This window comes from Scatophagus argus, chromosome 14 (genome assembly GCF_020382885.2).
Source record: "Scatophagus argus isolate fScaArg1 chromosome 14, fScaArg1.pri, whole genome shotgun sequence".
In the NCBI taxonomy this organism is placed as follows: Eukaryota; Metazoa; Chordata; class Actinopteri; family Scatophagidae; genus Scatophagus; species Scatophagus argus.
Genome location: NC_058506.1, coordinates 10,352,044 through 10,408,483, shown reverse-complemented (window position 1 = coordinate 10,408,483; position 56,440 = coordinate 10,352,044). Strand labels below are relative to the sequence as shown.

At 39.4% G+C, this 56,440-nt stretch overlaps 5 protein-coding genes across 8 annotated transcripts; 2 read left to right on the top strand and 3 right to left on the bottom strand.

Moving 5' to 3' along the window:
• Positions 1-3,706: 3,706 nt before the first annotated feature.
• On the bottom strand, positions 3,707-9,461 carry b4galt4 (UDP-Gal:betaGlcNAc beta 1,4- galactosyltransferase, polypeptide 4). Its single transcript, XM_046411238.1, has 7 exons — positions 9,345-9,461; positions 7,579-8,115; positions 6,686-6,918; positions 5,288-5,475; positions 4,993-5,115; positions 4,781-4,885; positions 3,707-4,677 (listed from the first exon to the last, which is right to left on the bottom strand). The coding sequence occupies exons 2-7, from the start codon at positions 7,838-7,840 to the stop codon at positions 4,542-4,544; spliced, it is 1,047 nt and encodes a 348-aa protein (XP_046267194.1). The 5' UTR covers positions 7,841-8,115; positions 9,345-9,461; the 3' UTR covers positions 3,707-4,541.
• A 3,538-nt stretch (positions 9,462-12,999) lies between these two features.
• casr (calcium-sensing receptor) lies at positions 13,000-18,371 on the bottom strand. The gene is made up of 6 exons (XM_046411239.1): positions 17,886-18,371; positions 17,470-17,776; positions 16,395-17,234; positions 16,061-16,291; positions 14,942-15,065; positions 13,000-14,863 (listed from the first exon to the last, which is right to left on the bottom strand). Exons 1-6 carry the CDS (start codon positions 18,068-18,070, stop codon positions 13,728-13,730), a joined length of 2,823 nt encoding a protein of 940 aa, XP_046267195.1. The 5' UTR covers positions 18,071-18,371; the 3' UTR covers positions 13,000-13,727.
• A 3,154-nt stretch (positions 18,372-21,525) lies between these two features.
• zgc:175280 (cationic amino acid transporter 2 family protein) lies at positions 21,526-26,543 on the top strand. Its single transcript, XM_046410752.1, has 11 exons — positions 21,526-21,920; positions 22,141-22,296; positions 22,467-22,623; positions 22,803-22,960; positions 23,505-23,727; positions 23,961-24,097; positions 24,363-24,465; positions 25,488-25,621; positions 25,709-25,875; positions 26,096-26,204; positions 26,313-26,543. The coding sequence occupies exons 1-11, from the start codon at positions 21,539-21,541 to the stop codon at positions 26,453-26,455; spliced, it is 1,869 nt and encodes a 622-aa protein (XP_046266708.1). The 5' UTR covers positions 21,526-21,538; the 3' UTR covers positions 26,456-26,543.
• A 355-nt stretch (positions 26,544-26,898) lies between these two features.
• kif20a (kinesin family member 20A) lies at positions 26,899-35,200 on the top strand. 4 transcript variants are annotated; one of them, XM_046411079.1, is made up of 19 exons: positions 26,899-27,048; positions 28,260-28,433; positions 28,591-28,716; positions 28,839-28,958; positions 29,261-29,399; positions 29,498-29,673; positions 30,313-30,412; positions 30,664-30,876; positions 31,267-31,378; positions 31,489-31,563; positions 31,674-31,817; positions 32,047-32,215; positions 32,323-32,475; positions 32,787-32,926; positions 33,045-33,147; positions 33,375-33,558; positions 33,643-33,734; positions 33,835-33,972; positions 34,490-35,200. In XM_046411079.1, exons 2-19 carry the CDS (start codon positions 28,266-28,268, stop codon positions 34,850-34,852), a joined length of 2,715 nt encoding a protein of 904 aa, XP_046267035.1. In that variant the 5' UTR covers positions 26,899-27,048; positions 28,260-28,265; the 3' UTR covers positions 34,853-35,200. The 4 variants fall into 4 exon arrangements, with proteins under 4 accessions (XP_046267035.1, XP_046267034.1, XP_046267037.1 ...); XM_046411078.1 differs by lacking the exon at positions 26,899-27,048 and adding an exon at positions 27,055-27,187; XM_046411081.1 differs by lacking the exon at positions 26,899-27,048 and adding an exon at positions 28,012-28,033.
• Positions 35,201-35,251: 51 nt separating this feature from the next.
• Positions 35,252-40,487, bottom strand: cdc23 (CDC23 (cell division cycle 23, yeast, homolog)). The gene is made up of 16 exons (XM_046411082.1): positions 40,331-40,487; positions 39,783-39,855; positions 39,004-39,141; positions 38,857-38,899; positions 38,664-38,769; positions 38,434-38,566; positions 37,997-38,174; positions 37,809-37,906; positions 37,554-37,635; positions 37,140-37,293; positions 36,871-36,990; positions 36,653-36,728; positions 36,496-36,557; positions 36,263-36,341; positions 35,975-36,094; positions 35,252-35,890 (listed from the first exon to the last, which is right to left on the bottom strand). Exons 1-16 carry the CDS (start codon positions 40,441-40,443, stop codon positions 35,738-35,740), a joined length of 1,728 nt encoding a protein of 575 aa, XP_046267038.1. The 5' UTR covers positions 40,444-40,487; the 3' UTR covers positions 35,252-35,737.
• Between the last annotated feature and the right edge of the window lie 15,953 nt (positions 40,488-56,440).

Sequence of the window (56,440 nt, the reverse complement as noted above, 5' to 3'; positions counted from 1 at the left end):
GGGAGGTGACTGAAGTGAGGGCCTGAAGGGCACAGATGGGAAATGGGGGAGATTCAGGGGGGTTGTGGTGAGGAGATGGACGACACACATGGTTCGCGTTACTAACTGCTATTCATTTCACGTTCTATTTTTATAAGCTAGACTGCGACTTTATCTCAAAGACGTTATCAGTGAATGCATTAAATGCATAGTATCGATGTTAATCTTGTTCAGCAGATTATGTTTTCATTCAGTTTCTTCTCTACTTCCTGTCTTGAGTAAATGCAATCCAGTTACATCCACACATTCCTGTAAGATGGAGCATGAAAACTCCCTGTGTACTGATGATATATTCCTCATATTTATTTATTTATTTATTTTTACAGTTTCACATGGAAAATTACAGATCCAAAAACCCAAGTTCCATATTTGAGGCTTGGAATTTTATAGCTGTAAAAACTTTCTCTGAGGAGATATTTTAACACCCAGTCACTACTTACAGTATATAAACTAATGTTGGACTGTCAGTATCAAATCACCACTGACCACACTGATTTACTGCACTGGAAACATTTTTCAAATTAAATTTTGACACAAGAACTGAAACAAACAGAATGTCCAAGTGGCTTTATGTGTCTGCTGGGACAACTTTTGATATTAAGACTGAAGCCACAGAAACCACTTGGTCCAATCCAGTCTATAGTCCTATAACCTCAGGACTTTTTCCACAGGCAAAAGTATTTCACCACCACGGAAGACATGAAAAGCAGGTGCCAGTGGTTTTGATGCTCGTGATCTCAGAGCTCCAGTACATCATGAAAAATGTCATGACATTGAATGATGCACATTTATAGTTTCCGAGTCACATTTCGGCCTTAAGAGAACTCAGCAAACCTGCTGTTGCTGTTTTTTTTGGCTACTTGGGAAAAGTGGGTAAAAAAAAGCTATGAAACATTGACAAACCTTTTAATGTGATCTTAGTGTACAGTGTGTTTTTTTATTGCAAAATACAGCTGCCTGCTGCGGTCAAAAACAACACTAATAAGAGGTGTGTAGTGAGAGTACCAGAACCAGAACGACAAAGTTGGATCCCGGCAAACCAAAACAATCAGTTAACAGACTAAAAACTCTCAGTGAAGATGAGAAAAACTGCAGTGATAAACAAATGTATTTGGATTCCTCACTGCGAGCATCACCTCTCATATACATACTGTATGTTCACATGAAAATATTCATTATAGGAGCTGCTTGTTAAGTATTTTTTAATTTTTTCCCCATGTTCTAAGAAAAATGTTTTCTGTGTGTAGATGAAGCACTGAATTTTTCCATATTCTCAAACTTATTATTCTTATTCAAGATAATGAGGGAGCCTATCCCAGCATGCAGGAACTGCAACCGATAAAACACACAAACACACACAGAAATATTCATCTGCAGGCTCTGTAGAGTTTTAAGTTGATCTAACGTGCATGACTCCACACAGAAAAGGGCTGTGGATCTTCTTGCTGTACAGAACTATAACTGAGCTCCTGGGCTGCTCTGATACACTGCAATGAAATTTCACAGTGCCAGGTTTAAATTTTAGCACTTTGTTTTTAAATAGCTTGCTTTCCATCCAAAAGTTAAACCTTTTAAGAAGCTCAACCAAGAAAGTTTAGACACATAGATGAGGTCTGGGTTTTAGATTTGATTTGAAACAGTCTTTTCTTTTAGAGAAGTTATTGTTCTCATTGTTGAGGTAAATAAAGATGTGAATTTGCTGGTGAATTCTTAGCCTCTACACTTGAACAAGTGTTACTATATTTACAAGCAGGAACACCACAATTCCCATCTTAGGCACTGCTTGCATTCTTTTAACAGATCTGAATGGACTAGTTTGTGAAGTAGATCATTATGTTCTCACTTGCAGAGTTGATATTTTTTGTGCTAAAACTGTTTTGTGACTGTCACATGTGAGCTACATGACTAGGCCTGACCTCGACAAGACAAAGCTTTCTTTCTGCACCATAGGAAGAGGAGATGACATCATATTGTCCATACAAAGCCTCAGACATCCCGCTCTTTCTTTGCACCAATAGGAGAAAAAAAAATAGGTCTGTGCTCAGAAGATGTTTGTATCTGAATAAGGGGTTATTATTGTTCTTACTTTTAGTACGTCCTCACAGTGATGCAGGGTCTTGTTAGACCTACAGCATAATTTAGCAGCAGCTAAATGCCACAGTGTGGAAATTATGCAATGATATATATATATATATATGTCCCAATTATATGTACATCCAAGCCTCAAACAACCAGTGTGTATCTTGAAAGTTGTGCTCCAAACTCCAAATAAAATAAAGCTGGACCTTTATACATGGAAATGGTGAGAAGTTCATGGTGCAATGAATCATGGAGGGACTAAACTGCATTTTAAACTAGTGAGGAGCTGATTTGACTAACCAACGTACAGTGTTTAACCAAATCCAAGCCATCTTACAACTGCACTACCTCTGAAAGTGAAACATAATGTACATACAAGTGCATTCACATTCATGTCCTGTTGACTAAAACATCATAGTAGCATATCATGTATTCAAATTCCAGGTTTCTGCTCTTGTTTTCCTGAGGTCAAAAGAGTACATTGGGAAAAAGACAAAACAAGATGTACTGAGGTTGTTTGGCAATAAAATGAATTGTCCAGTACTTAACAAGAACAAAACACATTCAACCCACCAGTAGTTGATCTTGTGCTCTATACGACCCCCTGTGGTCAGATCCATGCATTGCAGTCCAGCTTTGTGGTAATGTGCATGTTACATAAATTCCATAAAACATTAGAAATACGGGTAGTTATTTATGGCATTCTAAATACACCAGAAGAAGGTATTTAGGTGGATCTCATTTTATCCTGAAGCTTAAAAGTTATTATGCAAGTAGGCCTGGGAGGGGTAGTCAGGATCTGATCCAGATCAGGAGATGGCAGGAGAGTAAACCCAAGCCTGTGCAGCTGGCACCTGACGGGGTGAATCTGTATTGTCAAACATGAGGCTGTGAATTACAAAAATAAACAAAAAGCACATGGGGATATCACAGAAAAAAAAGCAAATATTTTATTGTACTTATTAGTAACACCAGTAAATCCCAAACATCATAGATTCATTTCTAAGCAGCATGCAAGGATCAGAGTACGAACATTTTTCTACACTGAAGTTACCTCACATACATGAAAGAAAGTTCAACTGATCTGGTTGGTCCCCAAGGACTACAATTATAATTTTACAATGTTAAAGCAATAAATAAAAATCCACCACCCATCAATTCCTGTTCAAGGCCTCATAAAGAGAAACATCCCATATATATAAAAAAAAAAAAATCACATCATTATGGCTCCCAAAACTACTTTTCAAAGCAAAAACATCATTCATCTCAAATTGCTCAAGGTTATTAAGTTCTGGAAATAAAGTCAATTGGCCCAAGACAGTGTGCAACACTATAAAAACGTAAAAAATAATTTAGGCTGATTCTAGAGCAGCCAGAGGTTTACAGTGCCTACTAAATCCTAAAAACATAGATAGGAACTAAATGCAACCTTCTAACAGGCCTTTTTCACAGAAGACAGACATACATATATATTATCACCATCCTCAGAATAACATATTTCAATTGATTATCAGCTGATATGACCAGCCCTCCATATACTATTACTGCTTGTCAGTTGTCTTTGTTTTTCATCTTCTCGACACAAGGCTCATCTGTTGTCTGCTCTAAAACTGATGCAGAGCCACCCTATACCCTCAGCTGAGGAAGTCCTCAAATAGCTGGTATTATTAAGATTACTAAGATTTCATGAATATGTTCATATTGATTACTTTATATTGGTAATGTCACAGGCTACTGTATGGATTAGTTTGGTAAGAAACCGATAAGCTAATACCTTAACGCTCTGTTGCTGTTTGTTTGTCTTTCTACCATCTAGCGATCAAAAATCAGTCATTGCAGCTTTAGTGTACATCACTAATATAAACTGATCCAATGTTGACTTAACATGAGAATTTGCATTGTCTACAGTTTGTAATTAACATGTCAGTGTCAACAAAGCAAGGCTATTGAGTTACCCGTCAGTCATTTCACTGCCTTGATGAGACCAAGCAGTAACCAACTTAACCCAAACAGGCTCTGCACACACATGAAGGTGTACTCGGGTATCTGGCTGATTTGAATTCTCAAAGGTGCAAAATGTCCTGCAATGCAAGTCTGACAGCTGATTGTTTCGGCACTACAATGTAAATACAGAAATATTTGTAGGTCTCCTTCTTTATTTGATCAAAGCCAATTATTACTTGAAGAAAAAAAATGTTTCCTGTTTTTTGCAGGCTGGTAATAATATTAAGAAATTAAGGCCACATGATATGCAAAAATGTGCAAAGATGTAGTAGTCAGGTAAACTGTTTCTGAATATGTAAAACTAAGTTAAACGATGTGCTTCATGTTGTCTTGTATACATCCTTTTCTGGCCTAAAGGTTCTGTATAAAATAGATCCAAAAATATTTTTTGGTCACAGCAGGGCTTCCTGTTTGAAATCTCAACTCTGTGGCTTACCAATGTCCACAGTAACATTCACATAAAGGGGCAGCCTCTCTACAGACAAAGTCTTATATGAGCAGCTGTTGAGTCCATCCTTTCTCCAGACCTGCGGCGTTCGTACTAATAAATTCATCCTGTGATGCAAGGAAAAAAAAAGTTAATTAAAGAGCTTAAATTTGCAGCACAAATCAAGATACCAACACATGATAAGTTTAACACACTTTGCCCATTACCGACCTGTCCTTGTTTATTTCATTGCCAGCGTCCCGTTTGTGAAACACCATGGTATAGCGAGCTACGTCAGCAGGCGGCCGCACGATCTTCATTTTCTGCAGCTCAACTCTGCGCAAGACAGCAAACTCAGGTGTCAATGAGTGAACATCCACTCCAGACGTGACAAAAAGCTATACAAAAACAAATAAAATACAGGTGTCCCTTGTCCGTCTCACCTGATGCGAAGGTCGTCATCTTCTCCACCCCAACCCCAGTAAGTGTTTGAGAATCCATTCACTTGATGAAACTGGTCTTTGGTCATAGCTGTGACTCCTCCAAAGTAGCCTTTGTAACGCAACCTGAGAGTGGCAGAATATGAACAGAAAGTTCTTTGTTTAAAGATTATATCAGGGCTTCAGGGTTTATATCAGGCCAGAGGAGAGTGCCATCCCTTAATACTGCACGGTAACATAAACTTTTAGCTATTGACTCTTCGAATTGGGGGATTTTACTCTTTAGTCATACACTTACTTGTATCCTGTGGCATTCCGGCCAACCACTAAGTGTTTGGGCTGGTTGTCACACACATATAAATTATGATCATTTTCAGGAACCAGATCCACATCATGGAAGATGAAACACTCCCAACTGTAGTCCTTCAGTGCCTCCAAATATCCGATATTCAGTAATTTGGCACGGTTAAACGTTGCATCACCAGCCTGCAAAGGAAAAAAAGAAAATACAATAAAAATTGAAAATACAGGCCATTTATAGAGTAGCTTTCACATAGCTTTCACAGCTTTCACATGTCATCATATTCAGGTTATTTTCTAACTGTCTGGAATCTCTGTATGTTGTCCATCTCAAAACACATTCTCCCAATTTACTGCACACTTGGCAGGTGTGTTGTTGGAAACCAAAGGACGTGCAGTATCATATTTGGTGCAATTTGGAGATCTCTAATATTAATAAACTTTGAATAAAACAAACAGTGCTCAGTACAGCAGCGGGGGTGGGGCTTCAGGCCTCGATACACACAGGTACACAAACAGACAAGACAAGAAAAGAGACAAACGGTCAGAGAAACAAGTGGGTCAGAGAAAAGTAATTTCACAAGGATTCCTCTGAAAAGAGAAAACTTGGCTTGCAGAAGATGACGGTGACCATGACTCTAGTTTACTTTGAAGAAGTAGCAGAAGTATCAGTGTAGGAAACTAAGCAATGAAAGTACTGCTGTGGACCAGATTTATCTCAGATCACAGCACTCTGGACAAAATGTCTCAGATTTTACTCAGAATGTAACAAATAAAACATGCAGCATTATTACCTCACAGAGCAGATACGTGAACCAGCACCAGTACTAATTACTAATTACATTATTTGGTGGCAGATGATTTGCCTTTGGCATGTGAATGTTGAGACGTAATAGTTTCTTTGTCTCCAGGTGCAATTTGAATGTTTTTTATTTGTCACAGAATATGAATTGTTGTGTTACAGGTTTCATGTCACCAGTAAGTATGCACTGATATGAAAACCGCTGGCTGAAAAAGAAGAACACTGAGCAACACACCAGTCGTTTGTTTTTTCTTAATATCTCTATTCATTTCTTCCCTTTGCTGCAGGAGGGGCAGCTGCATCACATTTGGTCATGCATGGTTATTTTTAATCAAGAAACTGGTTCAGTTCAGACTTTTAGCACGAGGAAAATAAAAGCGAGATGTTTACAGATGTGAGCTTGAATTGCAGCTAGTAAACATTTACTAATACTAATAAACTTCAGTGCAATTTCTTGATATGATAAACCAACACTCTCAGTTCCACAAGCATGAGCTCTAAACATCATGGCTCGTTTCAGTGCACACAACACACTTAAGTCGCATGATATTATATGAAAACTGTCACTTAACCGTGCATGATATGAAACAATACCTGCTGGATGACATAAATGGCATAGTGTATCTGCTGTCTCTGCAGAAAGGGGTGCAGGTGGTGCAAGAGGTAGAGGAGGTGTCTCTCTCGGCTGCGGTGGGGGATGAGGATCGCTACGCTCTGCCTCGCTGTGCAGTCTGCAGGCTCATACTCGCCTCTCGTCACTCCTTTGTTTTCACTCTCCACATCCTTCATTTTCAGGGAGGACTCAAAGGACAGCTTCACAGCTCCCTCTATACAAGGTGACAAATTCAAAAAGCAATCTCAGTCTTAAGCGCTACTGATCAATCTGTTAGTTTCATAAGCATACACAATAAGCATATTCAGTCAGGAGCAAAATCTCACATTTAAAGGTGCATTCCTCAATAAAAAATGTAGAAATTGTGTCATCTTAAACTATTTCTTTTCCTCCATTTCCAACAAATGCATTTCTCGACAGTTTTGAGGTTATAATGCTGATGCACACTTGAGGACATAATCCCTTGATTGTAGGATCATATCAAACAAATACAAAAAACATGTACTTAAAAAGCAAAATCCTTGCACAGAAAACAACAGCCAATATTTAACATATTAAACAATAGCTTATTTGTCTTTTGAGAGTTGTTGGCACTGTTTCTGATTTTTCATAAATCACGCAGCATGATCTGCCACTCTGCTGTAGACACCAGGTTCCAGGTGATTTCACAGATCAAATATTGGTACAAACTCCTGTCTGGTTTACATAAAAGTAAAAACAAATCATTCTTACTTAACAAGCAGGCACCATAAGCAAATAGATTTAATTTACTTCAGAGAAGATTCATTTTTCAATAAGGCAAAACACCACTTAAATAAATAACATATACACAGAAGGTTTGGCACCTCTGCAGTCTGTACTAGTGTATACTTACTGAGCAGAGGTGACTCCTCGGGGCATTTGCCTTTTGGTGGTAGAGTATTTACCCGATCAGGTACCACAGTCCAAGAGTTGACTTTATCCCTCAGGTCGTCTCCTTTGACAAGAGTCTGTGTTGTGGCGGAAGAAACCTGAACAGACTTCATAGTTTCTCCTGAAAAGGTTGCGATCCATACCAGCACCGAGACCGAGACGAGGAGCAGTAGGAAATACTTCCCCCTTCGCAAAAACTTGCACACAGGCAAATGGAAGCCCATGGCTGTGTGATTGTGCTGATGTGATACACTAAAAGTAGCAACTGTAGAAGCTTTATAGATTAAGATATTTTTTCTGTACAGGACATTTCAGCAAAACTTATGAGAGTCAGTTTCACTAACAAGTCATCCCATGGCAACAAAACATCCTGCTGAACAATCCAGTGAACCAATTACATGATCACTATGAAGTAAGGAAAACTTATTGGTGAAAATCCATCGCTGAACTTTCAAATTCCAGTTTCAGGGGGTGAGGTAAAAAACGTCTTCTCCGACAACTGTAAATTGATCAAGAGAGAAAACATGTTAGTGCTAACAATTTGCATCATAATCAAGCCAATACCACCGTGTCTGCTCCTGTAAAACTACACCATGACAGGGCAGGCTCTAGTTTTAAAGAGATATCTCTATCACTCTTATAGAAGACACCTGATGAGATGTTATCTTAGAAAACAAACCAAGGTACCAGCTGAGTGTGTTTAGTGCAATAACCTGTCTTTTCTTTTTTCCTTTTCAGAGACATTTATTCTGTTACACACTGCTGAAAGAGCTTCCTGAAAGGTAATTTTACACCCCGTAACAATACACCTGCTTTTTGCTGTGCACCTTTACAAAATTTTGTGTCACTTAACACAGCTGTTTCCGCCCACCTTTCTCCTGGCTTGCACTCTTTATTCATGAAATGTTCAGTAATTTCATTATCAATTAATCTGAATAGGCCAATAAATGTTCAGTTACAAATAACTACAACCTTACAAATTACTCCATTTGTCTGACCAGTGGTTTCAAATCCATATCACTGGATGAAATGTCAATTAATTTAATATAAACCGATTAATTAGTAAATCGTTTCAACACTAACAATTAAAATAACTACACTACATTGATAAATAACACATAAACTTAAGCTTGAGGTTACTATTATTTAGGGTTTATCAACGAAACACATCGATGGCAGACTGTAAGGATAGCTAAAATTTACAAACAGCCACCAATCAAACACATAAACTAGAATACCCGTTTAACATTAGTGTTTATTGTCTTTGCTGTTGTCTCTGGAAGGAAACACTGCTATAAGTAAAGATTTGACATTTTTTCGCCATTTGTTACCATATGTGTTGACTTTTTTTAGGGGCTGACAGGGAACAGCTAACATGGCTAACTCGAAACAACACTATAACTAACCACCGTTATTCATGTTAAGACTCTCGGTATGACATGACATTTTACATCGCTGACAGCTACTTCTTCGCACGAATATCGTTTATGTTTTGTACGACTAAAGGCTAAAGTTTGTTTCACGAGCTGGCTGTTTTTTAGTTGTATGCACATTCCTCTTGCAGACTTAACATAGCTGTTAGCAAGCTAGCTGACGATGGCGGATGCAACGCTACAGAGTTAAGCTGCTATTAAAATTAAGGTTGCGCGCTGTGGAACTGAAACATACAAAGTTACAAAGTTACGGCCTTATTTCAATAAAATCACTGCTTTGGTTGGCACACCTTACCGTTCACACCGCTACATCAGGTCATCGTCCAAGGAGGAAACGACAACAGTATGTCAAGTCAGCATAATAACACATGCTGGATGTATTTCAGACTAAAAGCTGCCGCAATGCTGCGGGATTTGGGAAACGCGTACATATACATACATAGACAATATACAGAGAAAACAGATTTCAGTAAAAGTTATTCGCAGTTCGCATGTGTTTGTTAATTATATATCTGTTGATACAGAGAGAGATACATATTTAGCATTTTGCCAAAAGGTTCATTTGAGATGATAGCGTATGATGGTTAGTATATTGTTACTCCTGCAAACGCTCCTCAAAAATGTCCTCTGTATTCAGCATATAATTTACAGTGTGTGAGTACCTATTATGTTCTTTTACTGAAACCATGAGATTCATACGTATGACCCGTTTTGATTTTGAAGGCAGCAACAACAAACAGGAAGTCCTTGTTTTTTAGGGTTGACTTGATGAAGTTCAAAGCGTGGCGCATGTTTTGTTTAGATGCTTCCGGGAAGTGGTTTTCAAAATAAAATCAAAATATTTGTGTTATGATGTTATCTATTTTCATTTCTGTGACAAGTGTTCCCATGGTATTCCATGGCCATTTTGCTCCATATCTGTCTCATCCCATCCCCTGCAGGTCAGAAATACACAGCATGCTGATCTTTCTCTGCTGGGCAACACTGGCTCTGAGGATAAGTGACTTTTCCCTCTGCAAACAGAGGATGTGGTTGTCCAGCTGCACCTCAGCCTCCCTCAGGTCTCAGCATGTTATCCTCCTTTTCACCAACGTGGGAGGTCCTGCACTGCTCAAAAGACCTTTTACCCATTTTTTTTTAAAAACAGTTTTCTACAATTACTGAGATCTTCTCTTTAGCGTCTTTGTATTTTGTTCTTTTATTGCCTCATAGGTCAGGAGTCTCTCCTACTCGGGAAATAGTTACAGCTTAGGCTCTTCACAGTTGAGAATCAGACATTGTGGATTAGAATAAACAGTGCTTTCACCAAACTGCTCTTCCCTCCTCTCTCCTTGTCTCTATACTTCCTCTATACTGTGAGACTGTGTATTGTAGTCCTATTGCGAGAATGACATTAACCTGTGAGACAGGCCTGTCTATTTGCAGATGTCACAGACTTGCAATAAGCAAGCTGCTGAAATTTCTCTGAAAGATATACGCCAAGATGCCCTGTAGACCTCCATCAGCATGTTCAGTGTTTGTTTTAGTTCTATCAGAGTTTTTCTAATGTTCAGATGTATATTTCTGGGAGAATTTGGGTTATTTCGACTATTATGTTGGTTCATGTTTATCAGGTAAAAGCTCATTATGCTTCAAAGTTATTTAGTTAATTTCAGTTTTACAGTTTCCATAACTGAGTTTTTTATGGGTGTATTGCCACATTTATAATGTTGGCCATTACACTAAACATAATGTAGAAATTACTCTGCCCTTTTTCTGGAGGGGACCAGATATATACTGAATACCTTAACATAAAAAAGACAGAAAGAAAAAACTTTACATTACAAAACAGAGAGAATGCGGGAGCTTAGTGCTGGGCTTTGAGACTGTGAGACTGTGATAACTGTAGTTTACATATCATCTCACCATTCAGTTTGACATTTTCCATATAATGTGGCAAAAAGTCACAAAAATGTGACTAAAGAGTTGCAGTTGAAGACTATTAACAGGAGGCCCCCTGTCCCATCATTCAGGGAGATGAAGAGACCCACTGTAATTTCATATACACAACCACATTCCTACAGAACATCAGAGGCAGTTTAAATACTCACTCCCCCCCTCCTTTGTTTGTTTCAGGGACATGCACAGACATTTTGGGGGGCTGGGGCTCAAGCAAAAATACTAACCTCACCTGCAAATTCTCTATTCCCGACCCGATGTTGTAACACTGCCATTTATAATAATGCACTCTTCATGACATTCAAACATTTAGTTGCTTGATGAAACCATACATTTGACATGTTTTCATGAAATTCATTGATTGTTCAAATGCTTTGACCAGTTCAATCGCATTCAATCAATGGTTTCTTCCAAAAAGTCTAGGAAGATGCAATTTAATGGAATGTAAACAGATTTGCATTGATTTGATTTTCTGTGTGGATTATGCATTGGTGTTCGCCAATATAAGTATGCAAAGGTACTTTATTTTTTTGAGCTCTGTCACCTACACCACTGTTGTAAACAGTGAGTCACAGCACTTGCGTATTTACACATCGCATTGAAAATGCACAAATCAAAAAATCAAACCACATTAAAAGACATTTTGTTTGTTCTCTTGTTATTATTATTTTTTAATTAACATAATGAGAGAAAAGTACACTTGTATCAATAGAGAATAGATTCATTCTCCAAACCAGGACACTCCGCCGCAAGTGGCTTAGCTGCCTGTGTCAGTCACGCATATTAGTGGCTTTGTGAAATTTTGGTATCACTATTGTTTTTGTCAAAAGCGGGACTTGGGGGAAACAAAGTGTAGTTTTCCTGACATTATATCTCATAAAATCTCATGAACACCCTTTGTAATGTTATGCTTGCTTCACACAGATTCTGTATTGTCTGGACAGTGGAAACATCCAAACATCCCATCAAAAATACCAAAATTAATTTTAGAATTTGAGTTGGTATTGGGCTTTCTTTAAGGACTTACCTCTCTATGAAAGTCCATTAAGGACTTATGTCTATATGTCCTCCACACCTGCATGTAGGGTCCTACTACTCCCACATGGCTGTTGTGGAAGCAGTAGGACCGGTCCTCCCTGTATCGTTTGAAGAAGTGTGCGTAATTATACACACATTTTCCAGCGTGGGTGCTTATAATAATAATTAATATGCCTCCAGCACCAGGTTTTTGCAGTGGACCACAACGTCAGCCGTCTCTCAGCATCTTCATCCAAAAACACCAGGGAACAACTGCCTGCGCGTTGTCCTTTCTAACAGATCTCCAAAAAGTAGCTCCTGAAGCATGTTTTTGTTTCCAACAGAAAGTGGCCTGTGGCCATGGTAACAAGGTAAATCACAGACATGACGCGCAATAATTGCTGTAATGGACTGATTACATACCTGCATTCCAGGTAGGGGAGGTCCCGCCATTGTGCTCACTGTCACTGACACTTAATGGAACTGAGCCAGCTTTTACGTGTTTTCCCTGCTGTGACAAGACAAAATGTCCAGTGTGCAATCAAGAAACAAGAGTGTTTTTTTGTTTTGTTTTGTTTCTTTTTACTGTATCGTCCACATCTATCTCTTTAAACCTTGCCTACTTAAGTCAGAATTATTTTCAACAGCTTCTTTTCTAATTATTCAATAGTTGCTTTTTTGCAAGACTTTTAATGTAGTTTGATTTGAAGAGTTGAATTGTTCTCTCGTGTGATCGGTATTGTATTGTCAATATTGCAACATCGGAGTGGGAATAGTGAATTTATGGATGGGGTGAGACTTTGCTTGAGCCCCTGCACCCCAAAATGTCTGCACGTGCCTGAGTGCAAAAGAAGGTTGTCACACGTGCAGCTGTGGATGACAGATAATTGTAAGCCTTTTATCTAGCCCAGTACAAATTCAAGTTCATATATCATTTCATGTACTGAATATAGAATCTGTGTGAAACAAAAGACACAACATTCAAGCATGTGTTCATGTGATTTTAGAGAGGTGTGTGAAAAACATCTGACAAAAGCAACAGTGATCATTATCACCAAATTGGTATCATAATTGCACAGATCCACTAATACGCATGATATAACACTGGCAAATTCAGTTTAGACCTTATTTGGGTTGCCCAAAGACCCCCAGACAAGGTGGCAGGGCCATGTAGAGACTATACCTCTGTTTCTTTTGTTGTGTTGTGGTTGACCAAAATAGAACATAATCACAAAGCATGGAACGTTTTGCTGACATCCTGTAATTGTGCATTTACTGTGTGACTCATGCGTCCTCTGGTCACATTAAAGAGCCCGGGTTTGTTCTCTGGTTAAACTTACTGGATAATTAGATAGAAAATAGAGTTTGCTAATTTAGACAAGGAATAGTGTCTCAAAAAACAAACACCAAACAAAACAAACAAACAAACTAAAGACACATAAACACTTAAGGATCTAACATAATGTTTTCAGTTGTACAAAATATTCCATTGTTATTAGCAGTGTATCTCAGGGTTAGTCTGGAAGTTATATAGAATCATAGGATTCTGTCATAGTAAGGAATGTTAGTTGGACTGCTTTTATCTACCTCCAGTGAAACTTTATCTTTCAGACAAAATGCTAATACATTAATCTACATGTAAATGCATTTCAAAATAAAGTCCACGGTATAAATGGGATTGATGAAGCTGAAGTTTGACACACATACATACATACATATACTATCACATCAGGGAACTCCTCCTTGACTCCTCAAAGCTCAAGGACAAAGTAACTGTTCCGCTGCCAAAGCTCACCCTTGGCTTATGCTTTCCTGAGGTCGGAGTGCAGTCATTGCCATTGGTCTTCAGGCTTATTGATGAAGACGGAGTCGAGGCAGAGGATCCACCGATGCTGCTGGACTTTTTTCTAGCAATTGTGCTGTGTTTTAATGTAGCTTTGGCTGCCACTTTGAAAGCATGGGCTGCGGTGCTGCATCTGACTTCCTCTATGGTGTTCCTGGAAGGTTTGAAGAGGATGATGTAGACCTTGTTAAAGAAGATGCAAGCCAGCATCCCAAAGCTGGATGCCAGTATAGCAATGACCTCCACAGCTGAAACAAACTTGCCATAAGTACTAAAGTACGCAGGGATAAAAGAGATCCAAACTATAAAGAATATGAGCATGCTAAAAGTAATGAACTTGGCCTCTGTAAAGTTTTCTGGAAGCTTCCGTGATTTAAAAGCAAAGAAGAAACATATTGCTGCCAAGAGGCACGTATAGCCAATAAGAAACCCAAGAGCCATCACAGAGCCTTCATTGCATGTGATAAAAATGATCTCATCAATATCGTGGTTCCTGTAGCTGGAAGGAGGGGCATTGTAAAGCCAGATCACACATATCATGACTTGGACAAAAGTACACAGAAACACCAACAGGAACTGCAGGTTCAATCCCCACCATTTACGATGGAGACTTGTAGGGATCTTGGCTTCAAATACCAAAAGTACTCTGTTAGTTTTCACAAGGATGCAGGAGATGCAGAGAACAAAACTGATCCCAAAGGCGGGCTGCCGTAAACGGCATGTCCAATCCTGTGGCTCTCCGATGAAGATGAGCGAGCTGCCAAAGCAACAGATAAGTGAGAACAGGAGGACATAGGACAGCTCTCGGTTTGTGGCCTTCACTATTGGAGTGTTGCGAAATTTGATGAAGACTCCCATCACGAAGGCTGTCAAGACAACACCCAATACCGCACATATTGCCAGAGCTATACCAAACGGTTCTGTCCAGGAAAGAAACTCGATCTCCTTCAGGAAACAGAATGTGTGGTTCCCGTTGGACCAGGAGTTATTTGGACATTTGGTGCAAACGCTGGCATCTGTTTAAAAAACAAACTGTGTTAGTCAGGTGTAACATTAATCTATGTAAGGTTGTGATTTTTTTTGCATCTCAGTACCTCTATGATTACTGTACTCTCCATCAGAGCACTCGGTGCATTCAAAGCAACATGTGGGCATGCTGTCTATGATCCCTTTTCTTGTACCAGGTTCACAGTCCTCACTGCAGTTGGAGAAAGGCACCTAGAGTATTTAAACAGACAGAAAGGTTGCATGAGAAAAAAAAATATACACAATACAAATGCATAGGTTTTCATATAAAAATATACACGCTGCAGCTATAACAGCTTCCACTGTCATGGGAAGGCTTTATACTAGATTTTGGTGTGTTTCTGTGGGAATTTTTGCCCATTCATGCAGTAGAGCATTTGTGAGGTCAGACACTGATGTTGGGCCAAAAGGCCTGGCTCTTCATCCCAAAGGTGTTGGATGGGGTTGAGGTCAGAGCTGGAGTTCTGTCAAGTTCTTTCACACCGAACTCATTCAGTCCTGTCTTTTATGGACCTTGCTTTGTGCACTGGGGCACAGTCATGCTGGAATAGGAAAGGGCCTTCCCCAAACTGTTGCCACAAAGTTTAACATTTTTCTTTAATAATTAAAAGTTAATTAGTAATGAATAAGTTTAACTTAGAAAGTATGGATGTTACATTTTGAGAATCTAAACAATATGTGAATCTAAACAATATATGTGTCACATATTGTAAGATGTGTGGCAAAAAGATTGAATTCTCCTTTTGGTGATTCCTGATAATCTTTTGAAGTTTTTTCCCAAATAAATTTCCCAAAAGTAACTTAAAGCTACTCTAATCATTCTTTGTTTGAACAATGTGTCAATATGAATGTATCCCTCACAGTGAGGAACCCACACTGAATTATTAACTATCACCACTGTTCCCCACAGTGTTTTATCATCTTTCTTGTCATTGTTTTTGGTTTCATGGACCACTTATCTACTACTTGGTTCATTCTCACTTGTCTTACTAACTTGTTTAAAACCTTGTATGCTCCCTGTCCAGGCAGACAAAGTTAGTCACTAGCAAATGACGCCAGTAGAGCACTTAGTGGCAGAAGAGTCAAATATTTTTCTAAGGAGTCAGTGACCAAAACATAGCGAAAAGGTGAGTGAATATTGTACTTTCTTGACCCCAACTGAATGTAAGTATAACAGTCTGACTGACCTCAGAACTGTATCCATTCCACAGAATCTTTGTCTTGTCAATGAACAGTTTAGCCCCTCGTTTTGTGTGCACATTGTAGTATCCAACCTCCTCAAACACCACAGAGCCATCTTCCGCAGACCTGTGCCAGTTTATAATGGTGTAGTTTGCTGACAGGTCTGCATTCTCATCAAAGTGCATCTTTCCCCCCATACTGTTAGTGTAGTTCAAATGCCTGAGCTGCTTCAGAACCTGGGAATCAGAACCACACATTTAGATGATAAAAAGCAAAGGATCGGAGGATTTAAATGCTTTTTTAACTGTTTTGGTTTGTAGTAAATCTAGAACATTTTACCTGCCATGCTTCCATTTTCTTCATATCTGCACAAGAATTGTTGGCAAAAAGTCCTTGTCCAGGCGTGCAGGTGAGTATGTCCTGTAAGGCATGTGCAATGGAATAAACTGCAACATACACATTATAAGAGATACGAAGATGTGTGTGATCAAGGTATGGGGTCTCAACACTCGTGATGTCTTCTTCACCAGTGCACAAAGGTCTGAAACTAGTGCTACCATTCTCACTTTCTTGCAGCCTTGGACTGTCTTCCAGGTAACAGTTGAAGGTTTCTTCCCAAAACTCCCTGACAAATTCGTTGTGACTGTCCTTCTTTGGTTGGACTTTTTGTAAGAACTCTCTAAAGCCAGGTATATGCCCTGCCTTTAGAGCAAAGCCAATAGTCCCTGCCATGACATCAAGATATTCTGGTTTAGCAATAAGAGAAGAGCTTGACCATGCTTCACTGGCTAACCAGATACGATCTGTGATGTTTCTCCTGACCATCTCTTTGATTAAAGGCTCAACATCGGGGCCGCTGGCAAATGCAACAATTACTTTAGCTGTGGAGTTCTCAATCCTGTCAGCCAGAGCTTGGATTTCATGATCCTCAAAGTACTGAGAAATAAGTTCATTTAGGTGAATGCAGATGTCTCGCTCTTCCATCTCCTTCTCAAACTTTTCAATCCCTGGGCGTCCATAGTCGTCATCTGAGGCCACGGCAATGACCCAGTTCCACTGAAAGTGCTCAATGATGTCTGCCATGGCTGTGGCCTGGTACTCGTCTGTAGGAATGGTCCTCATGAAGGATTTGTATTGGTTCTTGTTGCTCAGTAAGCGACTAGAGGAGGCGTAGCTGATCTGAAACAGCAAGGATTTCAGGTAATATTTGAGGTTCTCGTTCTGTCCTCCTCATTGCTTATCTTTACTCAATTAAAAGATTTTGTCATTTTCTCGATAAAACAAATTATACAGGAGTCATTGTTTTTCCTGTAAATATATACTACCCACATCAAGTAAATTGTATGTGAACATCATTTTCAGCTTTAATGTTGTGACTGAGATGGAGTATTGATGTTGTATTGATGTTACTCACCTGTGGAATATAAAAGAGACCCAGTAGGTTTGCGACTGCTGTAGACACTGCAGATCCGGCGGCTCCGACTACCGCAATGGTTGCTGGGATGTGATCAGTGCAGTTACAAAATTCATCTAGATTCAGAGAGTCAATTTTATTTTGCGCCACAAAACTGAGTGTAGCTTCCAGGGCTTTTGACACTGTGTTGCAGGTGTCAAAGATCCTGTAGCCCAGGGTGATGTTGGGCAGGAGAGTAGTGCTGTTGTTTATCTCATCAATCGCAAAAATCATGGCCTGGAGCCAACGGAAACCACGGAAATTGAACCTGTAGAAGCAAACAAGGCATGAATTTAAATGAGCTGAGCACACTTGTTCAGTCAAATCACTCGTGGTTTCATGTTTGACTACCCAGAAACAAGATTCCAAATTTTTACCTGACACACTGTGTGGATTCGGGCCGGGCTGCAAGGTCTTGGTCTTTGGAGGCAACACCAAAGTGTATGGGGAAAAGACCTCCAAGCAAAATATCACCAGTCATCTGTGCTCTCTGAATGGGTCCGTAAGCTGAAATCACGTAACTTGACCCCAACAGTGTCAGATAATACAGAGCCAGTCTCATCTTTCTTTTCTTTCTGATGGGCAGGATTATTTTCTACAAATCCCCAGAGTGACGGTATTCTCAGTATTGTTTTCTCCCATCAATCTGCCTGCTGCAGAGTTTGGTGTTCATGTTTACACTGATGAGACTGGAGGACAAAAGGGAAAAAAAACATTTTGTGCTTTGAGAGCTCACCATTTGATTAATATAATTTTGTTGACAATTCAACATGACGTAAACTTAATGGTTGTAAACTCCTCACTAATCACTGAGCTCACTTTCCCATATAAACAGGGACAGAGGGTGAGAACAGTGTTCCAGGCCCGTGTGACCTCGGGCTATTATTACCTACTCAAGCAGGCCACACAATTACATGTTTTTTTTAAGAGTTTGATCTTTTAAATGTGTTGACTCCTGTAGTAATATTTCCAAGAAGAGACAACATCTTTCACCCCTCTGTCAGCTTATTTACAGCCAAGCTGCTTGAAATATCCGTCTGAGCTAAATTAGATGCGAAGTCACACTCTAACGACCCTCCTTCCTGCTAATGCTCGCTCTCATGCTGCGGCCAGTGAACCCAGCCATGGAGAGAAGCCCACTGCATCTGGCAAATACTGCTGGAAAAATGCTGGGGCAGAGCCGTGATAATGAAGCAACAAACAGCTTAAAGAGCCATTGTTTGTTATATTAATAAATATTCTATACACAGCCATACAGCATGTATATTAATTTCTAATTGTCATCATTTTCTATGGAAAGCGTATTTTACTTTAAATAATATCTCCAGTGTTAGTAACGATACTAAAGTACCAAATTACAATTCACATAAATTCAATAAAAAACAGAAAAACTAAAAACACATTAATAAAGATAAATAGCAAAATAATTCACCATAACTGACTGTGGCTGAACACTGTTGAACAGTTCTTCTATGTTTTCAATGTCTAAAGTAAAACAAATTAAAACATTAAAGGTGAAAAACAACATAGAATCAAACTTACCCTTGAACTCTTAAACTCTTGAGTGTGGTTTAAATACAGTTGCAATAGTTGATCTGTGGGTATCTGTGCAGATTTTAAGGCCTTTTCCCAAAATATCCAGCGTGTTGAATGAATTCAGTGGGTGATGGCGTTAGCTTTCTGAACCCCTCTCTGCAGATGAATCATTAACAGAGTGAGGGGTAGTCCATTTCCTTCAGCTAATGAAGTCTACTCACACCTCACTCCTCCTGAACTAAAGTCCTCACAGCCTGTTACCACAGCATTGCAGAAAGACAAGCACTGAAACTATTTCAGTGACAACAACTAAAATTTGAGATAGTGAGCTCATCGCCATCCTATGAAAAAAAAATACCATGTGAACATGTTCTTGGTAACTACAAATTAAAATTTTGATCCTTATATTTGCTGTTTTTGTCTGTAACTGCATGTGATTCATCCAATGAGCAGTTTTCCAGGCAGGTTTCATCTTCCATTGCGTGCTGGCAGAAGAGGAGCAGCACGATACCAGGAACCCCTGGAAGCAGTGGATCGCACCATGATGTTTCTCAAACAGTTAAGTGTCTCCTTATGCTCTGATGAACGAGTCTTCAATTTGTTGCTGAGCAGATGTCTCCACTGAAAAATATTTCAGTTTACAACATGTTGACTTATCTGTGACCCAATCCAAGCACTGTGATCACAAGACATCACATGAGAGCCTAACAGGTGAAGGATAAAAAGCCTGAATCCATTTATTTAATTAAATTAATTCATTCATTTATTTTACTGATGTAAATTCTCTCCCCTTTCATTAGTAAAATAGTTAAATTAAATAAAGAGTTTGTTGCTGTTTGATCAGTAGACTCAGAAATGCATTAGCAGAGCTGGAAACACTGCCCTCATGTGGAAGATAACAGCAATGATCACAAACACAAATAGTCAAGATTTAATGGGATTTGTTTTACATAACAAATATTACTGGACAAAGCTCATGGACTGAATAGGTTTCAGGAACTTCATTTAGAAATTTAGCAACTGTAATCCCAACAGAAATCATCAGCTTTGTCAAACTTGATGTTAAACATGATGAGTTGTGCTGTTCAGCCCAAGAATATAAATTATTTGAATATGTCCAATTCTTTTTAACATTCAGTTGAGGCTGCAAACTCATCACTTTATATAGGTTGAATTCTCAATAGGTTTCTGAGTATTTAAATGAAATGGCTGTGAATGCGCACTGCTTGGTACTCTTGTTTCTTAATATCACAATTAAGAAGTCAAAATTTGTTTTAAAAAGAAATCTGTATCTTTATTAACACTGATTAAAACCTTCTAAAAATACTTAGGAATGGAACACTATGAGAAATGATTGACAAAGGCCTCAATCATACCACTTACATATGTACACAAAGAAACAGCTTTGTAAAATTCTTTCTTTCTTTCTTCTTTGACATACCTTAAGTGTCCTTAAAGTGTCCAACAACAAATCATTCTGCTCCTGTCTTTTTCAGAAGTAGCACGTACGTCTGAAATGTAACATAACGTGTCAAATATGTCGAGTCGTGAAGAGTTCACAGCGAATGGATTTATCCTCACAGCTAGTCTGGTCTGGTTTCAGATCAAAACGGACACACTGCAGCGTTCAGCTGAAAAGGTAAGGAATTCAATCTTAGAATGATGAGTGTACAATCTGGATGCGATTGCAGTTTGTTTTCTGATATAATAAGCTTGTTCAGTTAGCATCATTATAAAGTAAAAAAAAATGATCACCTCACTATTTAGTGAGTGATGAACCACTGAAACATCTCGTAAACAGTGAAATAATAGATGTACAGTCATGAAGCTACTTCAGGCTTTAATTTTTATGTGTTTTGTGAACACAGGCCTTAAATAGTAAATAATTCACTGATGACACATTAATAACAACAACAGTCAACTGTGTCTGATTAAAACCTTGAAGACTGCTCATTCAACTGTTCTTAAATGTAACACTGTGTGCAAATGAATACCACTTATTGTAGGTAAGGGATGTTAGTGTGAGTGTATGCTTGTACCTTAAAGAATGTCATGTTCTTGGTCCTGTCATGTACCTGTACCTGTACCTGTACCTGTACCTGTACCTGTACCTGTACCTGTACCTGTACCTGTACCTGGGCAGTTTCACAGTCTTGGACTACTGAAGCATTTGTTTATATCTGTAGCTGAACTTGAGCTCAAGATTTTTGCTATGGAATTCAGATTAAATGGACTATAATGACGTGAATGCTGCAGAGTAGGATAACGTTTCACTGATGAGTTTATTTGTATCTAATATTTTGAATGAGAGCTGTTGATTTGAAGAAGCACTCACATTTGACACTTCTAAGAGAAAATCTTTGGCCAGATATCTTTCTACTCAGACATCATCTGGCTAGTCTACTTGAAATTATAATACATGCTTAAGTCTTCTGTAATTTTTTTGTGTGTGTCATTTTGCCTTCAGCAGTCAATGAACACCAAATATTTACACATGATTCAAAGGATGTCTGGTGCAAAGATCGTGCTGCTCCTGCAGAGCCTGTCCCGTAGGAAACCTCTGGAGCCTGAAGGAGAGGAGTCCTGCTTTCGGCAGTGCTTGACCACCCTCGACCTGGTGGCTCTGGGAGTCGGCAGCACTCTGGGGGCCGGTGTGTATGTGCTGTCGGGAGAAGTGGCCAGAACCGTGGCTGGGCCGAGTATCATAATCGCCTTCCTCATAGCAGCAGTTGCCTCCGTCTTTGCTGGACTTTGTTATGCTGAATTTGGAGCTCGTGTTCCCAAGACAGGCTCTGCTTATCTCTACTGTTATGTGACTGTGGGAGAGATATGGGCTTTTATCACTGGCTGGAACTTGTTGCTCTCGTACGTCATAGGTAAAGATAGTGCAACTCTGAATACATTTACCTCATGTGATGGATGTTTAATTATCATCTTGTAAAAGTGTCTTTCTTATATTCTTCTCTTAAATGTTTCAAATGAGGCTCAAATTTAAAATAAAAAAACATATTGGAAAAGTTGTTATGGCTTCTTATGACACTGGCACTTGAGTTTCTGTGAGTCTATCCATGTTGTATCTCCTTTTCTTTTATTAAGGAACGTCTAGTGTTGCCAGAGCCTGGAGTGGGACATTTGATGATCTCATTGGAAATGTCATTGCCAACTCTCTGGGTAAACAGGCTGCAATGGATTTACCTGGCCTGGCTCCCTACCCAGACTTCTTTGCAGCTGGCCTCATAATGCTCCTGGCAGGCAAGTTTCCCTATCTAAACTTCATACCAAATCTAAGAAGTTAGTTTTGTAATTTAAGTAAAAAATAAAGGGAATAAAGAGTAGATGGTCACAATTTGCAACATACCTTTCAAACAAGGTCCATTTGTGTTCATGATTAACTTTATATCATCTGTTCATTTTCTCTCCAGGGATTCTTGCATTTGGTGTTAAAGAGTCTGCTATAGTAAATAAAGTTTTTACAGCAGTCAACATTCTGGTGTTGCTGTTTGTTATCCTCTCTGGAGCCATTAAGGGCAACATCAACAACTGGCACATCAGTGAAGATTCTTTCCACCATGGATATGAGTATGGGTTCTTAGTTTTTCATACAATGTACCATCAAGGCAAAAAACAAAACAAAACAAAACAAAAAAAGGTTGCTATTGTTAATAACAGATTTAATTTAAGTTACCCTTTTTTTGCTAAATATGGGTTTGAAATACATACTGATTTATCAGTTTGTTGCTTATCACTGAATGTCCAAGGAACAACATGTCTGTTCTTTACAGAAACCACACGTTACTAAATGAAACCGCCAGATACGGCAGTGGAGGATTTTTCCCTTTTGGCTTTGAGGGAACGTTAGCAGGAGCAGCCACTTGCTTTTATGCATTTGTTGGATTTGACTGTATTGCCACAACAGGTAAATATAGGTATTATTCAGCAATACTCAGTGCAGTCAACAGTTTATAATGTAACTTCCTGATATTTACGGTGTAATTCCTCGTACTTTGTCCTGGTTCCCACTGGTATCTAAATGCAGGTACAGCAGAATCATGAAGTTAAAATTGGGTTTTAGAGGAAATAAGAAATAAATTACACTGTAACTATTTTGTGCATACTGGGCGTCTATGGGATATTTTAGAAGATAGAAGAAACAAGTTGTAAGTACTGTGTACCAATGGGGTACAGCACCTCAGTATAGCAAATGTCTTAGTTGTGCAGAAAAGTGCAGTAAAAGCAAAAATTCCTTTGTGAGAAGCCAAGAAATGGTCCTTTATTCATTCAGCAGCTTATAAGGGGCAGGCTGACATAGAAAACAACCTAACCCTTCTCAAGTGCAGGAAAACTTGTACTGGCATCAACAAGATGCAAGAATAAATTTTTTTTTCTTATCAAAAAAAAAAGAGGGTAGAGGAGCATAGAGAACAGTAAGATACTATTAAACAAAATGTGTTTTTCTTCAGGAGAGGAGGTCCAAAACCCTCAGAAATCGATCCCACTCGGCATTGTGGTGTCACTCCTCATCTGCTTCCTGGCGTATTTTGGTGTGTCTGCTGCCCTGACTCTTATGATGCCGTACTATTTGCTCAGCGTTCACAGCCCGTTGCCTGTGGCCTTTACATACGTCGGTTGGGACCCTGCAAAGTATGTTGTGGCTGTGGGATCTCTCTGTGCACTGTCAACAAGGTATGAAACACAGTGTGCCATTTATAAACCCCTCTCTGCACATGAAAGCAACGTGTGTTCATTTTACTTGGATTTAACTTTGTTTATCAGAATCAGAATTCCTTTATTTATCCCTGAAGGGAAATTCTTAAATTTAAATTTTAGTTTTTGTGATATTTCAATGGTATTATGTCCCCATTGTCCCAACTATAACTGAATGGTTATTGATGAGTTCTTTGGCCTTTTTGCCACAGCCTGCTAGGATCAATGTTTCCGATGCCTCGTGTTCTCTTCGCCATGGCCAGAGATGGGCTTCTGTTCAGACCTCTCAGTAAAATGAATGACAAACAAAGTCCTGCCATAGCGACCCTGGTTTCAGGGGTTGTAGCAGGTAAAACTGTCCAAAACTGTCCATACATGTCATACATGTTTACTCCTGCATATTACACAGCTGAGTAATTCTGCATAACTGACCTTTATGTGTCAACTTTTGTATCATCTCAAGACATTTTCTCTTGGTGTGACTTGGACTTGAATTGTCCAAAACAACTTCAGAAGCAAACATGTTAGATTTATTAAAACTAGGAGGTATAAGAGGAAGTTATTTAAGCTTGGGTACATTATTCTTATTGTTCTTATTCTTCGTTTCTTTTCAGCCTTCATGGCGTTGTTGTTTGACCTGAAGGCTCTGGTCGACATGATGTCTGTTGGAACCCTCTTTGCCTACACACTTGTTGCCATATGTATACTCATATTAAGGTATGGTTCACCACAATTAATAATAATGAAAACGTGTGGTGTATTGTTGCTCTACTTTAAATCATATAGAACTTGAAAGGTAAAATGGTGAGAACAAGAGAAAGCGTAGTTGTTTATGTGTAGCTCAGTGACTACTGACAGTCCTAAAGCAAAGCAACGGTGGAATTTAAAAAGTATGTTTACTCAAATCTGTGCTTACGTGTGAATTCAAGGTATTATATTTTATCTTAGTGTCTCAACTTTATACTACATTTGCCTGACTTAGTTACTAGCTTAGTTACTATCCAGTGAAATCACGCATCTGCAAATTTGACAACTTTTTAATCTGAATTTTCTGATAAACGGAAGGATGAAGTTCTCCTTTATGAATGGAGAATATTCTCCTACTTCTAAATAAACTATTTAAAAACCCTCTTGTATTAGCTGGAAATGCATCAAAGTGGAAAAGACGTGAAAAGCTTAATTTTTAGATTACTCCTGGTGAAGGTGATGAATCAACTGCATTGTGTACAGTTTGTCAGAAGATACTAATAATCCCAAAGGTAACTGAGCAAAATGAAAGTAAACAGCAGTTTCACAGTTTTTCAACCTTGGACTGGCTTCTTTACAAGAAAGAAATGCCTTCAAGAACAATAAGAACAGGATGTAAATACAGGGAGGTTTGCAAAACTGAATGTGCCACTTTTTGCTGTTGTCAAATGTGATTGATGAACTAATATAACACTTTGATCAACTGACAAGCTGGGAAACTCTGTGCAGTTTCTGCATAAAGAATGCTTTATTTTCTTCCATTTAACTGCCTTCACAGGGTGATAATTCCAAAAGTTCATTTAATAAGATGACATTGGCCTGATCTGTGTTGGGAACATGATAAGTATAGGGACTAAAATAAATTGATGTGAACCAGGACAAGCAAAGAAACAGGGATAAAACTCAGTGAACTCCTGTTTAAGCTGCAGATATGTCAATACATAGAAACAAATGTTATGTTAACCCATTTGCTTATATTTCCTCACTTACAGGTACGAAGCAGACCTCAGTGAGCATGCAAGTTTGAGTAAACCAGAACCCTTTACACTAAGTGGGGTATTATGTCCTCCTTCACAAGCCACCACACGGACATCGAAAACTGTGTCTGTTTTAGCTGGTATTATTAGTAAGTGATCTTACATCCTGAAATATTTTTCTGTACAGAGATGATTTCCATTGTTAATAATAGTTGGGCTTTCATTTTTCTCCTCAGTATTTTTAGCTATCGTCCTGAGCATCTTCATATCTGAAGCTTTAGACTCCCTGCAAAGCCTGAAGTGGTGGAGCTTACTTTGTGTCTCTGTGATTGTACTGGTGCTGGTCTTCACTGTGCTGATCATCTGGAGACAACCACAGAGTACAAACAAAGCTGCTTTTATGGTATTCCTCATATGATTGGCCTATGAATGAGATGTGTCTGTAAAGTCTGAATCTGGGGTGACTGGACGTCCTGGGTGTATTAACATATGAAGGGTGTCTGAAAAGGAGATGGGAGTGTCCTGAGTGAGAGGTGTTGGCGAGGTGGCAATTTCCATTACATTTTCTTATACTTCTTTCAGCTGATTGTTTCTCAGCTCTGATAATATTTCTGCTCTTACAGGTTCCCCTTGTGCCACTGCTTCCCATTTTCAGCACCTTCGTAAATGTCTATCTAATGGTGCAACTTGGATCAGACACATGGATCCGCTATGCAGTGTGGATGGCAGTAGGTATGCAAACAATATCACTATAAAATATATATTTTCTTTTCAACTAAGTTTTCAAAAACCTCAAATAAACAAACGTGACCATATGAGATTTAACTTTTCTTTAAACAGGTTTAATCATCTACTTTTGTTATGGTGTTCGGCACAGCGTGCAGAAACAAAGACTCCAAAATTCACACAACCAAACCAGCATTCTCAGCTTGAGCACCACTGTGGAGCAAAACTTTGAATCTGGACAAGACTTCAATGGGTGAATGAAGTGAAATGATTGATTTACTGATAAAAACATCCCATGGGTGAATCAGCAAACAATGTGAAAAGGCTTTCATTTCAGTACAAATCTGACCAGAAAGCACAGATCAACATTTGTTTCATAAATTCAAGAAGTCATCAAGAACTGTATAATGTGTTTGTATCACTTTCTATTCTCGTGTAAAATGTGGCAATTTCTGTGATATGCACATGAGATAACCATAGCATTTTAAGTTTTGGATAATAAAGTTTTCCTTTCTGCTTAATATGTACATAGTTTACAAAATAAAAGTCCTTTTTTCCTCATCACTTATGAGAACCTCGTTAACCTATGGTCACATGTTTTGAATGCAACATTTATTTAAGTAACCTGATAGGAACTCATGAAAAACGTCTGTGTTTATAGAGGCACAGTTTAAATAGCACACCGCTTGAACTCTTGTTACCCAATCAGAACGCAGACAGCGAGCAGGATTTGAGCACAACGTCACTAGCTTCAGCCAATGGGTGACTCCCGCTGCAGAGGAAGCGCATTGTTCAAAAACAAACCAGCTGAGATTCAGAGAGCTTCGAACTAAAGACGAAGAAGCAGCAGGTTAGTCTTAGTCAGTTTTTGAGGGGGGCTTTGTTGTAATCTTAGCCCAGTATCTAAAACTTTAGTCAAGTAATTGAGTTTAGACGATTTATTCTCGAACTTAAGAACATTTCGTTACTGGGAACTTTTGACGTTCGAGGTAAGTTAAATTAACGTTTGTATTAAGGTGGCTCACTCAGCGCAAAACAACAGTAAACCTATTGATCGTGGTGCTAATTATAAATGTTGACGAGGCTAATAGAAAGTTTTTGTATAGAGGCGTCCAACAACAACGACGACATTGCCATTCTTGTGTTAGTTTGGTGAGAGTGACCGCAAAGCTTTTGAATTTAACGTTATCCCAGCAGGAGCTTATCCTCTCGTGCATGTTCGGACATACTCCTACGTCAACATTATGTACGCACACACTCACCCTGAAACGGTTTCCGATCACTGTTCCGTAAATGAACTACACTCACGTAGCATTTATAAGTTAAATTGGCTTAAGTCGGGAAAAGGCTTACACTAATTGCCGAGATTGTTTAGTAGTTAGCTTATCATCTACTTAAGCTAGCATCTTAATGTCACTTGCTATTCATCGTTAACTGAGGTTCAGGTACGTAGCCTTGTCCTGAATTAGCTTAGTTCATATGTTATAAATAACAGAGCTAAGTCTGCATCCAGTTTAGATATAATCCTATGTCCCATTGAAAGCGTATTTAAAAAAACGCAAACAGGAGCAACGACTGTAGGAGGCGTGGCCTCGCCACTGTATAGGCAGGGAGTGATGTTGAGAGACGGAGGAGAATGACGAGACTGACCGCTGAGCAGTGAGGCTGTTAGCCTGACCGCAGGCCAGTACAACGTCGACAGCGTTATAGAGCTGTTAGTCAGCCCTGACCTGCCATGAGAAGCTACTGTCAGAGAAGCGCAGTACGATCAAAAGTATTTTTCTTGATTTCAATGATGATCTTCTACTGCACTAATCAGGAACTTGTCAGAACAGGTGAATAAATATTTTTCCTGTTAGACCACTTTTGGAGTTGCTGTTTGACTTAAAAGGTCAGTCTGGCTTTCATCGAGTTTCTGTATGTTTTGTGACTGACACACCCTCCTTTTGAATAATGGGGTGAAAGCACTTTCACATTTGTGTGCGATTCGTTTCCTGGCGCAAAGCTTTGAAATGTATTGCAATTACTTAATACTCATGATGGCTTGTCTTCTTGAAATAGGTAAGCATGGCGCTGTCTTTGTCCTCCCCATGTGGATGTCCCTATGATGAGGACGAGGAAATAGCCGTCTTTGAGTCTACAGCAGCAGAGCATGGAGGCCCAGCCAGACCACGTCTACCTGAGATATCTGTCATTTCCCCTGGCCTGGACACCCGGCAGTCCACTACAGAATCTGTGAGAGTCTGCAGGATTTGGCTGTTTTTGTGTTATAAATACCCTGTGGAGTTTTCATTTTAACAATTGCGAATCTGTTTATATTCAGCATTTTGCACCAGAACATGGGTATCCCTAAGATGTAATAAAACATGTTGAATTTAATTTGTGTTTCTAGAAACTTGAGGTTAAACGTGCAGTGGTGACACAAGGAAGCTGCAATGAAGGGAGTACAGAGAGAGTGAAGGTTTTTCTGCGCATCCGGCCACTCACTGAGACAGAGAGAGAGAAGGGAGAAGAGCAGGTACGACTCTTCATCACAACCACTGGCATGTCCCATGGGTGTTTTCCTGTGGGTGGACAAGTGCATTTTTGGCTTTTAGTGAACTTGTTTTTGGGGACTTAAAAGATTTGCTTTTCTTTAAGGGTTGTGTGGCTGTTCAAGATGAAGAGACTCTGCTGCTGAAAGCTCCAAAAGAATCTCAGAACATGAGGACTGCAGAGAGGGGCATCACTCAGAGTATGCACAAGTTCAGTTTCTCAAAGGTAGGAGAGTCACACTTTTTGTGCATAGTGTTAAATTAATGTTTTGTATATACATACATCTAACTGGTTATCAACCCAAAACCAGGTTTGTTTTTAACAAAAAGCAAGGGTGTTAGTAAAATGTGGTGGTGAATGATATCCATAACAAGTTAATCAATAGCGCTGAAAATATTGATGGTAAATCTGGGCTTATGTGTAAAGTAACCAATGGTAGCAATAACAAAGTAAATGAGAATGCTGAGGTAAAACGATCCTTAATATTTCTGATAAAAACTGCTGTTTTTATTGCATATCTTTCATAGATATTTGGGCCTGAGACAGCACAGCAAAAGTTTTATGAATGCACGATGAAGACGATGGTGAAAGATGTGCTTCAAGGAGAAAACAGACTCCTCTACACTTATGGTGTCACCAATTCTGGAAAAACTTATACTATTCAGGGTAAGGTTTTTCTTTTTCTTAGACACAAGGCACAGGTTTGGTTGTGATGTTGGTCTTTGCAGCTCTCTAGATCTCACATCTCAAACTTTGACCCGCAGGCCGTGGTCAGGAGGCAGGCCTTCTGCCCCGGGCTTTAGCGTCTCTGTTCAGGAAACTGCAGGGTCGTCTCTATGGTGCTATGGACCTGAAGCCTATCATGTATCAGGATGTGAGGCAGCTTGATGCCGGCGAGGTCAGGGTGGAAGAAATCCGCAGGAACTCTCTGCTCAAAGAGGTAAACAAATGAAATAATTTTTAAGTCGAAGTCTTATAAAATGAGAAACTAACTAAAACTAGTTATATGTCAGTAATTTACTCTTGTTTATTTCTGTTGCTGCAAAGCGTCATTTTCAGTAATGTACTCATTCTGAACTCACATACAGACAACAATTTCATCTGGTTCAACCAACCTGTTGGCTCAGTCTGGGTTAGGTCTTAAGCCTGGAAAATACCCAACTAGAATTGATATGACTCACAGTTTGTGAAGTTTTGTCTCACAGATATAAACTAATATCTCCCTGTGTCTCTTAGTTGCAAGCAAAGAACTAGTGCACAACGATTTTATGTTTATGTTAGATAAAGGAAAGGGCTGTAACGTGCATCTAAGTGCATGTTATTTAAGAGACAAGTGAGCTGAGATGGTTAAGTATCCTTTCCTTGTCTATTGTGCAGTCCTTTTGCTGCCAAGTTTTTAACTCTCAAACAAAACCTCCCAGAACATCAAACAGCAGAAGAAAACTTTAGTCTCAAAGCCATTTGGGAACATCTTAATCAGAAGGCTTGAGTGTAAACTTTTTTTTTTGCTGATCCAAAGAACGACATTTGGTGTGTTTGTGCACACAGCGGTGAGATGATGTACTCTTGTTCTTTATAGGACGAGAATCAGAGCTCTTGTCGCGGTGGTACAACTACAGTCTGGGACAGTGGCATTGGAGGACTCTCATATACAACTCACATTGCCACTCAGCTTGAAGGTGAGCAAAACAGTGAGTGAAAAAATGAAAAAAAAAAAACACTGCCAGGCACCTTTCTGAATGTGAATATGCTCCTTAGCATATACCTGGAGGTATGTTTGAAAAGCATACACACCACATATTGGAGCGAGGTGTTGTCTGCATGAAATCATGCAGATATAATGCTATTAATGTACATTCAGTCTTGTTCTGTCTTGTCTTGTTTGTCTTTGGAGGATGTCTTGGATTTTCAACTGTGTCTCTCTCTGCAGACACAGACAGTGTTTGCCTGGAGCCTGACAGCCTTTCACACAGTGGAGGAGATGATCTGGAGGAAGGGGTGCAGTTTTCTATCTGGGTGTCCTTCTATGAGATCTACAATGAGTTCCTGTATGACCTGCTGGATGCGTCGCCTTCCCTGCATCCCCGAAAGAGAGTCACACTGCGCCTTAGTGAAGACAAGCAGGGCAACCCCTATGTGAAAGGTGACACCAGTTCACTTCATTAAAGTTTACAGAACATTAAACTGTTAACCAGTATAGTTTATAAATCAGTTTGAACCCCCATGAAGCTTCATCCCAGTATTGAGATTTTCCAATCTTCGTTAAGCAGGAAATTATGTTAAAAGACTAGAGACTCCTTTTTTCATTTCCCTCATGTCTTTCTGCAATTCATTTGTTTTTCTTGTTATGTTTGGGTGTGAGTGCAACACCGCATTATAAGAAACACTGCAACAGGTGATGAAAATACTTTTAAACTAGCTAAAATCACATTAAACAGTTTCTGTTGTTGCTGCTGCTTCATTGTGTTGGAAGAGTATACTTTTTTATTTTATTTATTTATTTTTTTTTACTTCTTCTTCTTGTCTCATCCAGACCTCACCTGGATCCAGGTCCGCAGTGCTGAGGAGGCTTGGAGGATTCTGAGGGCTGGATGTTGTAATCAGAGCTTCGCCAGCACTCACTTCAACCAAAACTCCAGCCGCAGGTAGGAGCACATTAAATTTTGTCTGTTCAAAACCTCATTTTGATTGATTTGACATATTTGTTTGACTCACACTTGTTGCATCTCTAATCATACATTTATCATTCATGCAGCCACAGCATCTTCTCCATCCGTGTCCTGCGCATCCGCCCAGTGGCAGATTCGTCTCCAGCCGTGCACATCAGCGAGTAAGCTTTGTTACCTACTCTAGTTTCAGTTTTGGTTAATTCCAATTTTTGTGTATTTTGAGTTTGTACAAGAGACAAAGCAGGGCTGTCTTGCACTGGGTCCTTTTTAGACTGGTTGTGTGTGATCTGGCTGGATCTGAACGCTGCAAGGAGCAGCGCAACGGAGAGAGGATGAAGGAGGCCAACAACATAAACACCTCCCTTCTAACGCTGGGACGCTGTATTACTGCCCTGAGGCACAACCAGAACAGCAAGTATGTGGTATTTTAACTGCAAATTTGAGAGAAGGTTCAACACCAGGCCAACTCATCTTTCCTCTGAATTATTTTCATGTTAACCTAATGGTAAAAACTGCAATATTGTTCCACATCAGAGCAGTTTTATTGATATAGCACATGGGAAACTTCACACGCAGGACACAGATTTTCTTTTTATAAGATTTTGGAATGAGCTGTTTGAGAAAACTTGCTAATGCATCCACAGGACGAGACCCCCTCAAGTGGTGCCCTTCAGGGACAGTAAACTGACCCGGGTTCTGCAGGGCTTCTTCTGTGGCCGAGGAACCTCCAGCATGGTGGTCAACATCAATCCTTGTGCCTCCATTTATGACGAGACACTCCAGGCCCTCAAATTCTCAGCTATTGCTACTCAAGTAAGAACGAACACTCCTGTACTGTAAATCCAGTTTCTGTGGCTTTTGGAGTCTCGCATGTAGGAATGAGACCAAAGAGAAATAAAATATCCCTCACATCATTTCAGTTGGTCCATGGCCCGTCCACAAAAACCAGAGTGGCCTACATTCTGTCCCTACTGCGGCAGCCAACAGCAAATGGCAATGAAAGCACGCTGATGGAAGAAGAGGAGGATGAGAGTGATGTTGAAGATGGCAACATCACCATGTTAAATAATGAGGTAAAATCCCATGCCATAATATGTGAGAACTAATGATTGATCATTTTTATCTCTACGATCACTTCCTGAACCAAGTTCCTTTACTTTGAAAACATGTTAGTTCATAAAGCAATCAAAAAATGTTGCCATTAAGTCTTTGAACTTAAGCGTTTTGCATATTAAATATAAAGATATAACATCTACACTTTCCCCTCTCTTTTTAAGAACGATGAAAACTATTTAAATGTCACAGTTTTTTTGTAGCAGCATTTCACAAAATGTCACAAAAACACCTGCCCAGTGTTCCTAACAGCTGACTGTGCTTCATGAAGGCTTTGCTGCAGGCCATTGACGTCCTGAAGAGAGAGGTGCAGCGCCAGCGGGAGGAGAGGGAGGTTCTTGAGGCAAATGTGAGAGAGCAGGTGGTCTCCGAGATGATGGAGGTCATCTCCGAGATGCAAGATGGCTTCAGGTATGCGTGTTTGCGTATTTTGTTAAGATCAAAAGTTTTCAAGATGCTGTTGAGAAATGAGAAAATCCTGGACTTTGAAGTGAATGCAGATGCTGAATTGTGTCTTCTTGCCCCTTAGAGAGACCTTGGAGGCAGAGAGGGCTCTTATTGAAGAGAGGTACGAAGACAAGATCGCTAACATTCAGAAACATCTGAAGAAGTTCTACAGCCAAGAACTGAAGGTGAGAGCTACATCATCAGCCTCCAGTTTGCATTACTTTAAGGCGTCTGTCCCCGTTCTGTGGCTTCAATACACACACAACCTGTAAAACCTACACGTTAGTTAAACAAGATCCTTCCCCGAATACACTAAGTTTCTACAGTGTTGTTTTATTTGAATCTAGTATTATGAATTTTCACTTAAGTTTTTGTTTTTTGTTTTTTTTTTTTTGTTCTTTCATCCTTTTAGGAGCGAGATCAGGAGATTGAAGCTTTGTCTGCCGCCCTTGAAAAAAGCAAGGAAGCTGAATCAGTGCCACAGAGAGACTCTGGGGGGCCTCGACGTTCTCAGCGCCTCATGACTCAAACAGAAAGTGGCAGGCTGCAGGCTGAGTTCGACCAGTGTCGCGCTGAGCTGCTCACTAAGACAGAAGGTAAGTCACAAGGTGAAACAAGGTGCGTTGATGTTGGGATGTTGTTAACAATAGTTGACCGTCTTGCTCTTCTTGTCTATACAGAGCTGACAAAGCTGAAGATGCAGCTGGAGATTCCAGGTTCAACAGGCTCCCTCACTAGTGCTGCTGACCGCAAGCTAGAGGAGGGTCAACGGGTCAGTTCATCCCGTACCATATGAAATGCACCATTGTTTCTGCTGCATGTGAATCTCTTCAAAGACCCAAAAAACTGACCTTTTTTTTTTTTTCTAACAGAACCTACGTCAGCTGCGCCTGGATCTGCAGAGACTTGGGGCAGACCTGCAGTCTGGTGAACGGGCCTGTTGTCGCAACACAGGAGGGGAAAGGCTGCGGCAGGCATTGGCAGCTGCAGACGAGACACTGGCAAAACAGGTACGACCACAGATAAAAGATTTAATTTTGAAAATTGGAAATTAAAAATATTTTGGTCTGTACTGCAGACACAAAGTAAAAGTAGCTGAAGTTTAAAATACTGAACTGAATCAAAACTCCAGCATACTGTAATTCCTGTAAGCATCTCTGGAAAAAAAAATTTCAGTCAGGTCACATTTTGAAAGTCTTCTTCTCATTTTGATGCTGATTATGAATGGTTCAACTTTAAAGAAACAGGAATTATTTTTTAAAGCAGGAGCTGCTTAAAGTGCAATTTCAATGAAAAATTCTTTGGTTTTCTCTCCCTCTACTCTCTTCATTAACAATCTTGATGCACAGCCAACTTTTGAATCTAATCTAGGTTTCTAACATCTGCACCAGGTGATAACTGAGCAAAAGCATGTTTTAAAAGTTTCTTTTTGCTTCACTTTTCCCTCTGTTTCACCCAACTTCCCACCTTATCTTTCACTTACTCCTCTGTGGCCTTGTCTAACCCTGTTGACTGACTTCCTCTTAGGACCAGATCCTGGTGGAGCTCCAGAATGGCCTGATGCTTGTAAAAGCTGATCTAAGGCGGAAAGCTGAGACCCTGGCCCAGACACAGGCCGTCCAGCCCCAGCTGCCCCCCTCAGGTTGCTATACCTCTGCCACGCTGGGTTTCTGCAAGAAAAGGGGCTGTGGGGCTGCTGCACCCAATGACACTGAGAACCGGCCTCCACAAAAACGTTCCTTTTTCCCATCTCTGACTTGTACCCCGACGCGTAAATACAACAGTCGTGCTGTTGAACAAGCCAACGTTACCCCCTACTCCAGGGTCTTGCGGTCTCGCCAGAAATCTCCGCCTTTCGGTTCTCCCTTCACCCCACGTTTCAAATACTGAGCTCTTTGGAGCATCAGTGGGAGCATCTTTTTGATATTATGCAAAAACAGAGTTATATTTGCTGCATACTTTATAGTATTTTTATGTTGTTTTGGATTTGTTCACTTTTTGCATTGCAGTTAACTCCATATTATCATGCCAAATATGGTTATGGTATTCATGCCAGTAAAACATTTATGCTTTAAATAGGGTTGCAGTATACTACTAAGGGAATGAATGTGTTCTTGCAAAGCTATAGTAGGAGTAGTGCATGTGTGTAATTAACCTTCTCTGACTCTGCAACTCCTCCACATGCGTTTGCTGTAAATACTTTTGTTTTCCCCACAATAAATTCTGCCAAAAAACGCATTTCACTCACTGTTTTCAACACAAAATTAAAAATACCACAACAGGCAGTGGTATAGCAGGTATGCTTTATTTAAACTATTTACATATATACAGCATTGATGAGGCACAACTTTGACTGCAAGCCAAACATTGTGTGTTTATATGTAAATAGTTCAAGGTGTCCCTTCTTTTTACTGTGTCTATACCACAAAGATCTTCTTTTACATTGCTGACTGGACACCGAGTTATACAAAAGATGCATGTGTACTTAAAAATCTAGTCAAAAACCTTATTTAGGTTCACTGCAGTACGTAAACCGACTGTCTCCAGCATTTACTGCTTAATTGTTTGCAGCATAGAACTTGTCTGATCCTGGACAAAAATTAGCAGAATTGCACATTTTACAAACAAATGTAAATTTGATGTCTAACAATTCCATGACTCAACAAGTTAAATCCTTTCAACACCACCTTTTGGTAAAATCAATCCCCCAAGCAGTGTCAGGCCACAGGATACACACATTGTCCGTCTTAAAGCCAGTGAATAGGAGGGTGGGTGTTAGGGTGTAAAAGAGATCAGGTTCAGTGGAGACACCCTCCTGACTGGAGTGTTGTTGTTTGACAGTGGTGCAAAGAGATCTGCTGATGGTGTCTCAATCTGATCCCTGACCTGTGAGATCTGCCTCAACAGAGCCTTTCCCTCTTCGCGAGCCTGCAAGCACAATGGCAACCAACGCCAGTTAGTGTGTTACTACTACTTACACTAATTTACTACTCATTACTCATTTATGCTTACATCATTGTAGTCGCAACAGCGCTGAGCACAGAGGGATGCCTCGTCGTACAGCTTGTTCTTGAAATAGTACTGACCCAGGTACCGCAGGGCTGTGCTCACCTCAGCATGCTCCAGTTGTTCCTGTAATGCCAAGATTTTATTCAAAATCAGTTTCTGAACAAATAGTTTACGTGGTCAAACTGTGTGCTGCTGTATTAACACTCGGCCCAACTTCAACTAACGGAATTACACGAGTTTGTGTACATGGTTGTGGAAAATGTGCATATTCAGGTATTTTCAAAAGCTCACCCCACAAGAAAAAATGTCTTGAATGTAAAGCATGTAACACTGGGCAGCGTCATCAGACTCATTCAGCTGTTCGTGGAGCCTGCCAACAGAATAAGTAAAATTCAAATTTAGCCCCCATTTCTGGGTGATACTAAAGAAAGCAGCAAATCGGATCTTACTTACTTAGTGCTTAAATGCTAAACAAAACATGACATGAGTTCTATTTTCTTTTTAATTTCTTCATAGACACTTACTTTGCCAGTTTGAGTAGAGCCATTTTCTCTACATCTCCAACAGAATATGCCCTCCAGTAACACTATACAAAAACAGAACACGTTCAATCAAAAAGAAGCCACAATTTTTTAGTGAACTCATGTCACAAATCATGATTCGCTGACAGTTTTAACATACCTTCTTGGCTTCCACCTGCTGTGACAATTTTTCATAGCTTTCACCCAGTGCAACCAGCATCCGTGAGTCGTTGGGCCTACAAAAATACATTATAGTGTGTCAAAAGAAATAACAGCCATTTAGATTATGATATGACGCTGCATATTTTAACACATTTTGTTTTAAAATAATTTTCATTCTGAGAAGCAGCTCTATAAAACACCTTCTTTTCTCCATACCTGAGCTGGTGTGCCTTTCGATAATAGTACAAACAGTAAAAGGGCATCTTGAGGATCTCATATGTTTGACCCAGGCCATACCAGGCACGGTAGTCACGCTTGTTCACTTCAATGGCATGCCTGATGGAAGAACCAGAGGGAAAAACAAGGAAACAAAAACACAAGCCATAGTGAATCCTCCACACTGCTGTGACAATGAGTAAAAACACCTTAAACAGGACACTGAGATATCCAGTAAAATAAGGGATGTTCTGCATCTTCGGTCAGACCTGTAGGCCTGGATGGCAGCTGAAGTGTTCTTCATTTCCATGTATTCATGGCCCATGAGAGTCCAGGCGCCAAGGCAGCGAGGGTTCAGTTTCAGGGCCCGCTGGAAGTACAGAGCTGCCTTCTCATGCTGAGAGCGTAAACTATAATAATTACCTGTAGATAAAATGTGTGACTTACTACACAAATCAAGATTATGCCTGTCAGAGAGGCCAACAATTTTTTCTCAGAATATAAAACAGAAAAATGAAAGTCAAGCTGTGATGGTGTAACCAGTCAACATTATCTATTAGACAAGTATGATCATGTTTATATATTCATCAACTAACTGTTCCATCAATAAAAAATTGTGCAGGAGAACTTTGTTTCTTTATTTCTGTACACATTAGTTTTGATCAGACTGTATTGAAACTTACCAATAACGCAGCATGTCTCCACTCTGTACTTGTCGATCTCCACCAGATTGTGGGCCAAGTAGCTCAACTCTGGCTTCATACTCTGGGAAAGAACTCATTATCAGCAGCTGAAGAACTAAAAATGTTTTCAATATTTTGGACTTTATATTATAATTTAGGTCGCTAAGCTCCCTGTGAAACATTTGATGGAACAAGTCAAAACACACCATTTCTGTGTTAATCAGTAAGGTATCATATGACAATTGGCAAGCTCACTTTGACATAAAGCAGGTTGGAGAATGTGTCCATGTTGTCAATGCGATATGGATCCTGCTCCCTCAGTTCGTTGAATAGAGCCAAAGCTTGGTCAATATCTGAAATGAAAATAAGACAGAATGTTGTAAGACTAAAGCTGTCCCTGTAACATTGCTCCTCCATTCTTATTGAAAATACAGAAAATAAACCTCTGATGTTGTGGTAGGCGACAGCAATCTGTGAGATGATGTAGGTGCTCTTCGAAAAGCCAGCCTCAATGAGGTTCTGGTATTTCTGCAACGCTTCTTTGATCATCTGCAGCTCTGTGTACATATGGGCCATGAAGAAGTCTTTAATCCAGCAGTCTGGCAGAGAGAGTGACTTCAGCTGGGAAGAAAGACCGAGAGGCCAACATAGATGGAATCAGCTCACTGTCTATAATTACCATGAGACCTGAGTCTCATGAGTTTTTTAAATTCCTGTGCACTGGCTGAATATAAGCTTTATTTTGGTTTGGTTGGTTCTGACATGTATAGTTTTTAAGTCGAGAGACTGTAATATGAGGATTTATTTTCAGTATAAATGGTCACTGTGGACCTTAAGTACAATATATAGTTTTTGTATGTCTAAACAAAAAAGTAGCTACCATTTCAATGTTGGTAACAAGGTTACTAAGCTCCAGCCAGGCTCCCCAGTGAAGAGGAAGTGCATGAATTGCCTCAACAAACACCTCCACTGCCTCCTTCAGCAGATCCAGCTTTCGTAGCACCACTCCATACCTGTGTTTCCACACACAAACACAGTTTATTATCAGTCTACTGTACTTCTTTACAGAATCTGAGGATATCGTGTCCACTTAAGAGGAAAAGTTCTCACAGGTACAGAGTGAACCCGTCCAACTCTCCTGCAATATGCTTCTTACTGAGCTCGACCCTCAGTTCTCGCAAGGCTTCATTACGCACCTGACCCTTCTCCAAAGGACCTAAAATAACACAGAAAAACCCAAAAGTTGACATTTAAAGAGTAAATTTAGTTGTCTTGTAAAATGACCAAACAGATGAGTCCTCACCCAGGCTGTCCACAGTCTCATCATCTTTCTTTTTCTCGCCTGACTGAAGACAAAAGAAGAAAAATTTCAAAACAGTGAAAGTGGTGGTCAAGAAATGAAACAAAGGATGGAAGGATGTGAGCATGCCAGTTATCTTCTGAATCTTACCAGATAGCGAGAATACATATAGAGGAAATAAGCCTTCTGACTGCAGCAGCCTTTCAGGAAGTAAGCAGCACGGTCATACTCTTTCAGGTCAAAGTAGGATTTGGCCAGTGTAAGTGCATCCAGGTCTTGTGCATCTTCCTGCATTTGGGACAGACAGACAGACAATTAAGAAGAAAAATATCATCCCAATCATATTCATCAAGTCACCTTCAGGATGGAAAAAGAATTAATGTCACTGAAAATTGCAAAAGCATTTTCAAAAAGTTGCAACTGTATGCGACACTTTCGGACTTATGATTAAGAGCCAATTCTGCATTCTTCCAAAAAACTGTCAGCAGGGGTCAGTGTAACATTTTCCTCTTTAGACATACAGTAGACCATATACTGTATGACTTCCCTTTCTGAGAGAAGGACACAATTCATTCACATTAGAAGGAAAATTAAACTCCAGAAGTGGGACTAATGTGCTGCAACTTGCTAGTGGACCGATTTTGTGGGTGAAAACAGTCAGTGAATAATTCATCATTTACTACCAGCTGTTTTCAAAAACTTAGTAGCTTTTTGGAAATTGAAACTACTTGGATTATTCCCATTTGGTGGAATGATGATGCAGCCACTAAACATGGGTTATTTTTTTTATATTTCATCAGGTATAAACATCATAAAGCTTCAATCAAGAGCTCAACTCAACTCATAAAAAAACATGTAATAATGACAGGAAACATCAAACAAAATTATTTCAAACCATTACAAAAATCCAAAAAGAAAAATGTACAAACCTCAGTAAAAGGAGTTGACGGGGGTAATTCATCTTTGGGGAGAGGGTTCAAAGCAAATGCCAATTCAGAAGCCCTAACATATAAACACAGAAAGAATGTGACATAACTGTGCCATAAGAGTCGGGATAAATTCTAGGATTAGATTTATGTTGCTATTAGATCAGATTTTCTCTTGCAGGAGACAACAATAACACAAAGTTGCTTTCTTTTCAATCAAATTTTGTCCGCTATAGATGTGCTAACTGACAGACTGACAATCACAGCAAATACAACCCACCAATGGTTAAGAAATAATGTTAATAAATAACGTTACACACCAAACATCTTCATAACACTGGCTGGACTAAGTTATATCAACAGTGTTAATATTAACGAATGCATTCAGTACTAGCTTTAACTCTAACGTTAGCTAAATTGTTTTAATGAGACTTGTCAACAGTACTGCTAACGAAGCTAACCAACTGTTAAATATCATTAGCGCTTAGTTATCGAGGTAACAGACAAGAAAGAAAGACAGTAAATGGCACATTAGTCACAGTGGGTCTCACCACTTCGCGCTATGCAAAAGTCCTCTTTCTTTACATAGCGATATCACTGATATTAGCTGTTTCTTGATTTGTACCAGATCCCCAAACTCACTACAGAGAGCCGCCATTTTCATATTTTACCGAACAATTGTGCTATTGGTGGAAGTTACAAGCAGGAAGTCCCACCTCCCGATGACATCACTTCCTGTGTATACTTATTCCCAAAGTAAAAGAGTCAATATTTGTCGGAAAAGAATAGCATTTGTAATTGGACACACACCAATTAAACTCCGTTAATTGTGTCCTGAACATACTGCACTACCATGTATCACACTCACATTCAGTCTGAATAGAAGAAAATGTATTTCACTTTCAATAAGCGATTTTATGTAACAGCTATTGATGTTACCAACCATGTTACTAAGCAACAGTTGCAAAGAAGAACAAGCTCAAGAACAGCATAATTATAAGGTTTTTTTCAGCAAACAATGACACATAAAACAACGACAAAAATTACTCTGTCTGAGTATATGTATTATGTTGTGTAAATCAGGCTTAAGTTCCAGCTAAAATTAGTAGCTCAGATGTCATCTTGCTAATATGTGCATGAGAATCTTTGTTCCTCTCCAAACTTAAGAGGTTTCATACAATGTGAACTTTCAAGCCATGGGCATGAGTCTACAGGTAAATATTGTTGTTTGTTTAGGAGGGGAATCTTTAGCCAACATCTCTGATAAAGCAAGTTTTCAGCTGTGTTGTATTAATGATTTTTTTTAATTTTCTAATTTTCTTAATAATGTCTCCTTAACAGGCTAAATTCTGTCGGTTTTGTGTCACTGGAACAAATCCTGAAATATCACGAATCAAAAGAGGAGATGCAATAAAAATTCCATACACTAACTTAGTATACTCACTAGTACTGGTACACTGCAATCATACACTGGAGAAAGACATCACATCACCATCAGGACTTTTCTCTCTATATTTAGCCTGTGTCTGATACCTACCTATCTGATGTCATTAGCCTTGGGCTTACAGCTCTGTTGGCCATGAGCTTACAATACTTTCCCACTCGAAACTTCAAATGTGTGATATCCCCACCATTAGCCGAGGGCTTAACCCTGCTACAGAACAGGGTTAATCCCAGACTTTTACAAAGTTCGCACAAAGCAATGTGATGTTCAATGTGCAATCAAATGTGAGTTACACTGAAACCAAGCAGACCCCTTTGAGTATTCTGAAGGCGTGGATCCTGGATCCTGTGAATGCATAACTTGGGGCTTACTTAGCTTCAGGCTTTCTATACACTAAGGTTTGGTTAGTATGAAAAGCGGAGTATTTGTGGAGCTGGTACTACAAACATCCCAACTTCCTTTTCCTCCCAAGGACAGCTCCAGTATATTTAAGTCACCATATATGTATAAAGCATTTGGACCACAACAGCTCAGCTTCCAGTCTTCACATGTTTGCTGGAGACCCCTATAATGTATGATACTATTTGCAGTAACACAAGACCTAACCTGCAGTCTATTTTCAGTCTTCTCTTTGTTGAACTCATGCTGTTGAACAGTTAGACCACCAACCCGCCTGCCTTGCTCTTTAAAGGACACGTTCAGGATGGTCTACTGTACAGAAATACTTTCAGCAGTCTTTCAGATCATCATATCTGAACCATTAAATGTTTGAAGAAGTTATCTAAAACATTCTTTGACATTCATTTTAAAACAACACACCTTGGTGGTGAAAGTAATTCCTTACTATTCGATCTTCTGAAGAACCACAAATGACAAAAGCCTTACTGATAATGTTAGCATGTGATCAGAAAATACACTATGGTTGAGGGCACAATAGGGCACAATACTTACAGTATTTGCATTAATAGAAAGGCTCTTTGCTAAATCTACCCAACCTCTGTTCTGTCTGTATTATCTGAGTTTGTTTTCATGGAAACCACAGATATTTGTTTTAGAAATATCTAACTTATGAGTGAGATTTTAAAGACCAAGAACATTTTGATTGTTTCTTATGCCAATAAAGTGCCTTATTTGACTGCATGCCCAGCTCCTGTCACTGTGCTTGCCCTGCTTCACTTGTGCAGAACTGACATGACTCAACATGTTCTTGTCTGTCAAAGTCAGCTTCACTCGTTTTGGGATTTCCATCACACTGCACAACAGTGCAAACACAGCTTCTTTATGGGTAACATTCAGAATCTCCATTTCGTGCTACAATATAATGATGATGTCCCTCATTAAATAAAAAAGTATTGAGGTTCACTTTGGAGTTCAATGACATTAATGAGACAGGCCAGACCAATCATCGACAGACCACTAATATCTTTGGCTGATGCAAAAATTCAGCTGATGTAATTAAGAGAAATTCTAAATCCACTCATTCCAAAGGCTTAAATGTAAAGATGAAGCGTTCTTTTAAACAGCAGACCGACAGGTGTTCACACACTCTGCTGGCACTAAAACCCACATCAAGCCTGCTCTTCGATCACAGAGAAGGCTCACTCTTCAAGTATTGTTTGGGAAATCTGGAGCTGAAATGCTTCATGTCTTTCATGCAAACAGACAAAACACAAAACATCTTTTGATTACAGGCCTCTCACAGGCTGATATCCATGGCCTCCTTATCCATCAATAGAGAGGAGAAAATGGAACAAAAGTAAACAAATGAGTGAATGACATTATCATTAAAACTACTGGCAGGTGAAGTGAATAACATTAATTATCTGTTTACAGTTTGATGTTCTGCGGGGAAACCTTGGGTTCTGGCAGTCGTGGATCATGGATGTTCTTTGACACACACCACCAACTAAACACTGCAGACCAATACGCCCCCTCCAATGGCAACGGTTTTTCCTGTCAGTGGCAGCCATCGCATTTCAAAAACAGCCCAGAAATTTCTCAAGAACCCCAACAATGGCCTCCAGACTCCCCAAATCCCAACCTGATTGAGAATCTGTGGGATTCACTGAAATATGACAAATAATCCACCCGGCATTCCTCCATCTGGAGGCCTCATGCTCAATGCACAGGACCCAAAGGATCCAACATTCCCAAAATAACCGCAGAGGTCCTGTGTCCCTTTCCCTGACAGGAGCTGTTTTGGCAGCACAAGGGGGGCCTACAAAATATTTAGCAGGTGGTATTAATGTTGTGGCTGATACAGTATACATAACTTCCCCCATCATATATGTCAGAAGTGCAGTAACTCTGTCTAATTAGTTTTTCCAATATAAATTAGACAATAGTTGTCATGATTTTTTTGTTAATTAGTTCAGTTGAGTTGTTGTTGTGCTAATAGGCATTCATTTTTACATTTCAGTGAGCAGAAAGCTTACACAGTGAACAAGACATATGGGAAAGGGGGATAGATTGTATGAAGAATTGAGTACTTAATTTTGCCAGGTGGTGGCGCTGTCTAACTGCATTCATCTCAGGCAGGAGAAAGAAAATACCCAATGAAGCACTGCCTTTTGTTTTGTTTTGTTTTTGTTTATTTGTTTGTTTTTTTGGTAGCTCAAATCATCAGAGCAATATAACTTTTGTTTAAATCATCTGTTTTCCTTGAAAGCACTGGGCTTCTTTCTCTCTCCTTGAAGGTTTCCTTGGGATAAATGTGTTTGAAATGTCTTTCATAATTTCTTGGATTTTATCCCCCCAAAAAATAAATATAAAGTATAATAATAATAAAAAAAAAAAAACAAGCTGAAAATTTGGTGTGAGACATTAATTGACTCTGTTCCCTCTTTAAGGAGATGCGAGGATGACACAGAATAGTTTTTAATTACATGCACAGCAGAGGGAGAGCAGGTCCCCCACGGAAATACTGCATGATACTGAGCTTCTGGCTGTTGGATTTGATACGACACATAAAATACAGCATGTCAGAAAACTTGACATGGCTCATGATAGTCCATTATTTGCTCACAAGACAGCAGAATATAATTTCCCTTCATCTGGATGCAGTGCCTCCACTCTCCTCTCTGCACTTCCTGTTCTCTGTTGGACATCCTCGGTCGGACATGTCTCCCTGCTTTCCCCCAAAGAGCAAAAGCCAGTTTAAAAGACTGACAAAGTAATCAAGTAGCACTGCAGTTTACAAGGCCGAGCACATGGCTCACTGAGCAGGTTGAAAGAGGTGCAGAGATGGACCATACAGTCCACCCCTTTCACTCAGCCCATCCTCATTTCCTTGTTTTCATCAAATTTCTGTCTGTCTATCTTCCCTCTCTCTCTCTCTTGCTCGATCCCTTACACATACACAGTCACACACACACACACACACTTCTGATGTCTTTTTTCTTTTTGTCTTTACAGTGCTTCACTTAAACACTCCTGCAGGTACGGGGCAGTGAAGTGCACGATGGAGCTGCTGAGACTGAATTTTGAGACAGCTGTGTAATTGGAAGGGAAAGAATGCCTACAAAGTGCTTGATTGTTTTTGTGTGTATGCCTGTGTGTGTGTATACACTTTGGGACTCAAAGCTATTCAAAAATGTAATACATAGCTATATATCTTTTAAATTTGGTAATATTTTGTATTTCAAAGTCTCTTTTTAGATTAAAATATGTCTGTGCATATGAAGCTGTCAGTGAATACAAATTCCTAATATGTTTAAATAATAAGAGCCAGTACTGCTCAATTTATCTCTTCAAAGGTAGACATCAAAGGTTTAAATCAGCTTAATGCGGATGAGTTTTCATGTGGTCCAAACCAGAAAATACATAATATCCTAAGAAAAAAGGCCTGAATGCTGTTACTTTCTGCCTTTTTCTTCTCTTATTTCTCTTTGCAGCTTTATACCAAAGCAGCATTAGATCTGGGAGTAGATTTGCCTCCACTAGTATGTCTAGGAGAGATAGTGACAAAAAAAAAGGTGAAAATAATACCCAACAATAAGTCTGAGACATTGATGAACGTATTTCTGAGCGGAGAAAGAAATAACAGCAATATTTTTCCCTTTCAGAAAAAGGTTTGTATGCATCTGTTACATTTGTGTAAGTAAGCGTGAAAGGCAGCTTTACTGGCCTGACCAGTCCCTGTGGTTTTGATCTTCAGGGTCCGGCACAGGACCCTGTGATTGGCTGTTGATGATGTTGTTTAGTTTGACTGAGAACAGCCAACAGCGATGTCTCGTCAGGGCAGCCACCACCTGAGCACTGGGCAGTGCAGCACACTGCCTTAACAAGGACACAGTCACGCTCTGGTCTGCATGGGTTTGTAGTTATGGCCTCAATGGGATTTGTTTTGTTTTTTTTGGGGGGGGGGTTTGTATTATCATGAAAAGGTAAAAATACTGTTGGTACAGATTCTGTTGGTACAGATTTAATATTTAAAGTACCAATGGAACAATGTAAAAATACTTCATCACAAGTAAAAGTCCTTCATTCAAAATCATTAGAAGTACAGAAGTATTATGAACTGTTTAGAGTATTAATGTAAAAGACGTCATTATGCAGTAAAATGACTCCTGTGGTTGATATATTATTATATATGACATTATTAGATAATTAATACTGAAGTGTCGCTGTGTCAGCAGCATATTACTGTTGTAGTTTTAACTTTATACACAGTTTAGTCCAGTGGGTCTCAGCCTATCAGGGTCAGGGCCCCCTCTGAAAGATTATGACATGAGCAGTGAGTGAGATGACTAATGGGAGGGAAGAGAAGAAAAAAAACGTTTCACTAGCATCTAGCATTTATGTTTATGTAAAATATAAAATAAAACAAGATAAGACAGGCCTTTATTAGTCCCGCAGTGGGGCTAATTTGAACAGTTGTTGAAATTTAAGTTTAGAGGGGAAATGAGCAACAACTCCTAAACACCTGAAGTTCAACTAAACAATTGATTTAATCATTTTTTTAAACATGTATCATACGTTTTCTTTATGTAACATCTTAATTCCAGTAACTCCAGCTGTCAGATAAATCTAACATTTCCCACTGAAATGAAATAGCATAACATGGAAATACTCAAGTAACTCAAAGCTAACTACAGCAAATGTACTTACTTTCTACCACTAAAAAATATATAATTCCCCCTTAGAGGCAGTAAAGCAGGCTATTCAGTACATGATAGAGAAGCAATCTTAAGATCTTTAATTTCCGCCTCATGTTTTTTAAGTGCACAGATAGGTTGTTTCCAGCAGGGTAGACTTGACATTTATCTGCCCATGTGTTGTCTATTCTTTACCACAAAAAGCGTCTTTAGATTGAGGTTGTTTGAGGAGAGCGTGGAGGAAGAAAGGGAGGGGTGGAATCTGCAACAAGAAAAAAAAACATTTCAAATATAAGTCAGTCAGTCAGAGCTCTGCAGCAACAACATCCTTCATGTCAAGGTGGCATGTGACGAGTCCCAGAAACATGCCAGGCCATGCATAATGGCTGAGACAGATGTGTCATGTCTGTGCACAGAGGGGGAGACGGGGACATGTTTTGGAGATGGGATTAATTTGCCTTTTGGGACAGGTGCTGAGAGGGTGCGGGGGCAGACACAATAAATCTAATGTTACATGCAACCCCACCATTCAAATTCACAGGACACTGGGAACATTAAGTGACTATTTCATATGGAAAATCTCTGTCAGCGGTATGCTTTTACACCAGTGGTACCATATCCTGTAAGGTGATACCCTTCTTGCTCCTGGTCCTCTTTGAGCAATATGGATTTTGGCTGGTAGCACTTGTGTAGACAGCTGGTGACAACAAATTATACCAAGTCAGTCTCAGTTATCCTTGGTTTACACCAGACATTACATCATATTTTAACTAAAACAGGGAAAAAAATCACCCTGGAAAGTTTAATAGTTTTATTTCACAAGGTCCCTGGTCAACTGCAGGAGGTATGGTGCTTGGATGAATTTAGACATATAAGCCAGTCAAACATAATTATCAAGAGATGTAATTCAGGTCAGAAATGGCAGCACAGAACGGGAATGGGGATGATGGGTTGCTGCACCCAAGGCTGTGTAAATACATTATTTAATATTTTATGATTCATGACTTTATACATGAACTCTGATATCAATTCTCTTTCCTCCATGAAACCCATGAGAGATATTACAAATTTATAGCAGCTATAAGGTTCTTACTTCTCCACCAAATGGTGCTATGTTCTCAGGTAATTAATAAAAAGGGAGGGAAATCAAGAATGTTTATTGCTATTAAACCTTTTAGGGCTCGCCTACTAAGGTAACTCAATTTTCATGGAATTACTTTAAAAATTAATTGATGAAAATATTTGACAAATGTTAGAAAAGTGTTTTGTACACATGGCTGGGATGGAGCCCAATGATGATGATGGCATCTAAGATCAAAAATGTAATGTACCAACCAACTTGTCGTAATAGGATTTTAGGAAGTCCTGAACATCTGTGACAAACTCCACACACAATTTTATTGTCTGTACTCTACAAATCACTCTGAGATCAAGGACTTCATCTTTCTAGCATTGTTAACTGGCACTGCTGCTCAGGTGTTTTAAACTTCACTGAGGGCTGGTCATTAAAAACTCACTGTCCAAACTCACAAACCTGATGAATCCCTGGAGGGGAGCTGCAGATACAGGAGATAATTCTTGGTACGTTCATAGGGATTAGAAGGGCGTAAGATGTATATTAAAGGTTTCTAAATGTCCAACTATTCAGGTTTAAAATGAAGTGGTGCAAACTATTTAGAACCAAAGCATTCATCTGTGCCAGAGGTTGAAGTAACCCTTCCAGACCGCAGGGGAGCTGAGAAACCCTTAAAGGTGATATTATTTGCTTTTGTTAACGTCCTGCTGGAAGCCACTGCCTTCTTTTGTGAACTGGCTCGCTTCTTGTCCTCATTGAAAAGTTCCCACGTCATACACTGTTATCGTGTTTGGTAATATTAGCCACACCAATCTGCCTTCTGAGCTCCCTAACGCCAAGCAACAGATGACATGACCCTGTGGACAAAACAAAACTCTCGAGCAGAGTTTCATGTCAAACACTGACGCATACCGCCTGCTTCGGCAGGATCTGCGGGGACTGTCTGACCATGTCACGCTGCTCCTCTCAGGGAGTGTTTTTCAAGTGTACAAACTGGGTTATGTTCACTGCCGCTTGCTTGGGACACGCTTGATGAACTCGTTCACATCGTTTTGTGTGAAGATATCTGCGCCATCGCAACCGCTGACAGTGAACTGCTCTTTTGTGAGATCAAGACCCAGAAGAAGCAGCATGTTGGAGACCTCATCAAGGCTTGAAGAGAGCCGAAACATCACTGAGTCCCCATTACGCCTCTGTTTTATCCTTCAGATTCAGGCTGGTTTTTGCGTTATTCATGCTCGTACATGGAGAGACACTTTGAGGTTTTAAAAGCTAAGGAAGTTATATCAATTTGGAAACCGAAAAAGAAAAACAGCCCTTTCTAACTTTTTCTCTCTCTCTCTTTCTGCCTCACTCTTTGTTTCACACACTTAAATACCCACTGTGGCCTTAAAACAAAATTAATTAAACAGAATAATTAAAAACTGATGTGAATAAGGACAAAAGAATCATTCTGATAAATGGACAGCTGATTTCAAAACAGACTCACTACTTGTGTTTTTTTGACTTTCAGAAGGAGTTTGATCTACTCAGTAAGTAAAATTTTCATTTTGAGTGGCATTTACATAAAAGGCAGCTAATTTTCTCATAATTACGGGGTTTTACATACAACATATTTTACTTTATAAGATGCTTTACCTTCAGAGAGAGAAAATATCTGCTCTTCCTCTTTTCTGTGGTTTGTGCTAATCAACCTCAATTGGTGGCATGTGACTGAGCTTTTGTTTTAAACCTCGATTTAATTATTTTACAATAATGACTTACAGGCTCTGGTGGTGGTGTGTGGAGAGAGAAGCACCCAATTTAATGGCAACACAATTTATACAGCAGTTGTCATTCAAATGAGCGACCCATCCAAGAAGACAACATGACAAAAAAAAAAAAACAGAAAACAAGAAAGGTAACACAATTATTTGCTGATGATTGTCTTGCAAAGTGGAGCATCATACTACTCACACCATTCAAGTCACGTACAGTATTTATACTGCACATCACTTGAAATCATGCATAAGAATGGGCTTTTACAGGGGTGAAAAGTTTATAGGATACAAACAAACTTTAACAACACGTTGATAAAAGAAGCTAAAATGACTGAAAAGCATCAGCGTGTTAGTCAGGAGCACTGCTGCAACAACTAAGATAAATAGCACCCTTAATGTGTTCTCATTCAGAAACACCAGCATTTTGAGCTTAAGTGTCTGTCGTGAATTAGTTCAGGAGCAGCATGTCTGAATTTCTTTTAGTCATTCCATCTTTATGTGCAGAGTATGACTCTTAAGAGGAAATCAAAGAGCTTCTCCACCACCTTTTCTCAGTATTTGATTGATGTCATGCATTCAGTTAATAAAACTTACAGAAAAGTGACAAATCCATGGATCATTCATTTGGCACCATATGTTATTTAATCTTGAGTGCATTTCATGTCCTGACTCTGACATCAGATCATCATATACCGCTATGCTTTGGTTAAAAAGATGCACTCCTGAATGACTTTATTGCTCCCATATGTGCACTTGCACATGCTCACACAGAGAAAAGGGGAGAGCAAGGGAGAGGAGAAGGGCAAGAAATTAGTTTTCCGTGTGTCAACAACGTATGGGTGCTCATTTTATAGCATTCTGACAATTCATGCATTTTACAATCAAGCAAAAGAAAAATGCACCTGAAAAAGCCCATCGGTGGATTACTTATAAATCTAAACACACTCTTCACAACAGATTCATGATGTTGCTTATGTCATTTTCTGATGCAACTCTGATGTGTCAGAGGCAAAACAAATATACTCACTGATAAATACATTCATCTTCTTAAAAGCTTTGAAACATACTCACTGTATCAGCCCCATAAAGCTTTTATCATGTGGCATAATTATGATTTAATTTAGAATGGCCTTAGTGTGACATTGCAAATAAGTGAAGCAGAGCTTTACTTCTAGTCTGTTAAGCCTATAAAAAGAGGCAAAAGAAAGGAAAGACAGAATACTCAAACAGGTCTCTGTTGGCTTTCAGAGGATGTGTTTGGTCTGTCTGTGACATAGTGATGCTGAATACCTAGAAACCTGCTGACAGAGGCCTCTGATATGGTCAATTAATGAGGCACAGCGCTGAATGTCAAAAATGTAAAATCTAAAACGTTAGCATCCCATTTTTTATTTCGGTCTTGTCTGCAGTCAAAGGTGCTCTAAAGGACAGCACTTGAGTCAGCTCTTGATTAAATAGATCTATGGATCAATTTTTCATCCTCAAAACCCCTTTTTAAATGACTTGAGGCAATTACTGCAGAGTTTGCCAAAGGTCTCCTCTCTGTCTTGCCTCCCTGTCATCCCTCTCTTTTACTTTCCTTTTGCTTGCATCACTCACATCTGCCTTTGTAGAGTGAATTAGTAAAAGACTGCACTAATAAAAGAGCAGTCAGCTGGAGCTGACTGATTGAATTAATAAGCAACATAATCATAGCTGATCTGTAAAGTTATCTACAAGCCAAGACATTAGGAGCATTGGGTGCAGCACACTGGAGAGGGTCTGGCTGCCTGTCACAGCTCTGCATCTGCACTCTGCTGCTGTCAATCCCATCTGCACCTAATTGCTCGAGATAGAGGGTTGCAAATTGTCTTAAAGAGCAGCCCCTCTATTTCATTTTGCTCAAATTAAAGCCTGGCGATGCTTCATTTGCTTATGTCTGCCTTGTTTGAATGTTTGTTGCAGTAGAATCAAAATAAACTGAGAGATCCTTGGATTTCTACACAAAGATACACCTGCAGTTATAGTCAATTTGATATCCTGACATGACAGCCTGCACTATGGCACTACTGGCATGTGTTACTTAAATATTACAGAAACACTTCCTGAGCCATGGCTGTTACATAGTTCTCCAGCTCCATACAAGATCGCACATTGTTCATGTTTGTCGTGTGATGTGCAAAGTGTCCAAACCCAAAGAATGGTATATTTCATCAGTGAATTAAGATCCATGGCTTCAAGGCTTTGGTTTAAAAGCGCCTTACAGAACAGAACTTCAGCCAAAGTCTTCATTGTCATGTCATTGGAATGCATCGTGCTAAATCACATTCATTGTGAGCAGAGTTGAGCGATGAATCTTGGGAGACTTTTGGGATGTTTTTCAGCTTGATCCTGACTCAAGAAACTGAATGACTGCAAAGCGAACACTTCCTGGGAAAGGCTATCAACACCTCCAATACACTCCACCACTTTGGTCCAGGCTGATTGTTTGGCTTGTTGTAAAATTATGGACTGACATTCATGCAGGGTTTGTTCAGCAGCTAAGCCAATGCCTGCAAAATCAATTGCACTTCCATCAGCCTCAGCTGCACTTTTGTTTATTGCTAAATAGCAAGATCGTGTTAACCTGCTAAACTTAGATGGTGTACATTATATATGAAACATTGGCATAGCACATTATCATGCTGCTGTTATGTGTACAGCAAAGTGCAAGCCACAGATGGTATATGTGTGTAGAAGATATTTCTATTCATTCAGCATGACTGTGGACGTTCTTGCTGTATTATTGATGGTGTTTTTGGAGGGATCCCATAAAGATTTTGAAAGGATATTCAATAAATAAACTTGAAAAAAAACTTGGCAATTTTATTCTGCCAAGGGAAACAAATTAACCAGTGCTCCTGTGTAGTTAAGGTTTTTGTGTTTTTTGATTTTTTTTGATATGTTGGATTGTTTGTCACTGACTTACAATTTATTGCACAACACCCTGACTGTGTAAAATGCTGTGCATAAAAGTAAAAACTCAGTAAGGCAGAATAGTGTCTCAATGAACCTTACTTGACATGTAAAAATGAAAAAAACGACTTTTTCATCGTCTCACCTGTTTTTTTTTTTCCATCTAATATGTGTTTTATATCCAAATTTCATCAGAGTCAAATTGTGTAAACATTGTAAACTATATGGCTCAGACTGGACACTTCCAGTACTTTCACATCCTTACATCAAACAAACTGGCCTTTCTCTCACTATCTGAAACTCACACTAATTGTCATTGTTGAGTAATCACCGCCTACATTGCGTCCTATTCCTACTTCAGTCTATCTCTATCAAACTAAAATTACATAAAATTAAGGTTCAAGATAATAACATTCGATTTTTAGCATATTTTGCTGCACACTGTGACTTCAGACAAATAACTATTGTAAAGGGTTGAGATTTATTGTCCATAAAAAAGAATAGAATAGAATAGAATAAAGACAAAGAAGCACCAAAAAGTAAATAAATAAAAATAAAAACGTATTTGTGTTTCTCTTTTTCTGAGAGTAAAACAAAGTAAGATTCCTCGTTAAGCGGGCAGGTTTTATTACTTACTGATCAAGCCGACAGAATGCCAACCCAGTGAAACACGCATCGACACAACACCAGAGCTCTCTACATCGAGTGAGTGCCCATCTGTTCACTTTTATTTCACTTTCTTTGCCTCCCTCTGTCAACAGGTTTCTTTTTCTGGTGCACAAGTTTCCACAGATTCTTCGGTTGTTCCACTATTACTTGGGGATAACTAGTGGGCAAAACAAATCCTGTTTCTCTTTTCATTTTTCTATTAAAAATCCTGCCCTTTGCCAGATAGTAACCTACAGCATAGTGAAAGCAGGGCTTACAGGGAGCTAATATAAATATAGAGAGCGTTATTTTTCTCTAGTCATTACATTGTGCAATCTATAACAATTTCATAATAATAAATTTGAGCAAAAATATCGCTTATTGCTGCTTTCAACACCAACAGTGTTGTCATGCCAGTGTCCACACACTCCACATGGCAATCAGCAATTCTACACACTCACTAATGCTCACACGCTTGGCTTTACCTCAGGCGGTGGCCTTGTTATTAATTCCCATATAGAGGTATCTATGTTTATTTATCCACAAGATTCCTGTAAATAATTGGTGTTTGTGGTGGAGAGAAGCAGTGTGAAAGAGTCACTGATACCCAGTCTATTAACTTGTTGACACTTTGGGGTCGGCCTGGCTCCGGGCTAATGTGGAGTGTGACCGAGCAGAACCATCTTCATTATCCTGCCGTAATGTTTCATCGCTTGAGGCTTGTGCACTGATGGCCACCCATATCTCTGCCCCTACCTCTCTTCTTCTATTTCTCCCCGTCTCTTTCTTCTGTAAATGCATGGGTGTGAACAGCTGCCCGCCACCCAGCATTTTTTTGAAAAACATATTTTCCACTGATTTTTCGTTTATTTCACTCCCCGTCCATCCATCTTCTTCTGCTTCCATCTTTCTCTGTGCTGTCAGAGCTTTATTGCATCATCTTTCTTTGGTGTACTTGCACTCATATTTCTTCCTCTCATTTTGCTTTGCCTTGAGATGTTGCCATCTCTCTGCACTTGCTAGCCTGGCTGCCCTTGTATTATTTGTACATCCTCTTCACAGATTTTTTGAGCCAAATCACAGCTGCTCTCTGTAATTTCCTCTTGCCTCTGACTTATTTTGTCTCTGTAGCATATTGAGGCTTTTCAGCTGTTTTTGAGGTAATAGACCCTTGCCGGCAGGGCATCTCTTGGTACCTGAAAGAATTTTTGATTGACTGCTGCTTGAAAATATTGTATTTTCCATGTCAATAGAGACAGTTATGCTTTACTGCAGTGTTATAAAACTAAAAATTGCATGCTTTGCTGTTGGTAGTAATGAAATTTCAGCATTGGTGACTGTGACGAGGAGTCAGGGGAACACGGTGGCTTTTGAAACATGTCCTCATTTTACTTTATTTGCATTCTGGATCCTTATTGTAAATCATTGCACATCTCCATGAGCTGTGCCAATTAAAGTTCAGGGAGTAAACAGCTTCAGAATCATTATGCAGTGGAGGAATAACAAGTAATATGAAGCTGTCCAGAAGAATCTCTCACTGCATTTCCCCACACTGTCATCTTGTCACTTGCTTTGTCAGTAGCTCTTAAGTCACGCTAGCATGGATGCATGAAATAAAAAACAAATTAACTTTTTTTTTCAGTAAGATTAATTTACACAGATGCGAAGAGAAAGAAGAAGAGTCGGAAAAAAGAAAAAAGTAAAAATCAACCAGGTGCAGAGTATTGATTTAAATCCAAAATGTGACCTTTATAGCAAATTCTCTCCAATTCGCCCCCAGACGTCATCCTCATTCTCTCCTCCTCACACTGTTTAATAAGGCATAAATGCTGCATCCTGATCTTGGAACTACATGTTTTTCATTGTGGTAGAAAAATTAGATGTACATCCTTTTAGATATGCAAACTTTCAGGGAACTATGCAGATACATTCTGATACAGATTATGTGAGGAAATTCTGCATCCATAAAAGAAGAGATGCTGTCTCTGTGTAATGTTTGGCATTGCTGCTGGTCCCCACATTAGAAGAGTGAATGTTGCAACAATAGAGGCAAAAGGAAAGGGCTGCGAACAAACATCATCTTCTTACATTTAACAGAGGTTTCCACATTCAAAATCTACGGAATTTCTCCATAGCATTAAATATTAAGGACTAACTGAGCTACCAAGTTAAAAAACAAACAAAAAAACACAAACTTAATTATTCAGGAATTATTTATTGAGTTTTTGTCCATGTGGACTGACCAGATTTTACTGACATCGGTCTGAGAACATCAGCAAACAACCCTCCAACTGTTGCTACCTTTTGCTTCAAATGTTAAATTCTGATTGGTCCATGAGAGTATGTGACATCACCTTTATCCAAGTGAGCTCCATTCACTTCAAGCCACACTGAGAAAAGCAAAAACAGAAAGAAAAGTAATAGATAAAAAAAAATCCCTGTGAAATAACTATAACATTGGCAGAAAATGTTGTGTTCAATAAGATGCCGTCACTCATATTGAGAGGCTCAGTTTTGGGTTTTCAGGGACTTTAAAATCTCCCACGACTGTGCTGTGCAGTCACCTGCTGCCCTTAAGCAGGAGCCTGGGATGTAAAAACAGCTGGAGTGGCTGTGTCAACACATCCCTCCTCTGGGCTGCACATTCCCCGAGCTCCGAGCCAGCAAGTGTGATACGATGAAGACCATCCTCGTTTTCCCTGCCGTCAACGGACAAGGCAGCGATTTAGTCTCCCTTGGGGTCGATCATGTTGAATCTGCTGACGAAGAAGTGCAGCTGGATGACAAAGAAGGTCTCTGTGACCTCTAGCTGAGCTATTACCATGTTTCTCTTACATTACAGACCCTTTGTTTTTTACATGAGAAGTCACCCTGCATCATCAGTGAAATAATCTGTCTTTCAAAAACAGATATTTTGCTCTGCTCATGTCACCTTATTGCAAACAGGTGTCTAGACTTTGTATTCACTTTGTACTTAGAACCACATTAATTATTTTTTAAGCCGATCACTGCTAATTTCATTTAAGTTTAAAGGGAACCTTTTCAATCAACAACTGAACAGTTTTACCAAAAAAAGGCTTATTACCACTTCAGTGATAATGCAATGTAGATGTTAGAGTTACAAGTCTAAAAGAAAATAAAAGTCAAGTGAGAAATATTGATCAAAATATCTAAATGTATTTTCACGCTCAGAAAGACATGAAAAGATAACTGAACTTTATTCCACCAGAACTACTGGCATGATAATTGCAGGGCTGTTAGTAACAAGTGTTTACTTGTTTATTCCCGTTGATTTGTTGGACTCTGAAAGAGCAGTTCAGAATTTGCAGCCCTTATGCTAGTGGCATCCTGTGACATATGTAAAGATGGTGCATATATGAAGATGCATCTCCATCTGGATCGAGGTCCTGCCCATACACCTGCCTGAACCAATTGTGAGCAGTGCTCAGCTGTCAGTCATTTCACTCCCTTTTTAGTAGTGTCAAATAGCTAAAAACAAACTTTTCAGAAAAACCGAACATACAACAGTGTGGATAAGAACTACATAAAATGACAGAAACCACAAATTTATTTATACTTTGAGTTTTTATTTTGGTCTGTGTCCCATCTGCTGACATGGAGGGGGAGGGGTTTATGACTTGTATTGCCAGCCACCAAATCACGATGTTTTGCGTGCATAATTCTACAATGATGACATCAATTTA

What these genes read in the sequence shown, in the direction of transcription:
- casr (XM_046411239.1), bottom strand. Translation starts at nt 18,070, where the DNA reads ATGAGACTGGCTCTGTATTATCTGACACTGTTGGGGTCAAGTTACGTG. An exon ending in GAATCCACACAGTGTGTCAG is followed by an intron (nt 17,777 to 17,885) that starts GTAAAAATTTGG and finishes TTGCTTCTACAG; the next exon opens with GTTCAATTTCCGTGGTTTCC. An exon ending in AGAAAATGGAAGCATGGCAG is followed by an intron (nt 16,292 to 16,394) that starts GTAAAATGTTCT and finishes TCTGATTCCCAG; the next exon opens with GTTCTGAAGCAGCTCAGGCA.
- cdc23 (XM_046411082.1), bottom strand. Translation starts at nt 40,443, where the DNA reads ATGAAAATGGCGGCTCTCTGTAGTGAGTTTGGGGATCTGGTACAAATC. An exon ending in GCTCTACTCAAACTGGCAAA is followed by an intron (nt 36,342 to 36,495) that starts GTAAGTGTCTAT and finishes TTCTGTTGGCAG; the next exon opens with GCTCCACGAACAGCTGAATG. An exon ending in GCTGTTGCGACTACAATGAT is followed by an intron (nt 35,891 to 35,974) that starts GTAAGCATAAAT and finishes TTGTGCTTGCAG; the next exon opens with GCTCGCGAAGAGGGAAAGGC.
- zgc:175280 (XM_046410752.1), top strand. Translation starts at nt 21,539, where the DNA reads ATGATTCAAAGGATGTCTGGTGCAAAGATCGTGCTGCTCCTGCAGAGC. An exon ending in TCTTTCCACCATGGATATGA is followed by an intron (nt 22,624 to 22,802) that starts GTATGGGTTCTT and finishes TGAATGTCCAAG; the next exon opens with GAACAACATGTCTGTTCTTT. An exon ending in TGTTTTAGCTGGTATTATTA is followed by an intron (nt 25,622 to 25,708) that starts GTAAGTGATCTT and finishes TTTTCTCCTCAG; the next exon opens with TATTTTTAGCTATCGTCCTG.
- b4galt4 (XM_046411238.1), bottom strand. Translation starts at nt 7,840, where the DNA reads ATGGGCTTCCATTTGCCTGTGTGCAAGTTTTTGCGAAGGGGGAAGTAT. An exon ending in CGGAATGCCACAGGATACAA is followed by an intron (nt 5,116 to 5,287) that starts GTAAGTGTATGA and finishes TGCCACTCTCAG; the next exon opens with GTTGCGTTACAAAGGCTACT. An exon ending in AATGAAATAAACAAGGACAG is followed by an intron (nt 4,678 to 4,780) that starts GTCGGTAATGGG and finishes CTTGCATCACAG; the next exon opens with GATGAATTTATTAGTACGAA.
- kif20a (XM_046411079.1), top strand. Translation starts at nt 28,266, where the DNA reads ATGGCGCTGTCTTTGTCCTCCCCATGTGGATGTCCCTATGATGAGGAC. An exon ending in CCAGCCGTGCACATCAGCGA is followed by an intron (nt 31,564 to 31,673) that starts GTAAGCTTTGTT and finishes GGTCCTTTTTAG; the next exon opens with ACTGGTTGTGTGTGATCTGG. An exon ending in TCTCAGCTATTGCTACTCAA is followed by an intron (nt 32,216 to 32,322) that starts GTAAGAACGAAC and finishes ACATCATTTCAG; the next exon opens with TTGGTCCATGGCCCGTCCAC.